Here is a 72,089-nt window from a genome sequence, read left to right as displayed (position 1 = left end):
AAGCGGGAAGCAGCATCCTGAGAAGGAGCAGCAACGACACGTGTACGGAGACGAGTGGGGTTGAAAGTAATGGAGGCATCCACGGAATCAATGAGATGTCGATGGAGGGAGAAATCGTCAGGAGGCGCAGAATCAAGAGGGAGGAGATCAAAATATTTGGCCCACGAAGCGGGACCAAACAAGGCTTGATAGGTAGCAGAACTGGAAGGAATCGAGCGAGGGCGGCCGTGACGAGGACGGCGGTGAGAACCCCCAGAGAGAGAGGGGTTAAAAGGTGCAGTAGTTACAACCAGAGAAGGAGCCGCGCCAGGGGACGAGGTAGTCACCACTGGGGGCTTGGGGCTCGACCCAACCACAGAGGAGGGAGGGGAGCCAGAGGAAGGAGTCAGAGGCCAAAGGAGGAGCAAGGTCGGGGCCCAATGCAGCGGAGGCTACAGAGCCCGGTCTTCCAATACGGACCGACTCGGGGGCTTGGTCGCCCACCCCACGAGCCTGAGAAGGTAAACCAGAAGAAGCCGAAGCAGGGGTTATCTTGACGAAACGAAGAATTCACTCACGAATGTGCCCCCACACCCACCATGGAGCCACAATTAGAGGCAGGACACCCAACAAGAAGCTATCGCCGATCTTGTCGGGGCCTCCTAGGGGTGCGTCGTGAGTATACGCCCCATAAACGCCACCTTAAGAAACCGACAGTCCGTCGAGATCGGGTTCAGTGACGAAGTGGGGATTGACAATAAAAGGTTCCCCTCGCTCTCTACGTCGGGTACTGCAGTTCTACGGGTGCATGAGTATGCCTCCTCAAGCACCCGGGCGTCAAAATAGAAGAAGTCCAAGGGAAGAACCAGAACGAGCAAAAGGTCGGCAGGAAACGGCAAGCAGATAGAAGAGGGGGGAGAAAAACGAAACAAAGAAAAGGAAAAGATGCCCAGCAGAATTGGAGAGGACAGCAGCAGGAGCACAAGGCTAGAAAAGGACAGGACTGTCCCAAGGAGCATCACACTCCGGCAGCCGCCCACTAAGCCCCCACACGGCGACAACGAGCTGAGCGGGGAGGGGGATGTAATGCAAAAGTGAACAAGTTAATATGATCTTAAATGTAAAAATAAACTACAGTATAAGCAATGAAGAAAAGCATAAAGATATACTGGTGTACTGAAGACAGCTACCATACCACCATGGCATCAATCACACGACGTTGGCTGAAGGCAGACGACGGGTGAGACACACGAAGGTGATCCTAGAGCACTAAGGGAGAGACTGGCTCTCCAGGGAGGCGGCGCCCTTTATATAGTCAAGCGGTGATGACTCTTCTAGTGTCACCACAAGGTGGACATCTGGTCAACTAGCGAACTGCTCCTTGTGGCTGGCGGTGCCTTTGTGTTGACCGGCACCACTGCCAGTTGAAGGCGGCTAACTGCTAGCTTGTGGGGGCAAACTACCGGTTAGCAGAGGCGCCCAGCTTGCCTCTGAGTGGTACCAGGCCGTGCCAGGCCAGGCCAGGCCGTGCCAGGCCCTGGGGGGTATGGAGAGGTGGCAGGACTGATGACTCGTCTGGGCTGGTGTAGATGTATACTTCCAGTACAGAGCCATTGAAGGTGAAGGGAAAAGGCAGTTCCACTGCTATGCAGGGGATTCACGTGACACTATCCTTAGAGATATTTAGCGCCTTTTGAATATCCCACACTTTTGACGGGGCTACATAGCCTCCCCAGCTTGGTGCCTTTTGATAATACTTACTTATCCAATATATGCTTAGTTTGACTAATGAACAATAAAGTCCCCACAGACATTATGCAATATTATGTTTATAAATTATAAAATCAATCAATGGACTTGGGAAACAATAATTAAACATTGTAGAGGCCGAAACTCTACTTATAAGTTGTAAATTTGATGTAAATTGATTAATAAGTGAAAGAGCAGTCAGCTTGTAGTTGTAAATGATTTACTTAAACAAAATGAAGTCAAAGATTCTGTCACTTGTGGCCGAGGTTGACATCGACCGACTTCCTCTAAAACTGGCACTCATACAGATAGGCACACGTTCAGTAAGGTGTATAAGTTACATGCAAATCACCTGATAAACAAAAATGAGAATTTTAAAAGTAATCAATATTTTTTAACTAAATGTATGTTGGATAAAAATAATTAATAAAAACTTTATTATATGCAATTGTAATAGCCGAGTGTCAGACATGATTTCAGTCGACACTTGTGTTTGCTATTAAGTTTTTAATTTAAAAAAAAAATTAGGCATTTATTTTTCTCCCCCTTTCTATTTAGGCTGCAATGCTGAAACTTGGACCAGTTGCATCCCTTTTCATATACAACTAGCCAACAAAAATTGAACTGTAAAATATATTGAAATTTCAAGATTTTTAAAAAGTTATGCCCCCTTAAGAATCAGCCAGTTGAAATTGGGTTCAGCTATGAATGCAGAGAGTGACAAAAGTGTTCCCTCGCTAGACATAACATTTTTATGCGTAAAGAACGTGTACCACCCCAAACACCTGGGGTCAAAACAATACATCTAAAAGAATAATCGAGGATTACAAAAAAAAAAAAATCTGCAGGGAAAAAAATCAGAACAGGCAGTGGCTTGGGGGAAAAAAGAAAAAAAAAGGGCATCTAGCACAATTTGTGAAGACTGCAGCAAGCCGTAGAGGGGCAGGAGCCACCTCATACCCCCGAGGGCGGTGATTAATCACCAAGTCAAGATCACACCCACCGAGCTTTTAATTTAAATACATTAATTTGCACTTTATTGCTAGGTCAGGCAAGAAATTTCTGGCATTTGATTTTGACTTGCGCAAAATTATAAGCCTCAAGGATACAGTTAATCCACACAGCAAATTAACGAGGAAAGTAGTCTGAAAAAGGTTTGGTCGGGTCGTATTCCGAGGAACATAGGACCTGCTAGAGCCACTATGCGTGCCAGTAACTGTACAAGCATGTTCAGAACTATTTTATATAATACAAAATTTTTGTAGATTGTATAAACTCTTAAATAATGAGAATTACAGCTAGTTTCCGTGACTGGTATACTCGGCACTTGCAGCTGCTGAAGTTTACTGGTCAAGAACAAATACTTTACACTAACAAATTAGTAGTAATGAGAGAAAAAAGAAACACTAGTCCAATCCTTTATAGGTTTATTATCGATGTTTGAGTTTTAACTACAGGCATTTGTTAAATTCCAATTAATTCCCTTACCTCAAACCTTAAGTATTTAATTTGGAAAATTTAAAATTACAATTCGTAGAGACATTTATTCAAGAAATTATATAAAGTGTTCCATCACTAGAAGATTGTTCAGAATGTAAGCAGCCACCAGAGTCCTTGGTTAATGTCTAGTACCTAAACCTGAAAAAAATTTCAAGGATCATTAAAAAATAATTGAAGGATTTAAAAAAATATCAGTAACAATAGCTACAAGTGATAGATCGCCATGCAGGAACTCTTTCCCATTGTTCTTGTGGAAATTTGCAAGCCTTCACTTTCCTGCCACAGAGTGATCACCTATTTTCTTCACATTTCAAGTAACTAGATTTCATGGCCTCTGGTACCCATATACTACCCTAAACATTTAAATTTATGTACATTTAGTTTTTCACCTTAAGACTACACGTACTCTTTTACATACCGGGTTAGTCAGTTTTTACGTTATGGCGGAAACTAACAATCAAACTCACATGATTAATAAAAGCTTTGCAAGCATAACAACCAAGATTTTAACTTTAATCAGTTTGGTTCTCCAGGTATCAACCTGACCTATGCGATCTAGTAATGTCTTCAGAGGGTTTAAGAAATGTTTAAACACCTGGTAATCTTAGTAATTATCCTTATGCATCTTAAGACAAAGGCAGTAGCTGGCTCTACGCTCGTACCCTGGAAAATTTTACCAGTTATCTGTTACTTTAGATATGCTAGGGAAATTTTGATGCGAAACTTTACCAAGAACCGAACTTTCAATCCTACGAGTTTATTATTTGGGTTGGATTAGAAAATCCTCGTTACACAATTTAATCACGCAGTCATTTCTTCGAAGGTCCCAATGCTTTATTTTTCTGGCATTAAAGATAAAGAAGAATCAAATTAAAGTTACTAAACTTTATAGCGAGATTAATATTCCATGGCAGTTCAGCATAGATGTGAATCACAGCACCTTAATCTAAACTGAATTTTAGAAGAATCTTAAAAGACTATAGATTAAAGTTTTGCAATCTGGCAATTCTTAAATTGTGGCAGTGACAGTTTGTCCCAATTGGAATGCTCATCCAGTAACATATGCGCGAAGTTTAATTGTCAGAAGTAATTATCAAAACAAGGCACCAAAACAGGAAGGCTACGTAGCACAATCAGATGTGCAGTATAATCAGAGGGCGCTAAATATCACCAAGGATGCCAATACGAGAACAGAAATGCACAAGGCGAACGATATCAAAAGTATCCAGAGTCACCAAGAGTTCTATCTAGGTAGAAGCGACCGCAAGGATTTTGGGGGGGGGGGGGGGGGGGGGAAAGAGGAGAGACGGACGGAAAACAAGATACACGCTCGTCCCGGAAGCAGAGACATTGAAAAAAGGATATGCATTACCATAAGAGGGACAGTGCAATTTGGACAATAAGGAGCAGGGCGGCGCTCCAGCAAGTGATCACGAGTATAGCAAAGACGCAACCTCGCCAGAGCCGTTTTCCCATGGCCACGAGGACAACTCTAAGAGTACGCAGTTGGTACTGGTAACAGAACAAGCCTGCCAATGGTTAAGGCTAGAAGAATATATAGAGGAATGGATAACCGGGTAAAAGTCCCAGTAAGGAATACCTTTATGAGAGATGGGACAAGACCAGACAGCTTCCCTGGCATCAGCAGCATCTGCACACTTTTAAAGACACCAATATGGCTGCGAACCCAGCAAAACTCTACCAACTTAAATTTAATGTCAATAAGAAACTGCCAATGTTGGATCTCTACAACCCCTGGACGAACTGGATTAAAGGACCCGAGATTCATGAGGGCACTACAAGGCAACAACAACAAAGGAAAATTGACAATAAGAAAGCAAGAGACGAAGAGCACAGAATAACAAAGCTGTGAAGATGTTAGTCTCCGAAGGTAAGCAACAAGTGCAATCAGGAAAAACAACAGTAGCCTACACCGTCCACAGACCCATCGGTGAAGATGGAAACGGAGCGAGAAAAGTGCTAAAGGAAAAAGTTTTAGAACCGTAGGAGGGGGTAAATGATTTAGTGATGCGTGTTAAGGATATATAAAACTGCGGAAGAGACTTTACCGGGGGGGGGGGGGGGGGGGAATCTCAAAGAAGGAACACCGAGGAGAAATAGGAAAACTAACCGAAAGAATCTTGTAAGCGAGATAACCGGACAGAGACGGAGGTGAAAAGGAACTACAGGAGGGGCACAAGTTTAAGCATGACAGAGGCGAAAGGAAGGATATTGCAAACACCGCACAAGATATCAGAGACAGTAGCAATCACAGCAGTCCTGGAGACACAGGAAGCCAGTGTCAACATACAAGCCGAGGACGGGAGTCTAACGAAAAGCACCAGAACAGAGGCGCAACCGAGTATGGTGCAAAGCATCAACACTGCTAATAGTATTAGGAGAAGCAGAAGAGTAAGCAGGGCAACCATAATCTAGCCTAGACAGGACGAGAGGAATGTAAAGAGGAGTGCGCTCCTATCTGCTCCCACAACAAGTATGGGACAATACTCTGAGGGTAAGGGCCTTAAAGCATTCAAGTAGGAGGCAAGTGATATGGGGGCGACCAAGACAAACTAGTGTCAAAAAAAAAAAAATCAACCCCCAAAAGTTTAGCAGAACCTTGTACACAATGGGGGGGGGGGACAAAGAAAGACACGCTTCCGAGTAAAAGTCATACCACAAGTCTTATAGAACCCGAAGCCATGATCGGTGGCCCAAGACGACACAGCATCAATCTCAAGTTGAAGCCGGGCTTTAAGGAGGCGAGTTACCACCCCAACAGTAAAGGGTAATATCGTTTATAGAGAACGGAGAAGACGCCAGGAGGAAGAGAGGAAAGACCATTGAGGGCAACCAGAAAAAGTAATGCTTAGAACACTACCTGGGGCACACCTTCGTATTACTTAAAAGGCAGATAGCAGTACCAAGCCTCACCCGAAAGGAACGAGGCGAGAGGAAGCTTCGGGAGAAAGAGGGAGATTACCACAAGGTCAAAAGAATGAAGTTGGATAGAATGATATCGCCAAGTGGCGTCTTTAGCCTTTTCCAAGTCTAAAAGAACAGCAACAACGGAGGTCTTTACAGCAAAAGCAGTACGAATATAGCCAAGTTCAACAGGACATCCGTTGTGATGCGGCACTTGTGGAAACCAAATCTAGAAGGGGAGGTGGTGATGGTGTTTTAAGAACCACATCAGAAAACCGTTAACCATACGTTCAAAGTTTGCAGACAACTTTAGGGAATTACGTCAAAAGTCTTTACAGGATGGTACCAGAGACCCTGGTTTTCTAACACTGAGGACAACGGCATCGAGCCAGTCTTAGGTACTGGCGACAACTCCAAGGTCCGATTATACAGACTCTTAAATACCGAGACGGGCATGGAGGAAAATGGCGAAGCATTATTAATGTCATTTGAGCCCGCTGCCGTAGAACCGCAGAGGGCCAAGGCAGAAGTCAAGAGATTATAGGGAAGTCGAAGACGAGTACAGAAATCTAAGGGAAGAGATTCAAGGAAGGGTTTACGAAGAAGGAAAGATTAAAACCAGAGCTAAGAAGATCAGTGGGAACCCAGTTCGGTAGCGACCTGCAATGGGTCTGCATTAAGAGCACCATGGAGGCGATTAAATGTCAGAAGATTTAAGAACGAGTGGTCTATTATGTAAAAGGTTTTAATACATAAAGGGTGCGAGACTTGCTATAACCTCTCCTAAACAGTTTGACATGCTTTTTGAAGCAATTTCCACTACAAAGGAGGGCTTAGTATTCTACGCTCATGTTACACCAACCGTTTCCAACATTGGATCAGGGAAAAAAAAATGATAGGACGACTTTGTGCTGGCAATTTTTCTAAATACAAACTTAGACAGAAATTAGTTTCAGACTCCATATTTTAGAAGACCTCGCTTCAATAATGCAGTCAAGTTAAAAACTGATAATGGGGGATTTGGAGAAAGAAAAGTAAACAGACGCCATAACCGACATTGGCATATACCAAATCCTATGCAAACTTTAATATATGGCAGACCTGGAGAAGGTTAAAAGTTCCGTTTAAGTGCTAGAATACTCTAGCACGACGCAATTGAGATTGTTTACAGAATAGTTTAAAAGATCCCGGCTATTGTATAGGTAAAGATCGGGTTCTAGATTTACCCAGAAAAAAAAAAAAAAAAACAAGTGGAAAAAGATTCGCTAGACTGCCATACTGAAACGCAAAGGTGGCTTAAACATTTAGAGAGATTCGCCAAAAAGCTTTAAAACCAACTTTTCCCCTACACAATGGTAACTAACCAATGCCTGTTAGTAAGAACCAAGTACTTTCCAATTGCTCTGAAACCAGGTTATTTCAGTCAGGCTGTAAATAGTTTCCTGCAAGTACTTTGTCTACGACAATAACCAGGAGGCCCGGTTAGTTACCCAGAACCACGGTGATGGGCGTTTTAATTTTAGTTTAACACTATGGTAATATGAATAAGTTGAAGATTTGTGAAGTTTTAATATCGATGTCTTTGATTCTAAGAGTTACGCGACTTTAAATCTAATTAATAAACCCAAATCTTTCATTATGTATGTTACTTTACGGTTTAATTTGGTAATTAAAGTAATGTATTCAGATTATGACCAAAATTTCCAAATTAACGTCTAACTAGAGACTAGTATCAAGTTTCAATGTTCATTGTTAAAATATTCACGAACGTAATTTACACATTTACGAAGTTTATACCACACAAATTCATAAGTATTAAGAATAACTATTCGTGTCCGCACCTGTGTCTACCATAGAACCCGTCGTCGTAGTACTGTTGATAACCGTGGCCGTACGTGGGACGATACCCGTAGTTGTCCTGGTAGTAACCTTGGCCATACACTGGTTGGTACCGACGATCGTGAAAATATTGAGCCGTCGAGAAGTGTAGTAGAGCCAAGAGCACCAGCAGGAGAACCAGGCTCTGAAAACAGCCATTTAGTCAAACATAAAATTAAATACATTTTAAAATACACTATTAATAATCATCGAATACTACAAATAATTTAAAGTCATAATATACTTACAACACAACGCATAGTAAACATTATGGATACACAGACAACACTGAGAGTCTCCCAAGCTGTACTGACGCTCCACAGCCAAGTGACCCGGTTATATATGCTCCGCCAACACAAGCGGGACCCCGAACAAGCCAGGCTAATGATGGCTCCAGTCGTCTCGTTTATGAGGGTCGAAACCTCGACCACACGTCTCCACAAACCAGCCAATGGCATTCAGTCACAGGCAAACAAGGCAGTCAACGCCTTTCGGTTCCTTGTTGAGGTGTTGGACCCATTATCTGCCCACATGTTCCCATTCCCCATTGACTCTCCAAAATTATTAGTGAGAAGAACCACGATATGGTACATATCATGGAACCATGATACAGTAATATGGGAACACTCTCACGTGGGTATGGTGAGATATTACCTTCGTTCCCCTACTTTTTCAGTCTCCCATTCAGTGTTCTGCGGCCCGTAATTTTTTGAGCAAATTTTTTTTTTCTTTTTATTTAGGAAACACAAATACAACAAAACAGAAAAACATCAACAGCATCATTCACATGTACAAAGCATAAACACACTGACAGTAGAAATGGAAAATACACAAACAAAATTCATACAAAACACAAAATGGAATCTTAAACATAGGTAACAATGAAATACAATAAATAAGAAAACACACTATAGCATTATAACCAAGCAATAACTAGGTAAGAAAACAGGAATTAAAATAACCCGTATCACATAGCTCATCAAAACTAAGAAATAAATAAAGCAACACAAAGCAAGAACCACACACACAGTCAATCATCTTCATATTTATCCGGATAGAAACGACGCGGATACTTCTTCCTGTAGGCATCCCACTGAGCCCACAAGTCCATAGGCGCATTAACGTGACTACGTGATCCTCGCGGTCGATGCATGAAGTCAGAAACATCCAGCTCGGCGCCCTCACCACGGGGGCGGTAGGCACGGGAAGAGGCCGCACAGAGGGCTTTGATACAGACGGTGGAACCACACGGGACTGAAGCACAGGAGTCGGCCGGACACAGGCCGGCAACACAGCGGGCGGAGTCGCAGGGGACGCAATCACAGAGGTCGATGGCGCAGGGGCCGACACCACAGGGGGGGGGGGGAGTAACAAAGGACGGCTGAGCAGAGGGCAAAAGCGCGGAAGGCACAGACATAGACGTCAGAGGCACGGAGGTCGCTGGAACAGAAGCATTTTTAAGAACCAGCACCAAGTCCCCTCCCTCTCCCGCAATCTCGGCCGGTGCCACAACCTCCCAACTCTGGGAACCAGCAACTGGTGACGCAGAGGCAGCGGGAGAAGACACCGGACCAGGGCCAGGCGACAATCCCACCACAGGACCCATGACCGCTGCAACACGGCCCACAGGAGCCTCGGGCACTCCAACAGCGTCACATACATCACCATCCTCAGAAGACGAACTTCCGGAGTCCTCAAAATCCCTGACGTCGGCCCATGCCCCATCACGAGGCGGAGACAGACTCGAAGCTCACCACGAACGCTTGGATACAGGTCGCAGATCGTCGGAACTATCACCCCCGCTAGGAAGCACCGTAGCAGAACCGCTGGTCGTTCGCGCAACTCCCCGCAGCGCACGATCACTCAACATCGCAGCCTCAACAACCCGGGGAACAGGACCACACACCGCTGGAGACATCACAGTGCGCACGTCGACACGGGCCGAAGACATAGCTGCTGGAGACAATACAGGCCGAGGCGCAGCCTCGACGACCGGAGTCACGAGACCACAAACCACAGGAGACACAACTGGAGACTTGACTGGAGACGAGGCAGGCAGGGGAGGCTGAGGTGCGGGAGCCGGGGATGCACTAACTTCCACTCCGACACCCACAGCCACATTGAGGCCGGCATCAGAGACCGACAACGGAGCACAAGACGACTGGGAAGTATCACTCATCTCAGCAGCACCTTCCGACAGGTCCGGGACCGCCAACGGGGGAAAGTCCTCCTCCCTGAAGAGGTTCACAGGGCCGACCAGGCTCGCATCACATCCCGCAGCCTGATGGTCCGAGAGACCGCACCAGAAACAAGTCCGGGGCTGACCCGCATAGAACACGTGTACCATGAAGCCCAGAAGCTGGAGAGACGTAGGGATGGAATCCTTCAAGCACAGCGCCACAGTGCAGGTCCCATTTGGGATACCCTTCCACCGCCCGGAGGAGACTGCATTCATCCGGACACTCAAGACCCGCCCATACCGGGTAAAATGACGCTGGAGAAGAGAGTCAGGGAACTCAAAGGGAGCGCCATGAACTGCCACATAGGTAGTCTCACTGCACCTGTCCGACACTTCCACCGAACCACCACCCTCAGGCAGAGTAAATGTACTCCCGTCATAGCGGTTGACAAAGTCACGATACACAGCCGTAGAGCAGAATTTCACAACAGCTCGATGCCCGGATACAAGTTGAACGCCATACACAGACGCCACATCCACCCGCAACATGTCAATCATCACTACCTCAACTGCCGGGTAAGACGCTGGGCCAGTAAATTCTAGGCCAATGGTATCCCTCCGCTTCACAGGGGGGAGGGGGGCCGCCATCCCTCCAGCCGCCACGGCCCCAAGGGTCCGCTCACACACACAAACTACCACGGGTCAGCAAACCAGGAGCTCACAGGCGACACGTCCACCTCCGCCCAGAGCTAGGCGAACCTCTTTTTGAGCAAATGGTATACAGTTTGTTCCATTTATCTCCTCCCGAATGTCCTACTTTCTCTTCTTGATCTTAAACACCTGTTGGACTCCTTGCCAGAGCCTGTGCTCCTTTTGGGTGATTTTAACTGTCGGCATACCCTCTGGGGTGATGTTCTGACAATCACCCGGGGCCGTCTTCTTGAACTTTTTTGTCCTCTGTTCTTCTCTGTCTCTTCCGAATTCTGGTGAGCCAACTCATGTTGACTCCCGCACTCGTACCCTTTCCTGTCTTGATCTTTCTCTCTGCTCGTTTTCTCATTATTCGGACTTCACCTCGCGGTTTTTTGATGACCTACATAAGTGACTATTTCCCAATCCTTGTCACCTTCTCTTTTCGCCCTCCTTCCCTAGGTGGCAGTTTGCCAGGGCTGACTAAAACCTCTTCACTTTGCGTGCTAATTTTTCAGATCTCTCTGGTCTACCTGTCCCCCCGAGCTCTCCTCCTCTTTCATGACACTGTTTTTGATGCTGCCCTCTGCTCTGTTCCTCGCTCTACCTCCCGGGGCATGCAGAAGTGCGTTCCCTGGTGAAATGCAGACTGCTCGGGTTGTCCGCTGTAAGCGTGCAGCCTGGAAGAAACATCGTTGCCGTAGGACGCCCGTTTGTTTTGTTTTGTTTTAGTTTCGGAGGGCAAGATGGCCATACTGGCCATCCGTATAGCTAAACGTGAGGGTTGGAGATCTTTCATTTCCACCATTACGTCTGACACTCCTCTGCCCCTGATCTGGAAGAAAATCCTCAAGATAGCGAGTAAGTTTGATCCAGATGTCTCGCCAGTCCTTCACCTCCATGGTTCTATTGCGGTGGATCCGGTGACGTTCGCGACCGAACTGGGTTCTCACTTTTCGACTGTCAGCTCCGGCTCTCACTCCCCCCCCCCCCCCTTCTTTCCTTATTCCTAAGCCCCCTTTTTGAATCGTCTCCTTTATCCTTTTTGCACTTCTATTTAGCTTCCCTATAACGATCCTTTCTCTCTCTCAGAACTCCAGTCTGCCCAGGCCCTTTGCGGTTCAACGGCGGCCGGCTTGAATGGTATTCATTATGAGATGCATCGCCATTTCCCTCCGTGCACGTTTAAAATTTTACTGAGTGTTTATTAACGTGTCTGGGAGTCATCGTCAGTCCCTGAGAACTGCCTTGACTGGTTCTTCCTATTCGGAAACCTGGTTTTCTAGGATCATCTCCTAAAGACTTCCGCCCCATTGCTCTCACTAGTTGCATCTGCAAACTCTTTGAGCGTATGCTCAATGTCTGTCTGATGTGGTTCTTGGAACACAATCACCACCTCTCCCCTTCTCAATTTGGCTTTCGCAAGTGTCGGAGCACGACTAATATCCTCGTCAACTTGGAGGTCTATATTCATATTGCTTTTGCTGCGAAGACCTCCGTTGTTGTTGTTTTTCTTTTTGATCTGAAAAAGGCGTATGACACCACCTGGCGATACCATATTCTGTCCCAACTCCATTATTTTGGTCTTTGTGATAATCTCCCTCTCTTCCTCCAGAGCTTCCTCTCTCATCGTTCCTTTCGAGTGAGGCTTGATACCACTCTCTCTGCCTCTTTTTGGCAATACGAAGGTGTGCCCCAAGGTAGTGTTCTGAGCACAACTCTCTTTTTGGTTGCCCCCAATGGTCTTCTCTCCTCCCTTCTCTGACATTTTCTCCGCTCTTTATGTTGACGATCTTACCCTTTGCAGTCAAGGTGATGACTCGCCTTTCCTCCAACGGCGGCTTTAACTTGCGATTGATGCCGTGTCGTCATGGGCCAATACTCATAGTTTCAAGTTCTCTCCGGCTAAGACTTGTGCTATGACCTTTGCTCGGAAGTAGGTCGTCCTTCGACACCCTCTGTCACTTTATGGTAATCCTCTTTCGTATAAGGATTCTGCTAAACTTCTGGGTTAATCTTTGACACTCGCTTGTCCTAGTCACCCCGTATCTCCTACCTTCCAAATTGAATGTTCTAAGATCCTTAACTTACTTAAGGTCTTCTCCCATACATCGTGGGAAGCTGATAGGCGCACGCTCCTCTCTTTATATTCCTCTCTTGTGCTGTCAAAACTCGATAGGTTTATTCTCGGTTCGCGTTGCCAATGTTTCTCCTCGTGTCATTCCGTCCTTGTCCGCATGGAGAGTCCCTCTTCCTAAGTTTTGCGGAAATTTGACCTGCATAATTAAGGCTTTTACCCCTCCTACAGTTCTGAAGCGCCTTTTCCTTGCTCACTTTTCTCCACACTCCCGCTCCATCTCCGTCTTCACAAATGGGTCCAAGTCTGTTGACGGTATAGGCTACTCCGTTGTGTTTCCTGACCACACCTTAATGTGTCGCCTGCCTCCAGAGACTAGAATTTTCACGGCTGAACTTTATGCAATATTTTTGCTCTTCGTCAACTGGTTTCTCGTTGTTTTTCTGCTTTTGTAGTTATAGTTGACTTTCGCCGCGCCCTCATGGCTCTGGAGTCATTTAATCCTGTAAATCCTGTGGTCATCGTAATTCAATATTGGATGTTTCTTATCTCCTTCAGATTTAAGACAGTCGAGTTTTGCTGGGTTCCCAGCCATATTGGGGTGTCCTTAAAGGAGCGTGTGGACGCTGCCGCTAAGGAAGCTATCCGCACTTGTCCCATCTCCCGTGAAGGTATTCCATACTTCGACTTCTACCCAGTTATTCATTCCTTCATCCTTGCCCGTTGGCAGAGTCGTTGGTCTTCTGTTGCTGGTAACAACCTTTGTGATTTTAAGTGTAGTGTTTCCCCCCATGACCTTCCTCCTACCTCTGTAACCCGCGGTGGAAAACAGCTCTGGCGAGGTTATGTATTGGCCATACATGCTTAACTCACGGGGACTTATGATAATAAGCCTTGTTCCTTATTGTCCCATCTGTAATTCATTTGCTACACACATACATACATATACTTATGTATACATGTATACACACACCCACCCACACACTGCATACATACATATATAAATAATAAAACACCAACCCGTCCAAGGCGGAGCGCCACCTTGCTCCTTATTGTCCCAATTATTGTCCCTCTTACTGTCGTGCATATCCTTGTTGAATGTCCTGACTTCTAGGATGTGCATGCGTCTTGCTTCCCGACTGTCCCTCACAGTCACCTGTCCCTCGATAGTATCCTTGGTGAATCAGATGCTATTGATGTTGTTTGCCTAATGCGCTTTTTTTCTCGTATTGACATTCTTAGAGATATTTAGCGCCTTTTGAATATCCCACACTTTTGACGGGGCTTCATAGCCTCCCCAGCTTGGTGCCTTCTTTTGATAATTACTTACTTATCCAATATATGCTTAGTTTGACTAATAAACAACAAAGTCCCCCACAAACTTTATAATTATTTATAAACATAAAATTGCATAAAATCAATCAATGGACTTGGGAAACAATAATTACAACATATTGTAGAGGCCGAAACTACATATAAGCTTTAAATTTGATGTAAAGTGATTAATAAGTGAAAGAGGAGTCAGCTTGTAGTTGTAAATGATTTAAACAAAATGAAGTCAAAGATTCTGTCACTTGTGGCTGAGGTTGACATCGACCGACTTCCTCTAAAACTGGCACTCATACAGATAGACACACGTTCAGTAAGGTGTATAAGTTACATGCAAATCACCTGATAAACAAAAATGAGAATTATAAAAAAAAATAATCAATTTTTTTAACTAAATATATGTTGGATAAAAATAATTACTAAAAACCTTTATTATATGCAATTGTAATAGCCGAGTGTCACAGACATGATTTCAGTTGACACTTGGGTTTGATATTTTTTTTTAAATAGGTAATTTTTTATCTCCCTTTCTATTTAGGCTGCTATGCTGAAAACTGGACCAGTTGCATCCCTTTCCAGAGATGCATCCCAGACCAGTGAGTGTTACTGTGTGGCTGGCTGGCTGTGTGGCTGGCTGGCTGGCTGGCTGGCTGGCTGGCTGTGTGGCTGGCTGGCTGGATGTGTGGCTGGCTGGCTGGCTGGATGTGTGGCTGGCTGACTGGCTGTGTGGCTGGCTGGCTAGCTGTGTGGCTGGCTGGCTGGTTGTGTGGCTGGTTGTATGGCTGGCTGGCTGGCTGGCTGGCTGGCTGGCTGGCTGTGTGGCTGGGTGGCTGGCTGGCTGTGTGGCTGACTAGCTGGCTATGTGGCTGGCTAGCTGGCTGGCTGGCTGTGTGGCTTGCTGTGTGGCTGGCTGTGTGGCTGGTTGGCTGGCTGGCTGTGTGGCTGGGAGTGCGGATGGCTGTGTGACTGGCTGGCTGTATGGCTGGCTGCCTGTACCCACCACCTGTGTGGCTAGCTCGCTGGCTGTCTGGCTGGCTGGCTGTGTGGCTGGCTGACTGGCTGGCCAGTTGGTTGACTGGCTGGACAGTTGGTTGACTGGCTGGCTGACTGGCTGGCTGGCTGGCTGCCTGGCTGGCTGCCTGGCTGGCTGCCTGGCTGGCTGGCTGGCTGGCTGCCTGGCTGGCTGGCTGGCTGGCCGGAGAGATATCAGAAAAATAGTGCGCAGAACTCTACCTTGGGGTACACCTTCGCATTGCCGAAAAGAGAGAGCTTGGTACCAAGCCTCGCTCTAAAAGAACGACTAGAGAGGAAGCTTCGGAGGAAGAGGGGGAGATTTCCATGAAGGCCAAAAGAACGGAGTTGGGATAGAATCTGCTATCTCCAGGTGGTGTCGTATGCCTTTTCCAGGTCAAAGAGAACAGCAAAAACGGGGGTCTTCGCAGAAAAGGCAATACGAATATAGACCTCCAAGTTCACCAAGACATCAGACGTGCTGCGACATTTGTGAAAGCCAAACTGAGAAAGAAAAAGGTGGTGATAGTGTTCCAAGAACCATATCAGACGGACATTGACCATACGTTCAAAGAGTTTGCAGACGCAACTCGTGAGGGCAATGGGGTGGAAGTATTTGGGGATGTCCCTAGAGACCCTGGCTTCCGAATAGGAAGAACAAAGGCCTTGAGCCAGTCCTCGGGGACTGGCAACGACTCCCAGATACAGTAATATAGATTCAGTAAATACTGAAACGCGCATGGAGGGAGATGGCGAAGTATTTCACAATGAATGTCATCCGAGACCGCTGCCGCAGAACTGCAGAGAGTTAGGGTAGACTGGAGTTCGGAGAGAGAGAATAGGGAAGCGGGAGATGCTTGCGAAAATCTAAGGGACAAGATTCAAGAATGGGCTTACGAATAAGGAAAGATCGAGGAAGACGAGAATCGGAGAAAACAGTCGAAAAGTGGAACCCAGTTCGATCACGACAGACACATGATCCCCCAAAAGATAACTACAGAGGTGAAGGACTGACGAGACATCTGGAACACACACACACACACACACACTATCTTGCGGACTTTCTTCCAAATCTGGGGCAGAGAAGTGTCAGTCGTAATGGTGGAGACATAGATTTCCAGCTCTCACGTTTAGATGTACGGACGGTCCTACGGGATACCGCACTTGCCTTCTGAAACAAAAGAAAAGATGCAGCCGTCCGGCGGCGTCGGTTTTTCTTCCAGGTTGCACGTTTACAGCCGACAGCCCAAGCGCCGTCTGCATTCCACCAGGAAACGCACTTCCGCATGCCCCGGGAGGTAGAGTAAGGAGCAGAGCGGAGTGCAGCGTGTAATATAGTGTCATGAAAAAAAGAGTAGGGCTCGAGGGAGAGGCAGATCGGAGAGGTTGGGAAGAGTAGCATGGAGGGTAAACAGATTCCAGTCAGCCATGGCATTCTGCCACCTAAGGAAGGAGAAGGGAGGGTAAATGAGAAAAAAGTGACAAGGATAGGGAAATGGTCATCAAGAACCCACCACGTGAAATCTAAATAAAAAGATGTGAGAAAAAGATCAAGACAGGAAAGGGTGCGAGAGTCAACATGAATGGGTTCACTAGAATTCATTAGGGGACTGAGAAGAGAGGACAAATGGTTCAAGAAGGCAGCCTCGGGTGTTTGTCACTGCAAAACCCCAGAGTATACGCCGAGAGTTGAAATCATCCAAAAGGAGCGCAGGCTCTGGTAAGTAATTATCAAAGAAGGCACCAAGCCGGGTTGGATATGTAACACCATCATATGTGCGGGATAACCAGAGGGCGCTAAATATCACTGAGGATGCCAATATGAGAACAAACGCATAAGGCGAACGATATCAAAAGTATCCAATTCACCAAGAATTGTATCGAGGGACCAGTGACCGCGAGGGACGGTCGGAAAGCAAGACACACGCTCGTCCTGGAAGTCAGGACATTCAACATTGATATGCACAAATGTAAGAGGGACAATGCAGTTAGTATAATAAGGAGCAGGACGGCGCTCCATTAAGTGTCCGTGAGTTAAGCGCCTATGGCCAAAACACAACCTTGCCAGAGCCGTTTCCCCACTGCCAATAACGGTGGTACGAAGAAGGCCACAGGGACACACTACCCTTAAGAGTACACAGTTTGTCACCAGTAACAGAAGATCAACAACCCTGCCAACGGGCAAGGATGGAGGAATGAATAACTAAGTAAAAGTCGGAATAAGGAATAACTTTTCGGGAGATGGAACAAGTGCGGACAGCTTCCCTAGCGACAGCATCTGCACGCTCATTTAAAGAGACACCAATATGGCTGGGAACCCAGCACAACTTAACTGTCTTAAATCTACTAGATATAAGAAACAGCCAATGTTGAATCTCTACTACCACCGGATGATTAAAGATTAATTAAAGAGGTCCTGATTAAAGGACCCAGAGCCATGAGGGCACTGCGAGAGTCAACTACAACCACAAAGGAGGACTGACAGCGAGAAAACAGAAGATGAAGACAATAGAAAATTGCATATATTTCTGCTGTGAAGATGCTAGTCTCCGGAGGCAGGCGACACACACAGGTGTGGTCAGGAAAAACAACAGAGTAGCCTACACCACGTGCAGACTTAGAGCCTTCGGTGAGAATGGAAACGGAGCGGGAATGTGAAGAAAAGTGTTCAAAGAAAAGGCGTTTCTGAACTGTAGGAGGGGTAAAAACTTTAATGATATGGATCAGGGATTTGCAATATTGAGGAAGGGGGACCCTCCACAGGGGTAAGGACTGAACACGAGGAGAAATATTAGTAATACTAACCGAAAGAGAATGTTGCAGGCGAGACAACCGGACAGAAAGAGGGAGGTGGTGAAGGCGAACAGGAACTACAGGAATGGGAAAAGTGAAAGCATGACACAGGCGAGAGTGAGGGTGTTGTAAGGACCGCGCAAGGTAGCGAAGACAGTAGCGATCTCGGCGGTCCTGGAGAGACAGGAAGCCAGGGTCAACGTATAAGCTGAGGGCGGGAGTCGAACGAAAAGCACCAGAGCTGAGGCGCAACCCAGTATGGTGCAAAGGATCAAGACTGCGAAGAGTAGCAGACGAGTATGCAGAGCAACCATAATCGAGTTTAGACCGTATGAGAGGAATGCAAAAAGAGGAGCGTGCACCTATCCGCTCCCTAAGAAGTAGAAAAAAAAAACCTTAAGTAGGGTAAGAGCATTCACCTCGGAGGTAAGAGATTATGGGGCGACGAAGAAAAACGAGTGTAAAAGATTAACCCCCAAAAGCTTAACGGAATCTTTATTCAAGCGGATGACCATAAAGCGACAAAGAAGGACGAAGGACGACATGCTTCCGAGTAAAAGTCATAGCACAAGTCTTAGTTGCAGAGAACTTGAAGCCTTGATTGGTGGCCCAAGATGACACGGCATCAATCGCAAGTTGAAGCCGCCTTTGAAGGAGAGGCGAATCATCACCTCGACAGTAAAGAAAAAGATCGTCAACATAAAAAGCGGAGAGGATGCCAGAAAGAAGGGATGAAAGAAGACCATTGAGGGCAACCAGAAAGAGTAATGCTCTGAACACTACCTGGGGTACACTTTCGTATTGCCGAAAAGAGGCAGATGGAGTGCCACCAAGTAATCATCAAAAGAAGGCATCAAACTGGGAAGGCTATGTAGCACCATCAAATGTGCAAGATAATCAGAGGGCGCTAAATATCACCAAGGATGCCAATACCAGAACAGAAATGCATAAGGGTAAGATTATCAAAAGTATCCGAGTCACCAAGAAGACTATCGAGGGACAAGCGACCGCAGGGGACGGTCGGAAAACAAGACACATGCTCGTCCCGCAAGTCAGGACATTCAACAAGGATATGCACCACCGTAAAAGGGACAATGGAATTTGGACAGTAAGGAGCAAGCCGGCGCTCAATCAAGTGACCATAATGTAAGCGAGTATGGCCAATACACAACCTCGCCAGAGCCGTTTCCCATCGCCGGTTATGGTGGTAGGAGGACGGCCACAAGGACACACAACTCTTAAGAGTACGCAGTTTGTTACCAGTAACAGAAGACCAACAAGCCAGCCAACGGGTAAGGATGGAGGAATGGATAACTGGGTAAAAGACGGAATATGGAATACCTTAACGAGAGATGGGACGAGTGGACAGCTTCCCTGGTGGCACCATCTGCAAGCTCATTTAAATACACACCAATATATCTGGGAACCCAGCAAAACTAGAAACAGCCAATGCTGGATCTCGACAACCACTTGATGAACCTGATTAAAGGACCCGGGAGCCATGAGGGCACTACGAAAGTCAACAACAACTACAAAGGAAGATTGACAACGAGAAAGCAGGAGACGAAGAGCATAGAGAATAGCATAAAGTTCCGCTGTGAAGATGCTAGTCTCCGGAGGTAAGTGACAAGTGCAATCAGGAAAAATAACAGAGTAGCCTGCACCGTTTGCAGACTTAGACCCATCGGTGAAGATGGAAACGGAGCGGGAGTGAGAAGAAAAGTGCTCAAGGAAAAGGCTTTTTAGAACCGTAGGAGGGGTAAAAGCTTTACTGATGCAGGTTAAGGATGTACAAAACTGCAGAAGGGGGACTCTCCACGGGGGCAAAGAAGGAACAATACTTGGAGAAATATTAGAAATACGAACTAAAAGAGAATCCTGTATGCGCGATAACCGGACAGAAAGAGGGAGGTGGTGAAGACGAACAGGAACCGCAGGAGGGGTAAAAAAAGCACGACAGAGGCGAGAGGAAGGATGTTGTAAGGACCGCGCAAGATAGCGAAGACAATAGCGATCACGGCGGTCCTGGAGAGACAGGAAGCCAGTGTCAACATACAAGCTGAGGACGGGAGTCGAACGAAAGGCACCAGAACTGAGGCGCAACCCAGTATGGTGCAAAGCATCAAGACGGCGAAGAGCAGAAGGAGAAGCAGACGAGTAAGCAGGGCAACCATAATCGAGCTTAGACAGGACGAGAGAGGAATGTATAGCAAGGAGAGTGTGCCTATCCGCTCCCCAAGAATTATGGGACAATACCCAAAGGAGAGCAAGGGCCTTAGAGCACTCAACACGGAGGTAAGAGATATGGGGCGACCATGACAAACGAGTGTCAAAGAATAACCCCAAAAGCTTCGTGGAATCTTTGTACTCAAGGGGATGACCATAAAGTAACAAAGAGGGACGAAGAACGACCCGTTTCAGAGTAAAAGTCATGGCACAAGTCTTAGTAGTAGAGAACTTAAAGCCATGATCGGTGGCCCAAGACAACACAGCATCAATCACAAGTTGAAGCCGGCGTTGAAGGAGAGGCGAATCATCACCCTGACAGCAAAGGGTAAGATCATCGACAAAGAGCGCAGAAGACGCCTGAAGGAAGAGAGGAAAGAAGACCATTGAGGGCAAACAGAAAAAGAGTAGTGCTCAGAACACTACCCTGGGGCACACCTTCGCATTGCTGAAAAGAGGCAGAGAGAGCGGTACCAAGCCTCACCCGAAAGAAACGACGAGAGAGGAAGCTGCAAAGAAAGAGAGGGAGATGACCACGAAGGCCAAAAGAATGAAGCTGGGATAGAAGACGATATCGCCAAGTGGTGTCGTAAGCCTTTTCCAGGTCAAAAAGGACGGCAACAACGGAGGTCTTCGCAGCAAAAGCAGTACGAACATAGACCTCCAAGTTCACCAGGACATCCGTTGTGCTGCGGCACTTGCGAAAACCAAATTGAGAAGGAGAGAGGAGGTGATGGTGTTCCAGGAACCACATCAGACGAACGTCAACCATACGTTCAAAGAGTTTGCAGACAACTTGTGAGGGCAATAGGGCGAAAGTCCTTAGGGGAAGTTCCCAGAGACCCAGGTTTGCGAACAGGGAGGACAACAGCATCGAGCCAGTCTTCAGGGACCGACGACGACTTCCAGACCAGATTGTACAGACTCGGTAAATCCTGAGACACTCATGGAGGGAGAGGGCGAAGCATTTCATAATGAAAGCCATCGGAGCTCGCTGCCGTAGAACCGCAAAGGGCTAGGGCAGACTGAAGCTCAGAGAGAAGGGATCATTATAGGGAAGGTGAAGATAAGTACAGAAATTTAAAGGACGAAACTCAAGAAGAGGCTTACGAAGAAGGAAGGATTGGGGGAGATGAAACCAGAACTAACAGAGGAGAAAGGGGAACCCAGATCGGTCGCAACCTGCAATGGGTCCGCCACAAGAGCACCATGGAGGTGAAGGACCGGTGAGACGTCGGGAACGAACTTACCCACAATCTTGCGGATACGCTTCCAGACCAGTGGGAGAGGAGTTTCGGACGTAACGGTGGAGACATGAGACGCCCAGCAAGCACGTTTAGCTGCACGGATGGTCCTACGGGCCACCGCGCTCGTCCTCCGAAACAAAAGACTCTACCATCTGCCGGCGGCGATGTCTCTTCCAGGCTGCACGCTTACAGCGAACAGCCCGAGCACAGTCCATATTCCACCAGGGAACGCACTTTCGCACTCCCAAGAGGAAGAGCGAGGAATAGAGTGGAGGGCAGCGTCAAAGACAGTCATGAAAAAGGAGGGTGCGAGGGAGAGGCAGATCGGAGAGGTCGGAAATAGTAGCACGGAGAGTAAAAAGGCGCCAGTCCGCCTTGGCAAACCGCCACCTAGGGAAGGAGAGAGGAGGGCGAAAGATTAAAAAGAAAGGATAGGAAAATGGTCACTGCCATGGAGGTCATCAAGGACCCGCCACCCGAAATCTAAGGAAAGGGATGACGAGCACAGAGAAAGATCGAGACAAGAAAGGGAGAGAGTCCGAGAGTCCAAATGAGTGGGCTCACCAGAATTAAGAATGGACAGGGAAGGAGAGGATGAAAGGTTCAAGGAGGCGGCCCCGGGTGTTCGTCAGCACATCACCCCAAAGGGCATGACAATTGAAATCACCCAGCAGGAACACAGGCAAGGAGTCTAGGTGGTGTTTAAGATCGGGAAGAAAAAGTGGGACAGTGGGGGGAGATAAATGGAACAAACCATGTACCATCTATGCACAGACACAGGCGGCAGAACAGTGGAGAGGCGAGGAAAAAAGGGGACAAAGGGAACATCTGAACGAATCAAAAGAGCAGAAGAATTATGGACTAGCTATTGCTGGGTGGGGGGGGGGAGAAAAGAATAGCCACGGAAGCAACCAGGACGAGCACCAAGCATCAGCTCCTGGAGAGACACAAAGGGGCGAAAATTATGAAATGAGAAGTTGGAGGTCAAAGACATTGGCGTAAAATCCACGGATGTTCCATTGAAGAAAAGACATCAGCAAAGAGAGAGGAGTAACAGAGCGAAGAAACAAAAGTGAGGAAGGAACACAGCACGCTAAAAAAGCACAGTCAGGAGCAGGGTCAGCGAAGTCAGGGTTAGGGGTAAACCGAGTAAAGGAGGGAAAGAAGCGGGAGGACAGACCAGAGGTGGACGAGCAGGGTCTAGAAGGAGGAAGGGGAGGACGAGGGGCAGAAAAAGGGGAGCGTACCTCAGCAAGGGCAGTAACCGAGACTGAACTGGGAGTTAAAGAAACCCACACAGTAGGAACTGGGGGCTCCACCACCGAAGTGGGAGGGGAAGGAACGATAGAATAAGACAACCCGTTCTCGCAAATTTAATAAGTCAATATTGACTTATTAAATATGTGCATAGGTGACATACTTAACATAATAGATACCCTTAAAAAGATTCATAGAAAACACCGACCTTACCTAACCTTGTTAGTATCTTAAGATAAGCATCTTATTGCTTCGTAATTACAATTATTACCTAACCTATAATAGGTATAGGTTAAGTAATAATTGTAATTACGAAGCAATAAGATGCTTATCTTAAGATACTAACAAGGTTAGGTAAGGTCGGTGTTTTCTATGAATCTTTTTAAGGGTATCTATTATGTTTAGTATATCACCTATGCACGTAGTTAATAAGTCAATATTGACTTTACGAATTTGCGAGAACGGGTTGAATAAGAGATAGGGGGTGAAGAAGAAAGCGAAGCCTTACCGACAGGGGAGGAGGAAGGAGAGGAGCCAGGTTTCCGCTTCCGACTCAAAGAAACGGGCGTCCCAGCAGCCATGTACTGGGCAACAGACTCCAGCGTCTCAATATGAGAAGAGCAAGAGCGAACACCACAACCATCAGGAGAGCGATGGACGTCGGCCCGCACAGTTGGGCAGCGTGGAGAGCCAAGAGACGGAGGGGAACGACGGGAAGAACGACTAGAGGGGAAAAAGACAGATGTAACAGATTGGGTAGAAAGAAGGGGAGCCCTAGACAGAACCAGGAGGGGGACCTTTCTTAACAGAATGGAGGGAAACAGGGGAGGTGGTGGTGGGCGTGTCCGGGTCTAAGGCTCTGAAACGGTTGCGAGACTGAGAAAGGCGGGAAGGACGAGGAGAGGAAGAGCGCACCACGCGAGCATAGGAGACGCTAGCGAAAAAGGGGAGACTATGAACTTTGCGCCGAGCCTCGGGAAAAGACAAACGGCCGAGGACAGCCGCCTCAACTTTGTAAAGAATACACGCACGGGAGAAAGAGTGGGCTTCACCGCAATTGAGGCAGCGGGCCTGGGAAGAAGTGCACCCGAACTTAGAGTGACCATCGCTTCCACACAGGGGACAGACAGGACTCGAGCATTTGAGGGTACCATGCCCAATCCTCCAGCACTTACCGCAGAGCCTCCGAGAGGGAATATATTCCTGAACGGAGCATCTGACACCAGCAAGAATGACAGAGGGCGGAAGGGACCTACCATCAAAAGGTAACCTTCACAACCCTAAGGGGCAGACGGCGATGACCACGAGGGGGGACGAGTAAATGTATCCACCTGGAGTACAGAATGACCCTGGGCCTCGAGGATATGCTTTATATCCTCGTGGCAGTCCTCGAGATCCCTAACACCGGTCGCAACATTGTGTGGGAGAAGAACAGTGCCAACACTGGCAGTCAATCAGGCGTTCTTCGAGACCCGAACAGGGGTCTCGCCAAGGAAGGATAAGGCGCCCAAGCGGGCGGCCGCATCCTGAGAAGGAGCAGCAACGATACGGGTACCAAGACGAGTGGGGTTGAAGGTGACAGAGGCATCCACGGAATCGACAAGATGCCTATGAAGGGAAAAATCAAGAGTTGAATCCAAAGGTAGGAGGTCAAAGTATTTAGTCCACGTATCACGACCAAACAAAGCATGGAACGAAGTAGGATGGGAGCATACGAGAGCGGCCGTAGCGGGGACGGCGATGAGAACCCTTAGAGAGATGGGTCGAAAGGTGCAATAGTCACAAGAAGAGATGGAGCCGTGCAAGGGGACAAGACAGTCACCACAGCAGGCTTGGGGCTCGACCCAACCACAGAGGGAGGGGAGCAGGGAGGAAGAGTCCGGTCTGGGCCTAAACCGGGTCCTGTAGCAGGGGCTACAGATCCCGGTCTTCCAGGACGGTTCGACTCTGGGGGGGCCTGGTTGCCCACCCCATGAGCCCGGGTAATAGAAGGCAAGTCGTTATCCATAGAGCAAACAAAAAAAAAAAACAAAAAAAACCTGGAACAAAGGGATACGACCTACCAGGGTAGCCAGGGAGGCCGAGCGCGGGCCAGGGCAGCCAGGGAGGCCGAGCGCGGGCCAGTGCAGGAAGGGCGAGTCGTCCCCAGCAGTGCTCCCCCTTTTTAACAGTCGAGTCCTACTACTTTGTTCATTCTCCCACACTGGTGCTAAGACCCCAGTTCCTCCATCGCCCTAGCCTGGACACCCAACCATCTGCTCAGGGCGGCCTCTCACAGGCGACCCCACCAGCGGGCGGTCCGATGGCCCACAAGGCCCCTACATGGTGCCCTTCAGCACGTACACCACCGAAAGAGGGGGCACAGGCAACCCACACCGCTCCCAAGGAGGTGTACGCGAGCCCCTCACCACGGCAAGGAGGCACCACGGAGGGGTAGTAATGAAGAAAACCTTTTCAAAGTTTTTATAGCTTTATTATTGATGTTAGAGTTTTAACTACGGGCATTTGTTAAATTCTAATCAATTCCCTTACCTCAAACCTTAAGTATTTCAACAGGAAAATTTAAAAGTACAATTCGTAGAGACATTTATTCAAGAAATTACAGAAAGTGTTCCATCACTAGAAGATTGTACAGAATGTAAGCAGCCACCAGAGTCCTTGGTTAAAGTGTTTAGTACCTAAACCTGAAAAAAATTTAGGATCATTAAAAAAATTTAACAATTTAAAAAAAAAATCAGTAACAATAGCTACAAGTGGTAGATCGCCATGCGGGAACTTTCCCATTGTTCCTGTGGGAATTTGTAAGCCTTCACTTTCCTGCCACAGAGTGATCACTTTTCACATTTAAAGTAACTAGTTTTCATGGCCTCTGGTACCCAGATACTACCCTAAACATTTAAGTTTATGTACGTTTATTTTTGTAGGTAAAAAACTACACGTACTCTTTTACATAACAGGTTAGTCAGTTTACGTTATGGCAGAAGCTAACAGTCAAACTCAAGGCGAGTTAGTAACTTTGTTAAAAGCTTTGCAAGCATAAACACTAACCAAGATTTTAATTATTCTGTTTTGTTCTCCAGGTATCAGACTGATCTATGCTATCTTGTAGAGTCTTCAGATGATTTAAGATTTTTTTTTTAAAAACACCTGGTAATCTTTCCGAGTAATTATCCTTATGCATTTTAAGATGCAAAGGCAGTAGCTGGCTCAATGCAGGTATCCTGGACAGTATTACCAGTACTCTGTTATTTACTCTAGATATGCTAGGTAAATGTTTGTGAAACTTTACCATGAACAGAACTTTCAATCCTAAGAGTTTATTATTAGGTTGGATTAAAAAGAATAAAAAAAATTAGTCATTTCTTTAAAGGTCTCAATGCTTTAATTTCTGGCATTAAAGATAAAGAAGAATCAAATTAAAGTTACTAAATTGTCGATAGCGAGATTTATAGTCCATGGGGGTTCTGCATGGATGTGAATCAGCAACTTTATCTAAACTGAATTTTAGAAGAAACTTAAGACTAAACAGCAATTTTTGCCGTTTGGCAAATTTACAAAATTCTGGCGAGGACAAAGTTTTAGTCCCAACTGTAATGCTCATCCAGTAACATATGCACGAAGTTAAATTGTCAGAAGATTAAAGAACAGTGCATTGTGTACAAGGTTTGAATACATAGGGTGTTAAAGACTCGCTACAAACACCCCCTCATAGATAAAAGCGCTCATAGATGGTTGGGATCATTAATGAATTGGTGCGTGGACGAGTCAGGGGAAACTGATGAGCGAGTGAACTTCGTAAATGTGTACACGTAATGTACACATTTACGAAGTTTGTACCATAAACAACTTCATAAATTGTAAGATATACGAACTATTCGTGTCCGCACCTGTGTCTACCATAGAGCCCGTCGTCGTAGTACTGTTGATAACCGTGGCCGTACGTGGGACGATACCCGTAGTTGTCCTGGTAGTAACCTTGGCCATACACTGGCTGGTACCGACGATCGTGAAAATACTGGGCCGTCGAGAAGTGTAGTAGAGCCATGACCACCATCAGAGCTGCTAGGGTCTGAAAACAGCGTTTTAGTCAAACTTAAACAAGTTTTAAGACATAAAATTAATAATTAAATGACTTAATAATCATTAAATTCCACGAATAATTTAAAATCATAATACACTTACAACGCAACGCATAGTAAACATGATGGAAACACAGACAACACTGAGAGTCTCCCAAGCTGTACTGACGCTCCACAGCCAAGTGACCCGGTTATATATGCTCCGTCAACACAAGCGGGACCCCGAACAAGCCAGACTAATGTTGGCTCCAGTCGTCTCGTTTATGAGGGTCGAAACCTCGACCACACGTCTCCACAAACCAACCAATGGCATTCAGTCATAGGCAAACAAGGCAGTCAACACCTGTCAGTTCCTCGTTGAGATGTTGGACCCATTATCTGCCCACATGTTCCCATTCCCCATTGACTCTCCAAACTTGTTAGTGGGAAGAACCATGCACTCCAAGTTTCCAGTTTAGTGAGTTACCAAATGTATACTTCCCAGTATCGGGCCGAGTAACATTGAAGTTCCCAAAATAATGAGGAGGTAATGAGGGAAGGAACAAGCAGAGGGAAGAGCCTCTCCCAGGTCAACTCTCCCATGAGGGACTGGCAGTAACAACACTTGCCAAGTAGTTTTTTCTTTCTTTTTATTTGGTAAACACAAATACAACATAACAGAAAAACATCAACATCAACAGTCACATTTACAAGGCAAGAATCACAAGAACAAAACTCATGTACAGGAAAACAAACACACACAAACAAATGCTGTACAACGCAGGAAATGGAAACATAAACATAGATAACATTTAAACACAGTCAGAAAAGAAAAAGCACCAGAGCATTATAACCCAACAATAACCAGGTAAAAAACACATGAAAAAATAACGTATCTCACAGCACATCAAAACAGATAAATAAAGCAACACAAATCTAGAACCACACACAGTCAATCCTCAATATATTTATCTGGAAATAGACGACGCAGGTACTTCTTCCTGTAGGCATCCCACCGAGCCCACACCTCTGCAGACGCGTTAACGTGACCACGTGATCCCCGCGGGCGATACATGAAATCGGGAACATCCAGATCGGCGCCCTCCACGACGGATGGGGCGAGGCGGAAGTCACGGGAAGAGGCCACACAGAGCTCTTCGGAACAGACGGTGGAACCACATGGAACTGAAGCACAGGAGCCGGCCGGACACAGGCCAGCAACTTAGCGGACAGAGTCGCAGGGGACACAATCATAGAGGGCGATGGTGCAGGGGCCGACACCACAGGGGGCGGAGTAACAAAGGACGGCTGAGCAGAGGGCAACCGCGCAGCGATCAGCATCACTGAGGGCAGATGGCCGGAAGGCACAGGCATGGACGCCAGAGGCACGGGGCCGCCAGAACAGAATCTTTCTTAAGAACCAGCACCAAGTCCTCTCCCTCTCCCGCAACCTCGGCCAGTGCCACAACCTCCCAACACGGGGAACCACCATCCAGGGACGCAGAGGCAGCCGGAGAACACACCGGACCAGGGCCAGGCGACAATCCCACCACAGGACCCACCACCCAACACGGCCCACAGGAGCCGCAGGCACTCCAACAACGTCGCCCACATCATCATCCACAGAAGACGAACTTCCGTAGTCCCCAAAATCCCTCACGTCGGCCCAGGCCTCACTACGAGGTGGAGACAGACTCAAAGTTCGCCGCGAACACTTGTACACAGGTCGCAGGTCGTCAGAACTATCACCCCCGTCAGGAAGCACCATAGCAGAACCTCTGGTCGGCCGCGCAACTCCCCGCAGCGCACAATCACTCAACATCGCAGCCTCACCAATCCGGGGAACAGGACCACACCATACACCCTAGGAGACATCGCAGCGTGCACGTCGACACAGGCCGAAGACATAGCTGCCGGGGCGCAGCATCCACGTCCGTGGGCATGAGACCACACACCACAGGAGACACAACAGGAGATGAGGCAGGTAGGGGTAGCTCAGGTGCGGGAGCCGGGGATGCACTAACTACCACCCCGACTCCCACAGCCACATCGAGGCTGGCATCGGAGACTGGCAACGGGGCACCAGACGACTGAGAAGTATCACTCAGCACACAGCGGCACATTCCGACAGGTCCGGGACCGCTAACGGGGGAAAGTCCTCCTCCCTGAAGAGGTTCACAGGCCCGACCCGGCTCGCATCACAACCCGCAGTCTGATGGTCCGAGAGTCCGCACCGGAAACAAGTCCGGGGCTGACCCCCATAGAACACGCGTACCATGAAGCCCAGAAGCTGGAGAGATGAAGGGATGGCCTCCTTCAAGCGTAGCGCCACAGTGCGGGTCCCATTCGGGACACCCTTCCACCACCTGGAGGAGACAGCATTCATCTGGACACTCAAGACCCGCCCATACCGGGTATAGTGACGCTGGAGAAGGGAGTCAGGGAACTCAAAGGGAGCACCATGAACTGCCACACAGGTAGTCTCACTGCACCTGTCCGACACTTCCGCCGAACCACCACCCTGGCAGAGTAAACGTCCTCCCGTCATATCGGTCCACAAAGTCACGATACACAGCTGTGAAGCAGAATTTCACAACAGTTCGATGCCCGGATACAAGTTGAACGGCGCACACAGACGCTATACTCACCCACAACATATCAATCATGACCACTTCAACGGCCGGGTAAGACGGTGGGCGGGCCAGTAAATTACAGTCCAATGGTATCCTTCCGCTTCACAGGGGGGAAGGGGGGCCGCCATCCCTCCAGCCGCCACGGCCCCAAGGGCCCGCTCACAAACACGATCAGTCACTGGCCAGCAAACCAAGCACTTGCCAAGTAATTGTGCATTTTCAAGATGTTTTCAAGCTAGATAGTATTATTAAGAATGTCACAACAGCCTGGCTGATCCTAAATACCAAAGTCACACATTAGACGCTAAGAGTTGACCAGGCTTCTCGCAGTCCTTGTCTTGATAACTTTCCCCCGGAGACCAAGTGTAGGTATCCTGATGTGGGTATAGTGCTGTGGGTATGGTGATGTGGGTATGGTGCTGTGGGTATGGTGCTGTGGGTATGGTGCTGTGGGTATAGTGCTGTGGGTATAGTGCTGTGGGTATGGTGATGTGGGTATGGTGCTGTGGGTATGGTGCTGTGGGTATAGTGCTGTGGGTATGGTGCTGTGGGTATAGTGCTGTTGGTATGGTGCTGTGGGTATGGTGCTGTGGGTATGGTGCTGTGGGTATAGTGCTGTGGGTATGGTGCTGTGGGTATAGTGCTGTGGGTATAGTGCTGTGGGTATGGTGATGTGGGTATGGTGCTGTGGGTATGGTGCTGTGGGTATGGTGCTGTGGGTATAGTGCTGTGGGTATAGTGCTGTGGGTATGGTGCTGTGGGTATAGTGCTGTGGGTATAGTGCTGTGGGTATGGTGCTGTGGGTATGGTGCTGTGGGTATATTGTTGTTGGTGCTGTGGGTATGTGATGTGGGTATGGTGCTGTGGGTATGGTGATGTGGGTATGGTGCTGTGGGTATGGTGCTGTGGGTATGGTGCTGTGGGTATGGTGCTGTGGGTATGGTGCTGTGGGTATGGTGCTGTGGGTATGGTGCTGTGGGTATAGTGCTGTGGGTATAGTGCTGTGGGTATAGTGCTGTGGGTATGGTGATGTGGGTATGGTGCTGTGGGTATGGTGCTGTGGGTATAGTGCTGTGGGTATAGTGCTGTGGGTATGGTGCTGTGGGTATATTGTTGTTGGTGCTGTGGGTATATTGTTGTGTGTATGGTGCTGTGGGTATGGTGATGTGGGTATGGTGCTGTGGGTATGGTGCTGTGGGTATGGTGCTGTGGGTATAGTGCTGTGGGTATGGTGCTGTGGGTATAGTGCTGTGGGTATAGTGCTGTGGGTATGGTGCTGTGGGTATGGTGCTGTGGGTATATTGTTGTTGGTGCTGTGGGTATGTGATGTGGGTATGGTGCTGTGGGTATGGTGATGTGGGTATGGTGCTGTGGGTATATTGTTGTTGGTGCTGTGGGTATGGTGCTGTGGGTATGGTGATGTGGGTATGGTGCTGTGGGTATGGTGCTGTGGGTATGGTGCTGTGGGTATGGTGCTGTGGGTATGGTGATGTGGGTATGGTGCTGTGGGTATGGTGCTGTGGGTATATTGTTGTTGGTGCTGTGGGTATATTGTTGTGGGTATGGTGCTGTGGGTATGGTGATGTGGGTATGATGCTGTGGGTATGGTGCTGTGGGTATGGTGCTGTGGGTATATTGTTGTGGGTATGGTGATGTGGGTATGGTGCTGTGGGTATGGTGCTGTGGGTATATTGTTGTTGGTGCTGTGGGTATATTTTTGTGGGTATGGTAATGTGGGTATGGTATTATAGGTATAGTGCTGTGGGTAGTGTTACGAGTATAGTGTTGTAGGTATAGTGTTGTGGGTATGGTGACGTGGGTATGGCGTTGTGGGTAGTGTTACGGGTATAATGATGTATGTTATGGGAATAGTGATATGGGTATGGAACTGTTGGTATAGTGTTGTAGGTATAGTGGTGTATGTATAGTGCTGTACATACCTAGTTGTGCTTGCGGGGGTTGAGCTTTGTCTCTTTGGTCCCGCCTCTCAACCGTCAATCAACTGGTGTACAGGTTCCTGAGCCTACTGGGCTCTAACTTATCTACATTTGAAACTGTGTATGGAGTCAGCCTCCACCACATCACTTTGTAATGCATTCCATTTATTAACTACCCTGACACTGAAAAAATTCTTTCTAACGTTTCTGTGGCTCATCTGGGTACTAAGTTTCCACCTGTGTCCCCTTGTTCGTGTCCCACCCGTGCTGAAGAGTTTGTCTTTGTCCACTTTCAATTCCCCTGATAATTTTGTACGTGGTGATCATGTCTCCCCTTACTCTTCTGTTTTCCAGGGACGTGAGGTTCAGCTCCTTTAGCCTTTCCTCGTAGCTCATTCCTCTCAGTTCCGGGACGAGCCTGGTGGCATACCGCTGAATCTTCTCTAACTTTGTCCTGTGTTTAACTAGGTATGGACTCCAGGCTGGAGCTGCATATTCCAGGATTGGACTGACATAAGTGGTATACAGGGTCCTGAACGATTCCTTACACAAGTTTCTAATAGGAGTTCTTGGCCAACCGCTGATGATATCCTTTTGATGAGGGCCTCTGGGGACAGGTTCGATGTGATATCAACCCCCAGATCTTTCTCTCTATTTGACTCTTGCAGGATTTCACCTACCAGATGGTACCTTGTGTTCAGCCTCCTGCTCCTTTCGCCTAATTTCATTACTTTACACTTTCCTGAGTTGAACTTTAGCAGCCATTTTCTAGATCATTCCTCCAGTTTGTTCAAGTCATCCTGTAGTCTCTGTCTATCTTCATCTGTCCTCTCATAATTTTTGCATCATCAGCAAACATTGAGAGGAATGAGTCTATACCCTTCGGAAGTTCATTTACATATATTAGAAACAGGATGGGTCCAAGTACTGAGCCCTGTGGGACTCCGCTGGTGACATCTCGCCACTCTGATGTCTCCCCCAGTTCCTTACCATTACTCGCTGTTTCCTGTTGCTTAAGTACTCCCTTATCCACTGGAGCATCTTCCCTTTTTCTCCTGCCTGTTGCCCCAATTTTTTAACAGCCTTTTTTGGGGTACTGTGTCAAAGGCTTTCTGGCAGTCCAGGAAAATGCAATCTGCCCACCCTTCTCTTTCCTGCTTAATTTTTGTTGCCTGGTCATAGAATTATATTAAACTTGTGAGGCATGATTTACCATCTCTGAACCCATGTTGGTGGTGTGTTACAAAGCTATTTCCCTCCAGATGCTCTACGAGCCTTTTCCTCACGATCTTCTCCATCACCTTACATGGTATACAAGTTAGGGAAACTGGCCTGTAGTTCAGTGCCTCCTGCCTGTCACCTTTCTTGTATATTGGGACTCCGTTAGCTGTCTTCCAACTTTCTGGTAGGTCTCCTGTTTCCAGTGACCTGTTATATACCATAGAGAGTGGCACACTTAGTGCTTCTGCACCTTCCTTTAGTATCCATGGTGAGATTCTGTCAGGCCCAACAGCCTTTGTCACATCCAGCTCCAACAGACACCCTTTTTCAGTTTCATCACTTGTTCCTTCACTGCTGTTTTCCTCCTGATGTGGCTGAGCAGCAGCTTTGGTCGAGTCTTGGCTATACTCGTGATGTCATTTTCATACTGTCTCTCTGCTTCCCTCCTCACTCTGAGGTACTCATTTCTGGCCCTCTGGTATCTCTCCCTACTCTCCGGTGTTCTGTTATTTCTGTAGTTTCTCCGTGATCTTTTACTCAGTTGCTTCGCTACCTTACATTCCTGGTTGAACCATGGATTTTTGCTGTGGGTATGGTGCTGTGGGTATGGTGCTGTGGGTATAGGGCTGTACTTACTGTTATGTTCCCAGGTAGCTTGTAAAACGAGTCTACCCCATGTGAGAGTTATTCACCAAACCAGACCCAACCGAGAGGTCAAAGGAAATATAATGTGAGTATATATTAAATACTAGGCAGAGGTTGATGAGTTTAAAAGCATGGGCAGTGGATAAATATGCAAATAAGTGAATTGACATGAGATGTCGAGATTTTTGCTGACAAGGTATGAGACTCGCTGGTGACTCGAGCGGCAGAAATCGTGAGGGAAGGTTGTGCTGTGTTGGGCTCCTGACAAAGAAGAACCCCCTAATTGATAAACCTTCAAGAGGAAGGAAGTGAGCAGACGTTTCGGTTGTGGAATCAGTCTGGAAACGTGTGGACTCAAGTCGTGGACTGCAGGGAGAGTTGTGAAGCAGTCCAGAGGCATTTTCATGGGTTGTCTGTGCGAGCGCTCTGTCCAGCGTCAGGGCGTGAGCGCCCTCAAGTCGGAAATTTTGTGATAAGCCTATTTAACCAGTTGGTAGTGAGCCACTAGTGTTCGATCGTGTGCCTAGCGATCGTGGCAGGTGTTTATGTATATATAATATATATTTTATTAAGGCAGTGAGCTGAGATAAGATAGTAGAGATAGAGGAACGTCCTGGAAGGCGGAGTGACGCATCCACCCTCTCCGGAGGCCAGTGGCTGACTGAGGGAGGCAGCGGCGGTTGCCAGCGAAGGCGGAGCATGGAATCGCCCGAAGGGGTGGGGGGAGTTCCCCTCGCGACGTGCGAGAGTTTGAAAAAATGTCGAGTGAAGGAGACTTACTGTGTGAATATATTTAGTTATACTTCAGTAGGGAAACATTTTTATTGGCATGGCAATGAAAGTTACAGGTTTGTGTGGAGTTGATGGAACTTTGAGGCCAGAGGAGAAGTTAATGGATGGAACTTCAAGGCTATAGGAGTGAATGTTGAACTCTGTCGAGGAGCAGCGCCCCCATAGTGAAAGGTGAATCTCAATCTGTGAAGAGGAGCAGTGAAGTTTCACGTGCTTCTGTGGAATCAGTGGTGGAGCATCACTGATGTTCGAGGAAAACTTTATTGTGTAGCAGTCTAGGAGAGCTGTAGAAGACCCTTGTAGACAGTTCTGGGAGAATCTAGAGATATACAGGGTAGTGAGCCACTAGATGCAGAGCGGAGGTTCATGGTGACTACTTACAATGTATTAGGAGAGTGCTTGCATGTCATTGGCGTGTAAGACGCAGTGGAAGGTGAGAGATTGACCATTTTTGTGTTGAATTTCTATGCAGATGTTTCTAGTGTCTCAGCCACAGGCAGGGCTTTATATATATTTTCAGGACTGATTGTGTAATATTGATGTTTTTGGTGTTAAAGCCATGGGCTGAGTTATATACATATTAGGGCTGATCGTATAGTATTATTACGTCAAGATTTAACCCCACTTGGTGAGGGAGTAATAAGTGGCAAGCCAGAAGCTGGGAAACCACTTGATAGACGGCTGGTGAAGCCAGGATATGGTATTGGATTGTTGCCAAGTTGTAGTAGCCTAGAAGGAAGGAAGGAAGGAATTATCAAGGATAAGCGCCAAGCCATTACGACTATATAGCACTGGAAAGAGGTCAGGATAAGGATTTGGGATGGGACGGGGGAAAGGAATGGTGCCCCAACCACTTGGACAGTCGGGGATTGAACGCCGACCTGCATGAAGCGAGACCGTCGCTCTACCGTCCAGCCCAAGTGGTTGGTTGTAGTAGCCTAGAGTGTTGCATGCTAATGTTTATTGTTCTTATTTCATGTACTGTGTACGTTCTTTTCTTTATTTAATGTGTATTGTCTACTGGTTTTTGATCTTGTCCTGGTGAGGCTTCCCAGAAAGCAGAAGAGAGGGAGAGCGAGAGAATCATAGCTGCGGACAGGGTGACAGAAAATACTGATTTACAAAAGGGGGATTGAGGAGATCATTCCAGACAAGGGGAGAGTGGGGAGTCACAGCGGGTCAAGTAAGGTGTGTGCACAGAACAAGGAGGCCAGTATTGGAGCCGTTCCCCCTAGACATGTGATGCTGAACCCCTCTACGAGATCAAGTAAGTAAGTAATTATCAAAAGGCAAGGTAATTATCAAAAGAAGGCACCAAACCGGGAAGGCTATGTAGCACCATCAAAGTGCGAAATAATCAGAGGGCGCTAAATATCACCAAGAATGCCAATACGAGAACAAAAACGCATAAGGCGAACGATATCAAAAGTATCCGATTCACCTAGAATTCTATCGAGGGACAAGTGACCGCGAGGGACGGTCGGAAAGCAAGACACACGCTCGTCCTGGAAGTCAGGACATTCAACAAGGATATGCACAACTGTGTTAGGGACAACGCAATTCGGACAATAAGGAGCAGGGCGGCGCTCCATTAAGTGACCGTGGGTTAAGCGGGTATGACCAACCCGAAGCCGTGCCAAAGCAGTTTCCCACCGCCGGTTACGGTGGTAGGAGGAAGGCCACAGGGACACACTACGTTTGAGAGTACGCAGCTTGTTACCAACCACAGAAGACCAACAACCCTGCCAACGGGTAAGAATGGAAGAATGAATAACAGGATAAAAGTCGGAATAAGGAATACTTTTACGGGAGATGGGACAAGAACGGATAGCTTCCTTAGCGGCAGCATCTGCACGCTCATTGAAAGAAACACCAATATGGCTGGGAACCCAGCAAAACTCTACTGATTTAAATTTACTAGAAATAAGAAACAGCCCATGTTGAATCTCTATGACCACCGGATGGACAGGATTAAAGGACCCTAGAGCCATGAGAGCACTACGAGAATCAACTACAACCACAGAGAAGGAATGAGAATGAGAAAGCAAGAGACGAAGTGCATAGAGAATAGCATAAAGTTCTGCCGTAAAGACGCTAGCCTCCGAAGGGAGGCGACACATATAAGTACGGTCAGGAAAAACAACAGAGTAGCCCACACCGTCCGCAGACTTAGACCCATCAGTGAAGATGGAAATAGAGTGGGAGTGCGAAGAAAAGTGCTCAAGGAAGAGGCTTTTCAGAATAGTAGGAGGGGTAAAGGCTTTAGTAATACAAGTCAAGGACGTACAAAACTTGGGAAGGGGGACTCTCCACGGAGGTAAGGAAGGAACAATACGAGGAGAAACATTATAAATATGAACAGAAAGAGAATCCTGTAAGCGAGATAACCGGACAAAGTGGGAGACAATGAAGAGGAACAGGAACCACAGGAGGAGGAAAAGTCAATGCACGACAGAGGCGAGAGGAAGGATGTTGGAAGGACCGCGCAAGATAGCGAAGACAGTAGCGATCACGGAGGTCCTGAATAGAGAGAAAACCAGTGTCAACATACAAACTAAGGGCGGGAGTCGAACGAAAGGCACCAGAGCTGAAACGCAACCCAGTATGGTGCAAAGCATCAAGACGGCGAAGAGTAGAAGGAGAAGCAGAAGAGTATGCAGGGCAACCATAATCGAGTTTAGACAGGACGAGAGAGAAGTGCAAATAGAGGAGCGTGCGCCTATCTGCTCCCCAAGAAATATGGGACAAAACCTTAAGGAGGTTAAGGGCCTTAGAGCATTCAACTCGGAGGTAAGAGATATGGGCTGACCAAGACAAACGAGTGTCAAAGACTAACCCCAAAAGCTTCGTGGAATCCCTGTACACAATGGGATGACCATAAAGCGACAAAGAGGGACGAAGAACGACATGCTTCCGAGTAAAAGTCATAGCACAAGTCTTAGACGCAGAGAACTTGAAGCCATGATCGGTGGCCCAAGACGACACGGCATCAATCGCAAGTTGAAGCCGCTGTTGAAGGAGAGGGGAATCATCACCCCGACAGCAAAGGGTAAGATCATCAACATAGAGAGCAGAGAAGACGCCAGAAGGAAGAGAGGAAAGAACACCGTTGAGGGCAACTAGAAAAAGAGTAGTGCTCAGAACACTACCCTGGGGTACCCCCTCATACTGCTGAAAAGGGGCAGAGAGAGCAGTACCAAGACGCACACGAAAGGAACGACGAGAGAGAAAGCTCCGGAGGAAGAGAGGGAGGTTCCCACGAAGGCCAAAAGAATGAAGTTGAGACAGAATATGATACCGCCAGGTAGTGTCGTAAGCCTTTTCCAGGTCAAAAAGGACGGCAACAACGGAGGTCCTCGCAGCAAAAGCAGTACGAATATAGACCTCCAAGTTCACCAGGACATCTGTTGTGCTGCGGCACTTGCGAAAACCAAATTGAGAAGAGGAGAGGTGGCGATAGTCCTCTAAGAACCACATCAAACGAACGTTGACCATACGTTCAAAGAGCTTGTAGACACAACTCGTGAGAGCAATAGGGCGGAAGTCCTTGGGGGATGACCCGAGAGACCCTGGTTTCCGAACAGGGAGGACAACAGCATCGAGCCAGTCTTCAGGGACTGACGACGACTCCCAGACCCGATTGTACAGACTCAGTAAATACTGAGACGTGCACGGAGGGAGATTTCGAAGCATCTCATAATGAATACCATCGAAGCTCGCCACGGTAGAACCGCAGAGGGCCAGGGCAGAACGAAGTTCAGAGAGAGAGAAGGGATCATTATAGGGAAGCCGAAGACGAGTGCAGAAATCTAAAGGACGAGACTCAAGGACAGGTTTACGAAGAAGGAAAGATTAGGGAAGATGAAGACCAGAGCTAACAGAAGAAAAGTGGGAACCCAGTTCGGAAGTGAAACGGGTCCGCCACAAGAGTACCATGGAGGTGAAGGACCGGTGAAACATCGGGAACGAACTTACCCGATATCTTGCAGATACACTTCCAGATCTGTGGCAGAGGAGTTTCAGACGTAATTGTGGAGACATAAGATGCCCAACATTCACGCTGCCGAAGAACCACAAAGGGCTAGGGCAGATTGAAGTTCAGAGAGAGAGAGAAGGGATCATTATAGGGAAGGAGAAGATAAGTACAGAAATTTAAAGGACGAGATTCAAGGAGAGGCTTACGAAGAAGGAAGGATTGGGGGAGATGAGAACCAGAACTAACAGAGGAGAAAGGGGAACCCAGTTCGGACGCAACCTGCAAAGGGTCCGCCACAAGAGCACCATGGAGGCGAAGGACCGGTGAGACATCGGGAACGAACTTACCCGCAATCTTGCGGATACGCTTCCAGACCAGTGGAAGAGGAGTTTCGGACGTAACGGAGGAGACATAAGACTCCCAGCAAGCACGTGTAGCCGCACGGATGGTCCTACCGGCCACCGCACTCGCCTTCCGAAACAAAAGAAAAGACTCAACCGTCTGCCGGCGGCGATGTCTCTTCCAGGCTGCACGCTTACAGCGGATAGCCCGAGCACAGTCCAAACTCCACCAGGGAACGCACTTCCGCGTTCCCCGAGAGGAAGAGCGAGGAATAGAGTGGAGGGCAGCGTCAAAGACAGTGTCATGAAAAAGAAGGAGGGCGCGAGGGAGAGGTAAAACGGAGAGGTCGGAAATAGTAGCACGGAGAGTAAAGAGGCGCCAGTCAGCCTCGGCAAACCGCCACCTACGGAAGGAGAGAAGAGGGCAAAAGGAGAAAAAAGTGACAAGGATATGAAAATGGTCACTGCCATGGAGGTCATCAAGGACTCGCCACCCGAAATCTAAGGAAAGGGATGACGAGCACAGAGAAAGATCGAGACAAGAAAGGGAGCGAGTTCGAGAGTCCAAATGAGTGGACTCACCAGAATTAAGATGGGACAGGGAAGAAGAGAGGATGAAAGGTTCAAGGAGGCGACCCCGGGTGTTTGTCAGCACATCACCCCAAAGGGCATGACGACAATTGAAATCACCCAGCAGGAGCACAGGCTCCGGCAAGGAGTCTAGGAGGTGTTTAAGATCGGGAAGAGAAAATGGGACAGTGGAGTGGGGGGGGAGATAAATAGAACAAACCGTGTACCATCTATGGACAAAGATACGGGCGGCAGAACAGTGGAGAGGCGAGGAAAAAAGTAAGGGGACAAAGGGAACATCGGAACGAATCAAGAGAGCAGAAGAATTATGGACCCCAGCGACAGCTGGGAGAGGGGAGAGAAAAGAATAGCCACGGAAGCGACCAGGACGAGAACCAAGCATCGGCTCCTGGAGACAGACACAAAGCGGCGAAAACTGTGAAATGAGAAGTAGGAGGTCAAGGAAATTGGCGTAAAATCCACGGATGTTCCACTGGAGAAAAGACGTCAGCAAAGAGAGAGAGGAGAGCAACAGAGAGCAAAGAAGAAACAAAGGTGAAGAAGGAACACAGCACGCTAAAAAAGCACAGAGTCAGGATCAGGGTCAGCGAAGTCAGGGTTAGGGGGCATGGGTAAACTGAGTAAAGAAGGAGGGCAAGAAGCGGGAGGACGGACCAGAGGTGGACGAGCAGGGTCTGGAGGAGAAGGAAGGGGAGGAGGGGGGGCAGAAAGAGGGGAGCGCACCAAAGCAAGGGCAGCAACCGAGATGGAACCAGGGGCTAAAGAAACCCCCACAGTAGGAACAGGGGGCACCACCACCGAAGTGGGAGGGGAAGGAAGGATAGAATCAGAGATAGGGGGTGAAGAAGAAAGCGAAGCCTTCTTACCGACAGGGGAGGAGGAAGGAGAGGAGCCAGGTTTCCCCTTCTAATTCAAAGATACAGGCGTCCCAGCAGCAACGTACTGGGCAACAGACTCCAGTGTCTCGATAGGAGAAGAAGATCGAGAGCGAGCAATACAACCATCAGGAGAGCGATGGACGTCGGCCCACACAGTCAGGCGGCGTGGAGAGCCAAGAGACGGAGGAGAAGGACGGGAAGGAGGACTAGAAGGAAAGGAAATAGAAGACACAGGAGACGTGACAGACTGGGTAGAAAGAAGGGGAGCCCTAGACAGAGAACCAGGAGGGGGACCCTTCGGAACAGAACGGAGGGAAACAGGGGAGGTGGTGGTGGGTGTGTCCGGGTCAAAGGCTCGGAAACGGTTGTGAGACTGAGAAAGGTGGGAAGGACGAGGAGAGGAAGAGCGCACCACGCGAGCATAGGAGACGCCAGCGAAAGAGGGGAGACGATGAACTTGGCGCCGAGCCTCAGGAAAAGTCAAACGGTCTCGGTGCTTCAAGCTGAGGACAGCCGCCTAAAGTTTGTAGCAAATACATGCACGGGAGAAGGTAGGGTGGGCCTCACCGCAATTGAGGCAGCGGGCCTGGGAAGAAGTGCACTCTAACTTAGAGTGACGCTCGCTTCCACACAGGGGACAGAGAGAGACAGGACTAGAGCATTTGAGGGTACCATGCCCAAACCTCCAGCACCTACCGCAGAGCCTCGGAGAGGGAATATATTCCTGAACGGAGCATCTGACACCAGCAAGAATGACAGAGGGTGGAAGGGTCCTACCATCAAAGGTAACCTTCACAACCCTAAGGGGCAGACGGCGATGACCACGAGGGGGACGAGTAAATGTATCCACCTGGAGTACAGAATGACCCTGAGCCTCGAGGATATGCTTGATATCCTCGTGGCAGTCCTTGAGATCCCTAACACCGGTCGCAACATGGTGCAGGAGGAGAACACTGCCAACACTGGCATTCAATCAGGCGTTCTTCGAGACCCGAACAGGGGTCTCGCCAAGGCAGGATAAGGCGCCCAAGCGGGCGGCCGCATCCTGAGAAGGAGCAGCAACGATACGGGTACCAAGACGAGTGGGGTTGAAGGTGATAGAGGCATCCACGGAATCGACAAGATGCCTATGAAGGGAAAAATCATCAGGAGGAGTTGAATCCAAAGGTAGGAGGTCAAAGTATTTAGTCCACGTATCAGGACCAAACAAAGCAAGGAACGAAGTAGGATGGGAAGGGAGCATATGAGAGCAGCCATGGCGGGGACGGCGATGAGAACCCTTAGAGAGATACGGGTCGAAAGGTGCAGTAATCACAAGAAAGGATGGAGCCGTGCAATGGGACGAGACAGTCACCACAGCAGAATTGGGGCTCAACCCAACCACAGAGGAGGGAGGGGAGCAGGGAGGAAGAGTCCGGTCTGGGCCGAAACCAGGTCCCGTAGCGGGGGCTACAGATCCCGGTCTTCCAGGACGGTCCGACTCAGGGGCCTGGTCGCCCACCCCATGAGCCTGGGTAATAGAAGGCAAGTCGTTATCCATACAGCAAACCAATATATAAGGGATGGTACCTGGAACCAAGGGATACCACCTACCAGGGCAGCCAGGGAGGCCGAGCGCGGGCCAGTGCAGGAAGGGTGTGTCGTCCCCAGCGGTGCTCTCCCTTTTCAACAGGGAAGTCCTACTACTTCGTTCATTCTCCCACACTGGTGCTAAGACCCCAGTCCCCCTATCGCCCCAGCCTGGATACCCAACCATCCACTCAGGGCGGCCTCTCACAGGCGACCCCTCCAGCGGGTGGTCCGATGGCTCACAAGGCCGCTACATGGTGCTCTTCAGCACGTACACCACCCAAAGAGGGGGCAGGAGAGGGGGCACAGGCAACCCACACCGGTCCCAGGGAGGTGTACGTGAGCCCCTCACCACAGCAAGGAGGCACCACGGAGGTGAATTATCAAAAGAAGGCACCAAACCGGGAAGGCTATGTAGCACCATCAAATGTGCGGAATAATCAGAGGGCGCTAAATATCACCAAGGATGCCAATACGAGAACAAAAACGCATAAGGCGAACGATATCAAAAGTATCCGAATCACCAAGAATTCCATTGAGGGACAGGCGACCGCGAGGGGCGGTCGGAAAGCAAGACACACGCTAGTCCTGGAAGTCAGGACATTCAAGAAGGACATGCACGACCGTAAGAGGGACAATGCAATTAGGACAATAAGGAGCAGGGCGGTGCTCCTTATTGATTCTGCCCACCCGTTTAGGTACACATGTCGTCGCTGCTCCTTAACTGAATACAGCTACCCGCTTAGCTGCATTTTCCTGCATTGGGGAGACCCCTGTTCGGGTCTCCAAAAACACTCGGTTAAGTGCCAGTGTTGGCACTGTTCTCCTCCCGCACAATGTTGCAACTGATGTTAGGGACGTAAAAGAATGCCATGAGGATATTAAACATATCCTGGAAGCCCTAGGCCATCTTGTCCTCGAGGTGAACACGTCACTCGACCCCTTCGTGGTCGCCGCTGTCAGCCCCTTCGAGTTGTGAAAATCATCATCGATAGTAGGTCCCTTCCACCCTCTATCATTCTTGCTGGTGCCAGGTGCTCTGTTCAGGAGTACATCCGCTCTCCTAGACTTTGTAATATGTGCTGGAAGTTCGGGCACGGTGTCCCTCAAATGCACAAGTCTTGTTTCTCTATGCCCCATGTGTGGGGACGATAGCCACTCTAAGACAGATTGCTCATCTCCCCAGGCTTGCTACCTCATTTGCGGTAAGGCCCACCCTACCTTCTCCCGCATGTGTATCCACTACAAGCTTAAGGAAGTAGTCCTCTTCTTGAAACACAGAGATCGTTTGACTTTTCCTGAAGCGAGACGCCAAGTCCCATCTCCACCCCTTTCACTGGCATATCTTATGCTCACGTGTTGCCTTCTATCTCTCCTCGTCCTTCCCTCCTTCCTCAGTCCCGCAACCGTTTCCAGGCCTAGGACCCGGACACGCCCACCACAACCTCCCCAGTTCCTTTACGTTCTGTCCCAGAAGGTCTCCGTCTTGATTCTCCTTCTGGAGTTTCCCCTCCTTCCTACCCTATCCGCCATGTCTCCTGTGTCTTCTTTTCCTTCTCCCCCCCCCCCCCGATCCTCCTTCCCAACCCTGCCCACAATATTTTGGCCCTCCACGCCGCCTGTCTGTCCATGCTGATGTTCATCATCCTCCCAGCAATCTTCATATTGTTCACTCCTATTCTTCTTGTCCTGCCGAGACCACTGAGTCTGTTGCCCAGTACGTTGTTGCTGGAACACCTGTCTCTTTGAGTCAGAAACGTAAGCCTGGCTTCTCTTCTTCCTCCTCCCCCAGCGAGTAAGAAGGCATCACTTTCTTCCTCGCCCCCCAACTCTGACTCTATCGCTACGTCTCCTCCTATTTCGGTGGTCGGGGCCCCCTTATCTCAGCTATGGAGGTTTCAAATGCCCCCGATTCCCTCTCGGTTGCTGCCCTTGCTGAGGTGCGCTCCCTGGTTTCTGCCCCCAATCCTCCTGCTGTCCTTGACAGCCCCTCTCGGTTGTCTCCCCCTCCTCCAGACCCCGTCCGTCTACCTCTGGTCTGTCCTCCCGCTCCCTTCCCTCCATCCTTACTAAGTTTACCCATGCCCCCTAACCCTGATTTTGCTGGTCCTGATCCTGATCCTGAACTTCTTTAATATACTGTGTTCTTCTTTACTTTTGTTTTTCATTGTTCTCTGTTGCTGTCCTTTCTCTTTTTGATAATGTCTATTCTTCAATGGAATATTCGTGGATTTTATGCCAACTTCCATGAACTCCAACTTCTGATTACACAGTTTTCACCACTTTGTGTTTGTCTCCAGGAGCCGAGGGTTGGTGCTCGTCCTGGTCACTTTCCTGGTTACTCCTTTTGTTCTCCCCCCCCCCATCTGGGGCCTATAACTCTACTGGTTTCTTGATTCGTACTGATATTCCCTTCGTCCCCCTACTGTTTCCATCGCCTATCCATTGTTCTGCTGCTCGTGTTTTTTTGAGTAAAAAACCCCTCGTAGAGGGGACAGGGGAATGGAGAATAGTGGGAAGGACAAGGGGACAGGGGAGTGGGAGATGGTGGGGGAGGACGAGGGGACAGTGGAGCGGGGAATGGGAAGGTGGACGAGGGGGGGCTGGAGTTTTGGATGGTGGGGAGGACAAAGGGACGGGGGTGGGGGGAATGGTGGGGAGGAAGAGGGGACGGGGAAACGGAGAAAGGTTGGGAGGACGAGGGGTCGGGAGAGTGAGGAATGGTTGGGAGGATGGGGGAAGGGGGAATAGTGGGGAGGACTTGGAGACAGGGGAAGGTTGCTGTGGCTCAGCAACACACGCGCGTTGCTGAGCCATAACAATGCGTGGCCGGGTACAGCTAGTGTTAGAATATACCTACATCACTATACTCATAGTAACATACTCGTATTAATAAACGCGTAACACTTCCCACGGCACCATACCCATGGCACCATACCCACATCAGTCAGTCACATCAGGAGGAAAACAGCAGTGCACGAACAGGTGATGAGACTTAGAACGGGTGAAGACAGGTACACAGAGAATAACAGGTGTATGAAAAACTCGACAAGAGGTTCCAGGAAGTCTTCACAATAGAATGAGGTGAGGTCACGGCGCTAGGAGAGGTGGCAGTAAACCAAGCGGCCTTGAAAAGTTTCGAAATTACAAGAGATGAGGTCAAGAGGCATCTGTTCGAGCTGGACGTAAGAAAGGTTGTTGCGCCGGACGAAATCTCACCATGGGTATTTAAAGAGTGTGCAGGAGCACTTTGATGGCTACTCTCCATAGTGTATAGTAGGTTACTGGAGATGGGAGACCTACCAGAAATATGGAAGACTGCTAATGTAGTCCCAATATACAAAAAGGGTGACAGACAAGAGACACTGAACTACAGGCCAGTGTCCTTAACTTGTATACCATGCAAGGTGATGGAGAAGATCGTGAGAAAAAAACCCTAGTAACACATCTGGAGAGAAGGGACCTTTGTGACAACCCATCAACATGGATTCAGGGAGGGTAAGTCCTACAGGCTTAATAAAATTCTACGATCAGGTGACAGATTAATCAAGAAAGAGAAGGATGGGTGGACTGCATTTTCTTGGACAGTCGGAAAGCCTTTGACACAGTACCTCATAAGAGGCTGGTACATAAGCTGGAGAGACAGGCAGGAGTAACTGGTAGGGCGCTCCAGTGGATAAAGGAGTACCTAAGCAATAGGAAGCAGAGAGTTACAGTGAAGGGTGAGACCTCAGACTGGTGTAAAATCCCAGTGGAGTCCCACAGGGCTCTGTATTTAGACCTATCCTGTTTCTGACATACGTAAATGATCTTCCAGAGGGTATAGACTCATTCCTCTCAATGTTTGCTGACGACGCCAAAATTATGAGAAGGATTAAAACCGAGGAGGACAGCTTGAGGCTTCAAAAAGATCTGGACAACCTGAAGGAATGGTCGAACAAATGGATTTTAGAGTTTAACCTAAGCAAGTGTAATGTAATGAAGATAGGTGTAGGGAGCAGGAGACCAGATACAAGGTATTATTTGAGAGATGAAATACTTCAAGTCAGAGAGAAAGACCTGGAGATTATCACGCCAGACCTGTCCCCTGAAGCCCATATAAAGATGATAATATCAGCGGTATTTGCCAGGTTGGCCAACATAAGAACGGCCTTTAGAAACTTGTGTAAGGAATCTTTCAGAACTTTGTATACCACATATGTCAGACCAATCCTAAAGTATGTGGCTCCAGCATGGAGTCCATATCTAGTCAAGCATAAGAGTAAACTTTAAAAAAGGTTCAAAGATTGGCCACCATACTAATTCCCGAACTGAAGGGTATGAGCTACGAGGAGAGACCACGGGAACCTCACGTCGCTGGAAAACAGAAAACTTAGGTGGAGGACATGATCACCACATACAAGATTCTCGAAGGAATTGATTGGGTAGATAAAGACAGATTATTTAACACAGGGGGCACACACACTAGAGGACACAGGTGGAAATTGAGTGCCCGAATGAGCCATAGAGACATTAGAAAGAATTTTTTCAGTGTCAGAGTAGTTGATAAATGGAATGCATTAGGCAGTGATGTGGTGGAGGCTGACTTCATATACAGTTTCAAGTGTATATATAATAGAGCCCAATAGGTTCAGGAACCAGTACACCAGTTGGTTGACAGTTGAGAGGCGGGACCAAAGAGCCAGAGCTCAACCCCCGCAAGCACAACTAGGTAACTAGGTAACTACAGCACCATACCTACAACACTATACCCACAGCACCATACCTACAACACTATACCCACAGCACCATACCCACAGCACTGTACATACAACACAATATCTTTAGCACTATACCCATAATACCATACCCACAGCATCATGCCGAGAGCACCATACTCACAACACATACCCCACAGCACCATACCTACACCACCATACCTACAGCATCTTACCCACAGCACCATACCTACAGCACCATACCTACAGCATCTTACCCACAGCACCATACCTACAGCACCATACCTACAGGGAAAGATCGACCTTTGAGGATCACCCTAAATGATGCCAAACAGATGGAAGAAGTACTAAGGAATGCTAGAAAATTACAAAGTGATGAGGATGGGAAAGTGTGGTCGTTAGGACGAGATCTTTCAAAAGAAGATAGAGAGAAGCTGAAACTGAACCTCGCCGAGACAAAACGTTTAAATGAGAGCAGGAATGAAGAAGAAATCAATTCTTTTTTCTACAAAGTGATAGGGGTAGGCAGACCAGTAAAGTGGTACATAAAGGCAAACCAACAAAATCATTAGAGAAAGGGGGAGTGAAAAATAAGAAGTTCCTGAAGATTGCATACACCAACATAGATGGAGTAAGATCGAAGATACTGGAGTTAAGTGATGTAATACAGCTGCAGACACCAGACATTGTTGCACTTATGGAGACAAAACTTGAAGATGTTATTTTAAATGAAGTCATATTCCCAAGGGGCTACTCAATTTGGAGACGGGACAGAAAAATTAGGAAAGGCGGTGGCGTTGCTGTGCTGGTGAAAGAACACCTAAAGGTGAATGAAATAATGACTGCCAATCCACAAGAAGTTGATATAATAGCACTAGAGATCTGCCATGAGGATGATTAACTAATGATCATAAATGCATACAGTCCACCGCTAAGCAGCACATGGTCAAAGGATAGTAAAAGAGAAGGTCTTATAACAATAATGAGAGAGATCATAGCGAGAGTGGATAACGATAGTTCACGACTGTTGATAGTCGGCGACTTCAACTTGAAAGCCATAGACTGGGAAGCATATGAAGCTAAAACAGAAGATTTCTGGACCTGTAAATTTGTAGACCTCATCCTGGAAACATTCTTGTATCAACATGTTAAACAAGCTACGAGGATGAGGGAAGGGGACGTTCCCTCCATGCTAGATTTGATATTTACCAGGAAGGAGGAAGAAATATTTGACATTCAGTACCTTCCTCCCTTGGGTAAAAGTGACCATGTCTTTTTGGGAATAAAGTATGCAATGCGTTATAATCTGGAAGAAAATATGAAGGTTGATGCAATTGAAAAACCTGACTTTAGGAGAGGACATTATGGCAACCTTAGAATTTTTTTTAGTGGGTATAATTAGACAGACTTGTTGCTAGGCAAGGAAGTGAATGAGATGTATGTCAAGTTTTGTGAAATATATGATAAAGGCACAAAAAAATTTATACCAAAACAGAGAAGCAGAACTAGGAAACAGGATTGGTTCAACAGAAATTGCGAGAGGGCCAGAGACCAAAAGACACAAAAATGGAATCAATACAGGAAGAGGCCAAACCCCCAAACATACCAGCGATACAAAGATGCGAGAAACAACTACATGGCAGTGAGGAGAGAGGCAGAAAGAAATTTTGAAAAAGGGATTGCAGACAAATGTGAAACAGAACCAGGTCTATTCTATAAATTCATAAACAACAAATTGCAGGTAAAGGATGATACAGAGGTTGAAAATGGGAAATAGATTCACGGAAAATGAAAAGGAAATGTGTGAAACATTAAACGAAAAGTTCCAAAGTGTGTTTGTACAAAATGAAATCTTCAGGGAACCAGATACAATAAGAATTCCAGAGAACAACATAGAGCACATAGAGGTGTCTAGAGACGAAGTGGAAAAAATGCTCAAGGAGCTAAATAAGAACAAGGCAGTTGGTCCAGATGGAGTTTCACCATGGGTTCTGAGAGAATGTGCACCTGAGCTCAGCATTCCTCTTCAACTGATTTTTCAGGCATCCCTGTTTACAGGAGTTGTAGCTGATGTGTGGAAAAAGGCTAACATAGTTCCAATCTACAAAAGTGGAAGCAGGGAAGACCCCCTTAATTATAGACCGGTATCATTGACAAGTGTAATAGTTAAAATATTGGAAAAAATAATTAAAACTAAATGGGTAGAACACCTGGAAAGAAATGATATAATATCAGACAGACAGTATGGTTTTCGATCTGGAAGATCCTGTGTATCGAATTTACTCAGTTTCTATGATCGAGCCACAGAGATATTAGAGGAAAGAGATGGTTAGGTTGACTGCATCTATCTGGACCTAAAAAAAGGCTTTTGACAGAGTTCCACGTAAGAGGTTGTTCTGGAAACTGGAAAATATTGGAGGGGTGACAGGTACGCTTCTAACATGGATGAAAAATTTTCTGACTGATAGAAAAATGAGGGCAGTGATCAGAGGCAATGTATCGGACAGGAGAAATGTCACAACTGGAGTACCACAGGGTTCAGTTCTTGCACCAGTGATGTTTATTGTCTACATAAATGATCTACCAGTTTGCATACAGAATTATATGAACATGTTTGCTGATGATGCTAAGATAATAGGAAGGATAAGAAACTTAGATGATTGTCATGCCCTTCAAGATGACCTGGACAAAATAAGTATCTGGAGCACCACTTGGCAAATGGAATTTAATGTTAATAAATGCCATGTTATGGAATGTGGAATAGGAGAGCATAGACCCCACACAACCTATATATTATGTGAGAAATCTTTAAAGAATTCTGATAAAGAAAGAGATCTAGGGGTGGTTCTAGATAGAAAACTATCACCTGAGGACCACATAAAGAATATTGTGCGAGGAGCCTATGCCACGCTTTCTAATCTCAGAATTGCTTTTAAATACATGGATGGCGATATACTAAAGAAATTGTTCACGACTTTTGTTAGGCCAAAGCTAGAATATGCAGCGGTTGTGTGGTGCCCATATCTTAAGAAGCACATCAACAAACTGGAAAAGGTGCAAAGACATGCTACTAAGTGGCTCCCAGAACTGAAGGGCAAGAGCTACGAGGAGAGGTTAGAGGCATTAAATATGCCAAAACTGGAAGACAGAAGAAAAAGAGGTGATATGATCACTACATACAAAATAGTAACAGGAATTGATATTCGATAGGGAAGATTTCCTGAGACCTGGAACTTTAAGAACAAGAGGTCATAGATATAGACTAGCTAAACACAGATGCCGAAGAAATATAAGAAAATTCACTTTTGCAAACAGAGTGGTAGACGGTTGGAACAAGTTAGGGGAGAAGGTGGTGGAGGCCAAGACCGTCAGTAGTTTCAAAGCGTTATATGACAAAGAGTGCTGGGAAGACGGGACACCACGAGCGTAGCTCTCATCCTGTAACTACACTTAGGTAATTACTTAGGTAATTACCATACCTACACCACCATACCTACAGCACCATACCTACAGCACCATACCCACAGCACCATACCCACAGCACCATACCCACAGCACCATACCCACAGCACCATACCTACAGCACCATACCTACAGCACCATACCCACAGCACCATACCTACAGCACCATACCCACAGCACCATACCTACAGCACCATACCTACAGCACCATACCCACAGTACCATACCCACAGCACCATACCCACAGTACCATACCTACACCACCATACCTACAGCACCATACCTACAGCACCATACCCACAGCACCATACCCACAGCACCATACCTACAGCACCATACCCACAGCACCATACCTACAGCACCATACCCAGAGTACCATACCCACAGCACCATACCTACAGCACCATACCCACAGCACCATACCTACAGCACCATACCCACAGCACCATACCTACAGCACCATACCTACAGCATCATACCTACAGCACCATACCCACAGCACCATACCCACAGCACCATACCCACAGCACCATACCCACAGCACCAAACCTACAGCACCATACCCACAGCACCATACCTACAGCACCATACCCACAGCACCATACCTACAGCACCATACCTACAGCATCATACCTACAGCACCATACCCACAGCACCATACCCACAGCACCATACCTACAGCACCATACCCACAGCACCATACCCACAGCACCATACCTACAGCATCTTACCCACAGCACCATACCCACAGCACCATACCTACAGCACCATACCTACAGCACCATACCCACAGCACCATACCTACAGCACCATACCTACAGCACCATACCCACAGCACCATACCTACAGCACCATACCCACAGCACCATACCCACAGCACCATACCTACAGCACCATACCCACAGCACCATACCTACAGCACCATACCCATAGCTCCATACCCCCAGCACCATGCCCACAGCACCATACCTACAGCACCATACCCACAGCACCATACCTACAGCACCATACCCACAGCACCATACCCACAGCACCATACCTACAGCACCATACCCACAGCACCATACCTACAGCACCATACCCACAGCACCATACCCACAGCACCATACCCACAGCACCATACCTACAGCACCATACCCACAGCACCATACCTACAGCACCATACTCACAGCACCATACCCACAGCACCATACCTACAGCACCATACCCACAGCACCATACCTACAGCACCATACTCACAGCACCATACCCACAGCACCATACCCACACTTGGTCTCCGGGGACCAGTTATCAAGACAAGGACTGAGAGAAGCGTCGTCAACTCTTGTGTAATGTGTGACATTGGTGTTCAGGATCAGCCAGGCTGTTGTGACATTCTTCCTAATACCAACTGGCTTGAACAAATCTTGAGAATGTACAATTACCTAGCAAGTGTTGTTACTGCCAGTCCCTCATGGGAGAGTTGACCTGGGAGAGGCACTCCCTCTGTGAGTCCCTCATGGAAGAGTTGACCTGGGAGAGGCTCTTCCCTCTGTGAGTCCCTCATGTGAGAGTTGACCTGGGAGAGGCACTCCCTCTGTGAGTCCCTCATGGGAGAGTTGACCTGGGTGAGGCACTCCCTCTGTGAGTCCCTCATGGGAGAGTTGACCTGGGTGAGGCACTCCCTCTGTGAGTCCCTCATGGGAGAGTTGACCTGGGAGAGGCTCTTCCCTCAGTTTGTTCCTTCCCTCATTACCTCCTCATTATTTTGGGAACATCAATGTTACTCGGCCCGATACTGGGAAGTATACATTTGGTAACTCACTAAACTGTAAACTTGGAGTGCATGGTTCTTCCCACTAACAAGTTTGGAGAGTCAATGGGGAATGGGAACATGTGGGCAGATAATGGGTCCAACATCTCAACGAGGAACCGACAGGTGTTGACTGCCTTGTTTGCCTATGACTGAATACCATTGGTTGGTTTGTGGAGACGTGTGGTCGAGGTTTCGACCCTCATAAACGAGACGACTGGAGCCAACATTAGCCTGGCTTGTTCGGGGTCCCGCTTGTGTTGGCGGAGCATATATAACCGGGTCACTTGGCTGTGGAGCGTCAGTACAGCTTGGGAGACTCTCAGTGTTGTCTGTGTATTCAACATGTTTACTATGCATTGTGTCGTAAGTGTATTATAACTTTAAATTATTCGGAACAATTAACGTGTATTAATAGTTTATTTTGAAATTTTATGGATTTGAAGTTTAACTAAAACGTTGTTTTCAGAGCCTGGTTCTCCTGCTGGTGCTCATGGCTCTACTACATTTCTCGACGGCCCAATATTGGCATGATCGTGGGTACCAGCCAATGTATGGCCAAGGTTACTACCAGGACAACTACGGGTATCGTCCCACGTACGGCCACGGTTATCAACAGTACTACGACGACGGGCTCTATGGTAGACACAGGTGCGGACACGAATAGTTCCTGTATCTTAAAATTTATGAAGTTGTTTATGGTACAAACTTCGTAAATGTGTACATTACGTGTAAACATTTACGAAGTTCACTCATTCGCTCATCCGTTTCCCCTCTGACTCATCCACGCACCAATTAATTAATGATCCCAACCATCTATGAGGGGGTGTTTGTAGCGAGTCTTTAACACCCTATGTATTCAAACCTTGTACGTAATGCACTGCTTGTTTTTATCTTCTGATAAACTTCGTGCATATGTTACTGGATGAGTATTACAGTTGGGACTAAAACTTTGTCCTCGCCAGAATTTTTTAGCTTTCCCAAACGGCAAAAATTGCTGTTTAGTCTAAAGTTTCTTCTAAAATTTCTTCTAAAATTCAGTTTAGATATAGGTGCTGAGATTTACATCCATGCAGAACCTCCACGGACTATTAATCTCGCTATCGACAGTTTAGTAACTTTAATTTGATTCTTTATCTTTAATGCCAGAAAAATTAAAGCATTGAGATCTTTGAAGAAATGACTGCTTAATTTTTTTTTTACTTTTTTTTTAATCCAACCTAATGAAACTCTTAGGACTGAAATTTGTTTTTGGTAAAGTTTCACATACATTTACTTAGCATATCTAGAGTAATTACCAGATTACTGTTAATACTGTCTAGGATACCTGCATTGAGCCAGCTACTGCATTTGCATCTTAAAATGCATAAGGATAATTGCTCGGAAAGATTACCAGGTTTTTAAAAAAAAAATCTTAAATCCTCTGAAGACGCTACTAGATAGCATAGATCAGTCTGATACCTGGAGAACAAAACAGAATAATTAAAATCTTGGTTAGTGTTTACGCTTGCAAAGCTTTTAACAAAGTTACTAACTCGCCTTGAGTTTGACTGTTAGCTTCTGCCATAACGTAAAAACTGACTAACCTGTTATGTAAAAGAGTACGTGCAGTTTTTTACCTACAAAAATAAACGTACATAAACTTAAATGTTTGCGGTAGTATCTGGGTACAAGAGGCCATGAAATCTAGTTACTTGAAATGTGAAGAAAGTAACTGATTCCGTGGCAGGAAAGTGAAGGCTTACAAATTCCCACAGGAACAATGGGAAAGAGTTCCTGCATGGCGATCTACCACTTGTAGTTATTGTTACTGATTTTTTTAAATTATTCAATTTTGTTTAATGATCCTAAATTTTTTTTTCAGGTTTAGGTACTAAAGACTCTAACCAAGGACTCTGGTGGCTGCTTACATTCTGTACAATCTTCTAGTGATGGAACACTTTCTGTGATTTCTTGAATAAATGTCTACTAATTGTACTTTTAAATTTTCCTGTTGAAATACTTAAGGTTTGAGGTAAGGGAATTGATTAGAATTCAACAAATGCCCGTAGTTAACTCTAACATCAATAATAAAGCTATAAAAAGTTTGACAAGGTTTTCTTCATTACTACGCCTCCGTGGTGCCTCCTTGCCGTGGTGAGGGGCTCACGTACACCTCCCTGGGATCGGTGTGGGTTGCCTGTGCCCCCTCTCCTGCCCCCTCTTTGGGTGGTGTACGTGCTGAAGGGCATCACGTAGGGGCCTTGTGAGCCATCGGACCGCCCGCTGGAGGGGTCGCCTGTGAGAGGCCGCCCTGAGCGGATGGTTGGGTGTCCAGGCTGGGGCGATAGAGGGACTGGGGTCTTAGCACCAGTGTAGGAGAATGAACAAAGTAGGACTCCCCTGTTAAAAAGGAGAGCACCGCTGGGGACGACACGCCCTTCCTGCACAGGCCCGCGCTCGGCCTCCCTGGCTGCCCTGGTAAGTGGTATCCCTTGGTTCCAGGTCCCATCTCTTTTGTTTGGTTTGCTGTATGGATAACGACTTGCCTTCTATTACCCAGGCTCACGGAGTGGGCGACCAGGCCCCTGAGTCGGACCGTCCTGGAAGACCGGGATCTGTAGCTCCCGCTACGGGACCCGGTTTCGGCCCAGACCGGACTCTTCCTCCCTGCTCCCCTCCCTCCTCTGTGGTTGGGTCGAGCCCCAAGCCTGCTGTGGTGACTGTCTCGTCCCCTTGCACGGCTCCATCCTTTCTTGTGATTACTGCACCTTTCGACCCGTCTCTCTCTAAGGGTTCTCATCGCCGTCCCCGCCATGGCCACTCTCGTATGCTCCCTTCCCTTCCTACTTCGTTCCATGCTTTGTTTGGTCCTGATACGTGGACTAAATACTTTGACCTCCAACCTTTGGATTCAACTCCTCCTTATTTTTCCCTTCATAGGCATCTTGTCGATTCCGTGGATGCCTCTATCACCTTCAACCCCACTCGTCTTGGTACCCGTATCGTTGCTGCTCCTTCTCAGGATGCAGCCACCCGCTTGGCCGCCTTATCCTGCCTTGGCGAGACCCCTGTTCGGGTCTCGAAGAACGCCTGATTGAATGCCAGTGTTGGCACTGTTCTCCTCCCGCACCATGTTGCGACCGGTGTTAGGGATCTCAAGGACTGCCACGATGATATCAAGCATATCCTCGAGGCTCAGGGTCATTCTGTACTCCAGGTGGATACATTTACTCGTCCCCCTCGTGGTCATCGCCGTCTGCCCCTTAGGGTTGTGAAGGTTACCTTTGATGGTAGGTCCCTTCCGCCCTCTGTCATTCTTGCTGGTGTCAGATGCTCCGTTCAGGAATATATTCCCTCTCCGAGGCTCTGCGGTAAGTGCTGGAGGTTTGGGCATGGTACCCTCAAATGCTCTAGTCCTGTCTCTCTCTGTCCCCTGTGTGGAAGCGAGGGTCACTCTAAGTTAGAATGCACTTCTTCCCAGGCCCGCTGCCTCAATTGCGGTGAGGCCCACCCTACTTTCTCCCGTGCATGTATTTGCTACAAACTTGAGGCGGCTGTCCTCGGCTTGAAGCACCGAGACCGTTTGACTTTTCCTGAGGCTCGGCGCCAAGTTCATCGTCTCCCCTCTTTCGCTGGCGTCTCCTATGTTCGCGTGGTGCGCTCTTCCTCTCCTCGTCCTTCCCACCTTTCTCGGTCTCACAACCGTTTCCGAGCCTTAGACCCGGACACACCCACCTCCCCTGTTTCCCTCCGTTCTGTTCCGAAGGGTCCCCCTCCTGGTTCTCTGTCTAGGGCTCCCCTTCTTTCTACCCAGTCTGTCACGTCTCCTGTGTCTTCTATTTCCTCTACTTATAGTCCTCCTTCCCGTCCTTCTCCTCCATCTCTTGGCTCTCCTCGCCGCCTGACTGTGCGGGCCGACGTCCATCGGTCTCCTGATGGTTGTATTGCTCGCTCTCGATCTTCTCCTATCGAGACACTAGAGTCTGTTGCCCAGTACGTTGCTGCTGGGACGCCTGTATCTTTGAGTCAGAAGCGGAAACCTGGCTCCTCTCCTTCCTCCTCCCCTGTCGGTAAGAAAGCTTCGCTTTCTTCTTCACCCCCTATCTCTGATTCTATCCTTCCTTCCCCTCCAACTTCGGAGGTGGTGCCCCCAGTTCCTACTGTGGGGGTTTCTTTAGCCCCTGGTTCCATCTCGGTTACTGCCCTTGCGGAGGTGCGCTCCCCTCTTTCTGCCCCCCCCTCCTCCCCTTCCTTCTCCTCCAGACCCTGCTCGTCCGCCTCTGGTCCGTCCTCCTGCTTCTTGCCCTCCTTTACTCAGTTTACCCATGCTCCCTAACCCTGACTTCGCTGACCCTGATCCTGACTCTGTGCTTTTTTAGCGTGCTGTGTTCCTTCTTCACCTTTGTTTCTTCTTTGCTCTCTGTTGCTCTCCTCTCTTTCTTTGCTGATGTCTTTTCTCCAGTCGAACATCCGAGGATTTTACGCCAATTTCCTTGACCTCCTACTTCTCCTTTCCACGTTTTCGCCCCTTTGTGCCTGTCTCCAGGAGCCGATGTTTGGTTCTCGTCCTGGTCGCTTCCGTGGCTATTCTTTTCTCTCCCGGGGTCCATAATTCTTCTGCTCTCTTGATTTGTTCCGATGTTCCCTTTGTCCCCTTACTTTTTTCCTCGCCTCTCCACTGTTCTGCCGCCCGTATCTTTGTGCGTAGATGGTACACGGTTTGTTCTATTTATCTACCCCCCACTGTCCCACTTTCTCTTCCCGATCTTAAACACCTCCTAGACTCCTTGCTGGAGCCTGTGCTCCTGCTGGCTGATTTCAATTTTCATCCCTTTGTGTGTATTTTTTACCTCAATAAACTTATTTCAATTTCAATTGTCGTCATGCCCTTTGGGGTGATGTGATGACAAACACCCGGGGTCGCCTCCTTGAACCTTTCATCCTCTCTTCTCTGTCCCTTCTTAATTCTGGTGAGCCCACTCATTTGGACTCTCGAACTCGCTCCCTTTCTTGTCTCGATCTTTCTGTGCTCGTCATCCCTTTCCTTAGATTTTTGGGTGGCGAGTCCTTGATGACCTCCATGGCAGTGACCATTTTCCTATCCTTGTCACTTTTTTCTCCTTTTGCCATACGTTGAACGTATGGTCAACGTTCGTTTGATGTGGTTCTTAGAGCACTATCGCCAAATCTCTCCTTCTCAATTTGGTTTTCGCAAGTGCCGCAGCACAACAGATGTCCTGGTGAACTTGGAGGTCTATATTCGTACTGCTTTTGCTGCGAAGACCTCCGTTGTTGCCGTCCTTTTTGACCTGGAAAAGGCTTACGACACTACCTGGCGATATCATATTCTGTCTCAACTTCATTCTTTTGGCCTTCGTGGGAACCTCCATCTCTTCCTCAGGAGCTTCCTCTCGTCGTTCCTTTCGTGTGCGGCTTGGTACTGCTCTCTCTGCCCCTTTTCAGCAGTATGAGGGGGTACCCCAGGGTAGTGTTCTGAGCACTACTCTTTTTCTAGTTGCCCTCAACGGTGTTCTTTCCTCTCTTCCTTCTGGCGTCTTCTCTGCTCTCTATGTTGATGATCTTTCCCTTTGCTGTCGGGGTGATGATTCACCTCTCCTTCAACAGCGGCTTCAACTTGCGATTGATGCAGTGTCGTCTTGGGCCACCGATCATGGCTTAGTTCTCTGCGTCTAAGACTTGTGCTATGACTTTTACTCGGAAGCATGTCGTTCTTCGTCCCTCTTTGGCGCTTTATGGTCATCCCATTGTGTACAGGGATTCCGCGAAGCTTTTGGGGTTAGTCTTTGACACTCGTTTGTCTTGGTCAGCCCATATCTCTTACCTCCGAGTTGAATGCTCTAAGGCCCTTAACCTCCTTAAGATTTTGTCCCATACTTCTTGGGGAGCGGATAGACGCACGCTCCTCTATTTGCACTCCTCTCTCGTCCTGTCTAAACTCGATTATGGTTGCCCTGCATACTCTTCTGCTTCTCCTTCTACTCTTCGCCGTCTTGATGCTTTGCACCATACTGGGTTGTGTCTCAGCTCTGGTGCCTTTCGTTTGACTCCCGCCCTTAGTTTGTATGTTGACACTGGCTTTCTCTCTCTTCAGGACCGCCGTGATCGCTACTGTCTTCGCTATCTTGCGCGGTCCTTACAACATCCTTCCTCTCGCCTCTATCGTGCATTGACTTTTCCTCCTCCTGTGGTTCCTGTTCCTCTTCATTGTCTCCCACTTTCAGTCCGGTTATCTCGCTTACAGGATTCTCTTTCTGTTTATATATCTAATGTTTCTCCTCGTATTGTTACTTCCTTACCTCCGTGGAGAGTCCCCCTTCCCAAGTTGTGTACGTCCTTGACTTGTATTACTAAAGCCTTTACCCCTCCTACTATTCTGAAAAGCCTCTTCCTTGAGCACTTTTCTTCGCACACCCACTCTATTTCCATTTTCACTGATGGGTCTAAGTCTGCGGACGGTGTGGGCTACTCTGTTGTTTTTCCTGACCGTACTTATATGTGTCGCCTCCCTTCGGAGGATAGCGTCTTTTCGGCAGAACTTCATGCTATTCTCTATGCTCTTCGTCTCTTGCTTTCTCATTCTCATTCCTCCTGTGGTTGTAGTTGACTCTCGTAGTGCCCTCATGGCTCTAGGGTCCTTTAATCCTGTCCATCCGGTGGTCATCGAGATTCAACATTGGCTGTTTCTTATTTCTAGTAAATTTAAATCAGTTTTGCTGGGTTCCCAGCCATATTGGTGTTTCTTTCAATGAGCGTGCGGATGCTGCCACTAAGGAAGCTATCCGTTCTTGTCCCATCTCCAGTAAAAGTATTCCTTATTCCGACTTTTATCCTGTTATTCATTCTTCCATTCTTGCCCGTTGGCAGGGTTGTTGGTCCTCTGTGGTTGGTAAAAAGCTGCGTACTCTCAAACGTAGTGTGTCCCCGTGGCCTTCCTCCTACCACTGTAACCGGCAGTGGGAAACTGCTTTGGCACGGCTGCGGGTTGATCATACCTGCTTAACCCACGGTCACTTAATGGAGCGCCGCCCTGCTCGTTATTGTCCGAATTGAGTTATCCCTAACACAGTTGTGCATATCCTTGTTGAATGTCCTGACTTCCAGGACGAGCGTGTCTTGCTTTCCGACCGTCCCTCGCGGTCACTTGTCCCTCGATAGAATTCTAGGTGAATCGGATACTTTTGATATCGTTCGCCTTATGCGTTTTTGTTCTCGTATTGGCATTCTTGGTGATATTTAGCGCCCTCTGATTATTTCGCACTTTGATGGTGCTACATAGCCTTTTCGGTTTGGTGCCTTCTTTTGATAATTACCTTGCCTTTTGATAATTACTTACTTACATGATCTCGGAGAGGGGTTCAGCATCACATGTCTAGGGGGAACGGCTCCAATACTGGCCTCCTTGTTCTGTGCACACACCTTACTTGACCCGCTGTGACTCCCCACTCTCCCCTTGTCTGGAATGATCTCCTCAATCCCCCTTTTGTAAATCAGTATTTTCTGTCACCCTGTCCGCAGCTATGATTCTCTCGCTCTCCCTCTCTTCTGCTTTCTGGGAAGCCTCACCAGGACAAGATCAAAAACCAGTAGACAATACACATTTAATAAAGAAAAGAACGTACACAGTACCTGAAATAAGAACAATAAACATTAGCATGCAACACTCTAGGCTACTACAACCAACCACTTGGGCTGGACGGTAGAGCGACGGTCTCGCTTCATGCAGGTCGGCGTTCAATCCCAGACTGTCCAAGTGGTTGGGGCACCATTCCTTTCCCCCGTCCCATCCCAAATCCTTATCCTGACCCCATTCCAGTGCTATATAGTCGTAATGGCTTGGCGCTTATCCTTGATAATTCCTTCCTTCCTTCCTTCTAGGCTACTACAACCTGGCAACAATCCAATACCATATCCTGGCTTCACCAGCCGTCTATCAAGTGGTTGCCCAGCTTCTGGCTTGCCACTTATTACTCCCTCACCAAGTGGGGTTAAATCTTGACGTAATAATACTATACGATCAGCCCTAATATGTATATAACTCAGCCCATGGCTTTAACACCAAAAACATCAATATTACACAATCAGTCCTGAAAATATATATAAAGCCCTGCCTGTGGCTGAGACACTAGAAACATCTGCATAGAAATTCAACACAAAAATGGTCAATCTCTCACCTTCCACTGCGTCTTACACGCCAATGACATGCAAGCACTCTCCTAATACATTGTAAGAAGTCACCATGAACCTCCGCTCTGCATCTACTGGCTTACTACCCCTGTATATCTCTAGATTCTCCCAGAACTGTCTACAAGGGTATTCTACAGCTCTCCTAGACTGCTACACAATGAAGTTTTCCTCGAACATCAGTGATGCTCCACTACTGATTCCACAGAAGCACGTGAAACTTCACTTCACTGCTCCTCTTCACAGATTGAGATTCACCTTTCACTACGGGGGCGCTGCTCCTCGACAGAGTTCAACATTCACTCCTACAGCCTTGAAGTTCCATCCATTAACTTCTCCTCTGGCCTCAAAGTTCCATCAACTCCACACAAACCTGTAACTTTCATTGCCATGCCAATAAAAATGTTTCCCTACTGAAGTATAACTAAATATATTCACACAATAAGTCTCCTTCACTCGACATTTTTTCAAACTCTCGCACGTCGCGAGGGGAACTCCCCCCCCCCCCCCCCCCCCTTTTCGGGCGATTCCATGCTCCGCCCTCGCTGGCAACCGCCGCCGCCTCTCTCAGTCAGCCACTGGCCTCCGGAGAGGGTGGATGCGTCACTCCGCCTTCCAGGACGTTCCTCTATATCTACTATCTTATCTCAGCTCACTGCCTTAATAAAATATATATTATATATACATAAACACCTGCCACGATCGCTAGGCACACGATCAAACACTAGTGGCTCACTACCAACTGGCTAAATAGGCTTACCACAGAATTTCCGACTTGAGGGCGCTCATGCCCTGACGCTGGACAGAGCGCTCGCACAGGCAACCTACGAAAATGCCTCTGGACTGCTTCACAACTCTCCCTGCAGTCCACGACTTGAGTCCACACGTTTCCAGACTGATTCCACAATCGAAGCGTCTGCTCACTTCCTTCCTCTTGAAGGTTTATCAATTAGGGGGTTCTTCTTTGTCAGGAGCCCAACACAGCACAACCTTCCCTCACGATTTCTGCCGCTCGAGTCACCAGCGAGTCTCATACCTTGTCAGCAAAAATCTCGACATCTCATGTCAATTCACTTATTTACATATTTATCCACTGCCCATGCTTTTAAACTCATCAACCTCTGCCAAGTATTTAATATATACTCACATTATATTTCCTTTGACCTCTCGGTTGGGTCTGGTTTGGTGAATAACTCTCACATGGGGTAGACTCGTTTTACAAGCTACCTGGGAACATAACAGTAAGTACAGCCCTATACCCACAGCACCATACCCACAGCACCATACCCACAGCAAAAATCCATGGTTCAACCAGGAATGTAAGGTAGCGAAGCAACTGAGTAAAAGATCATGGAGAAACTACAGAAATAACAGAACACCGGAGAGTAGGGAGAGATACCAGAGGGCCAGAAATGAGTACCTCAGAGTGAGGAGGGAAGCAGAGAGACAGTATGAAAATGACATCGCGAGTAAAGCCAAGACCCAACCAAAGCTGCTCCACAGCCACATCAGGAGGAAAACAGCAGTGAAGGAACAAGTGATGAAACTGAAAAAGGGGAGAACAGATACACAAAGAATAACAAGGAGGTGTGTGAAGAACTCAACAAGAGATTCCAGGAGGTCTTCACAATAGAACAAGGAGAAGCCCCTGCACTAAATGAGGAGGAGGAGACAAACCAAGCAACCTTGGAGGAATTTGACCTCACCAGTGATGAGGTCAAAAGGTGTCTGTTGGAGCTGGATGTGACAAAGGCTGTTGGGCCTGACAGAATCTCACCATGGATACTAAAGGAAGGTGCAGAAGCACTAAGTGTGCCACTCTCTATGGTGTATAACAAGTCACTGCAATCAGGAGACCTACCAGAAAGTTGGAAGACAGCTAACGTAGTCCCAATATACAAGAAAGGTGACAGGCAGGAGGCACTGAACTACAGGCCAGTTTCCCTAACTTGTATACCATGTAAGGTGATGGAGAAGATCGTGAGGAAAAGACTCGTAGAGCATCTGGAGGGAAATAGCTTTGTAACACACCACCAACATGGGTTCAGAGATGGTAAATCATGCCTCACAGGTTTAATATAATTCTATGACCAGGCAACAAAAATTAAGCAGGAAAGAGAAGGGTGGGCAGATTGCATTTTCCTGGACTGCCAAAAAGCCTTTGACACAATACCCCAAAAAAGGCTGTTAAAAAATTGGAGCAACAGGTAGGAGAAAAAGGGAAGATGCTCCAGTGGATAAGGGAGTACTTAAGCAACAGGAAACAGCGAGTAATGGTGAGGAACTGGGGGAGACATCAGAGAGGCGAGATGTCACCAGCGGAGTCCCACAGGGCTCAGTACTTGGACTCATCCTGTTTCTAATATATGTAAATGAACTTCCGGAGGGTATAGACTCATTCCTCTCAATGTTTGCTGATGATGCAAAAATTATGAGAAGACAGATGAAGATAGACAGAGACTACAGGATGACCTGAACAAACTGGAGGAATGATCTAGAAAATGGCTGCTAAAGTTCAACTCAGGAAAGTGTAAAGTAATGAAATTAGGCGAAAGGAGCAGGAGGCTGAACACAAGGTACTATCTGGTATGTGAAATCCTGCAAGAGTCAAATGGAGAGAAAGATCTGGGGGTTGATATCACACCGAACCTGTCCCCAGAGGCCCTCATCAAAAGGATATCATCAGCGGCATATGCTAGGTTGGCCAACATAAGAACTGCTATTAGAAACTTGTGTAAGGAATCGTTCAGGACCCTGTATACCACTTATGTCAGTCCAATCCTGGAATATGCAGCTCCAGCCTGGAGTCCATACCTAGTTAAACACAGGACAAAGTTAGAGAAGATTCAGCGGTATGCCACTAGGCTCGTCCCGGAACTGAGAGGAATGAGCTACGAGGAAAGGCTAAAGGAGCTGAACCTCACGTCCCTGGAAAACAGAAGAGTAAGGGGAGACATGATAACCACGTACAAAATTATCAGGGGAATTGACAGGGTGGACAAAGACAAACTCTTCAGCACGGGTGGGACACGAACAAGGGGACACAGGTGGAAACTTAGTACCCAGATGAGCCACAGAGACGTTAGAAAGAATTTTTTCAGTGTCAGGGTAGTTAATAAATGGAATGCATTAGAAAGTGATGTGGTGGAGGCTGACTCCATACACAATTTCAAATGTAGATAAGTTAGAGCCCAGTAGGCTCAGGAATTTGTACACCAGTTGATTGACGGTTGAGAGGCGGGACCAAAGAGACAAATCTCAACCCCCGCAAGCACAACTAGGTATGTACAGCACTATACATACACCACTATACCTACAACACTATACCAACAGTACCATACCCATATCACTATTCCCATAACATACATCATTATACCCGTAACACTACCCACAGCGCCATACCCACATTACCATACCCACAACAATATACCATACCCAGAGCATCATACCCACATCACCATACCCACAGCATCATACCCACATTACCATACCCACAGCATCATACCCACATCACCATACCCACAGCATCATACCCACAGCATCATACCCACATCACCATACCCACAACAATATACCATACCCACAGCATCATACCCACATCACATACACACAGCACCATACCCACAACAATATACCCACAGCACCAACAACAATATACCCACAGCACCAACAACAATATACCCACAGCACCATACCCACATCACATATCCACAGCACCATACCCACAACAATATACCCACAGCACCATACCCACATCACATACCCACAGCACCATACCCACAACAATATACCCACAGCACCATACCCACATCACCATACCCACAGCACCATACACACAACAATATACCCACAGCACCAACAACAATATACCCACAGCACCATACCCACAGCACTATACCCACATCAGGATACCTACACTTGGTCTCCGGGGGAAAGTTATCAAGATAAGGACTGCGAGAAGCCTGGTCAACTCTTAGCGTCTAATGTGTGACTTTGGTATTTAGGATGAGCCAGGCTGTTGTGACATTCTTAATAATACTATCTAGCTTGAAAACATCTTGAAAATGCACAACTACTTGGCAAGTGCTTGGTTTGCTGGCCAGTGACTGATCGTGTTTGTGAGCGGGCCCTTGGGGCCGTGGCGGCTGGAGGGATGGCGGCCCCCCTTCCCCCCTGTGAAGCGGAAGGATACCATTGGACTGTAATTTACTGGCCCGCCCACCGTCTTACCCGGCCGTTGAAGTGGTCATGATTGATATGTTGTGGGTGAGTATAGCGTCTGTGTGCGCCGTTCAACTTGTATCCGGGCATCGAACTGTTGTGAAATTCTGCTTCACAGCTGTGTATCGTGACTTTGTGGACCGATATGACGGGAGGACGTTTACTCTGCCAGGGTGGTGGTTCGGCGGAAGTGTCGGACAGGTGCAGTGAGACTACCTGTGTGGCAGTTCATGGTGCTCCCTTTGAGTTCCCTGACTCCCTTCTCCAGCGTCACTATACCCGGTATGGGCGGGTCTTGAGTGTCCAGATGAATGCTGTCTCCTCCAGGTGGTGGAAAGGTGTCCCGAATGGGACCCGCACTGTGGCGCTACGCTTGAAGGAGGCCATCCCTTCATCTCTCCAGCTTCTGGGCTTCATGGTACGCGTGTTCTATGGGGGTCAGCCCCGGACTTGTTTCCGGTGCGGACTCTCGGACCATCAGACTGCGGGTTGTGATGCGAGCCGGGTCGGGCCTGTGAACCTCTTCAGGGAGGAGGACTTTCCCCCGTTAGCGGTCCCGGACCTGTCGGAATGTGCCGCTGTGTGCTGAGTGATACTTCCCAGTCGTCTGGTGCCCCGTTGCCAGTCTCCGATGCCAGCCTCGATGTGGCTGTGGGAGTCGGGGTGGTAGTTAGTGCATCCCCGGCTCCCGCACCTGAGCTACCCCTACCTGCCTCATCTCCTGTTGTGTCTCCTGTGGTGTGTGGTCTCATGCCCACGGACGTGGATGCCCCGGCAGCTGTCTTCGGCCTGTGTCGACGTGCACGCTGTGATGTCTCCTAGGGTGTATGGTGTGGTCCTGTTCCCCGGATTGGTGAGGCTGCGATGTTTAGTGATTGTGCGCTGCGGGGAGTTGCGCGGCCGACCAGAGGTTCTGCTACGGTGCTTCCTGACGGGGGTGATAGTTCTGACGACCTGCGACCTGTGTACAAGTGTTCGCGGCGAACTTTGAGTCTGTCTCCACCTCGTAGTGAGGCCTGGGCCGACGTGAGGGATTTTGGGGACTACGGAAGTTCGTCTTCTGTGGATGATGATGTGGGCGACGTTGTTGGAGTGCCTGCGGCTCCTGTGGGCCGTGTTGGGTGGTGGGTCCTGTGGTGGGATTGTCGCCTGGCCCTGGTCCGGTGTGTTCTCCGGCTGCCTCTGCGTCCCTGGATGGTGGTTCCCCGTGTTGGGAGGTTGTGGCACCGGCCGAGGTTGCGGGAGAGGGAGGGGACTTGGTGCTGGTTCTTAAGAAAGATTCTGTTCTGGCGGCCCCGTGCCTCTGGCGTCCATGCCTGTGCCTTCCGGCCATCTGCCCTCAGTGATGCTGATCGCTGCGCGGTTGCCCTCTGCTCAGCCGTCCTTTGTTACTCCGTCCCCTGTGGTGTCGGCCCCTGCACCATCGCCCTCTATGATTGTGTCCCCTGCGACTCTGCCCGCTAAGTTGCTGGCCTGTGTCCGGCCGGCTCCTGTGCTTCAGTTCCATGTGGTTCCACCGTCTGTTCCGAAGAGCTCTGTGTGGCCTCTTCCCGTGACTTCCGCCTCGCCCCATCCGTCGTGGAGGGCGCCGAGCTGGATGTTCCCGATTCCATGTATCGCCCGCGGGGATCACGTGGTCACGTTAACGCGTCTGCAGAGGTGTGGGCTCGGTGGGATGCCTACAGGAAGAAGTACCTGCGTCGTCTATTTCCAGATAAATATATTGAGGATTGACTGTGTGTGGTTCTAGATTTGTGTTGCTTTATTTATCTGTTTTGATGTGCTGTGAGATACGTTATTTTTTCATGTGTTTTTTACCTGGTTATTGTTGGGTTATAATGCTCTGGTGCTTTTTCTTTTCTGACTGTGTTTAAATGTTATCTATGTTTATGTTTCCATTTCCTGCATTGTACAGCATTTGTTTGTGTGTGTTTGTTTTCCTGTACTTGAGTTTTGTTCTTGTGATTCTTGCCTTGTAAATGTGACTGTTGATGTTGATGTTTTTCTGTTATGTTGTATTTGTGTTTACCAAATAAAAAGAAAGAAAAAACTACTTGGCAAGTGTTGTTACTGCCAGTCCCTCAAGGAAGAGTGTACTGGGGGGGGGGGGGCACTCCTTCTGTGAGTCCCTCATGGGAGAGTTGACCTGGGAGAGGCTCTTCCCTCTGCTTGTTCCTTCCCTCATTACCTCCTCATTATTTTGGGAACATCAATGTTACTCGGCCCGATGCTGGGAAGTATACATTTGGTAACTCACTGAACTGTTTAACTTGGAGTGCATGGTTCTTCCCACTAACAAGTTTGTAGAGTCAATTGGGGATGGGAACATGTGGGCAGATAATGGGTCAACACCTCAACAATGAACCGACGGGTGTTGACTGCCTTGTTTGCCTGTGAGTGAATGCCATTGGTTGGTTTGTGGAGACGTGTGGTCGAGGTTTCGACCCTCATAAACGAGACGACTGGAGCCAACATTAGCCTGGCTTGTTCGGGGTCCCGCTTGTGTTGGCGGAGCATATATAACCGGGTCACTTGGGTGTGGAGCGTCAGTACAGCTTGGGAGACTCTCAGTGTTGTCTGTGTATTCAACATGTTTAATATGCGTTGTGTTGTAAGTGTAGTATGGTTTTAAATTATTCGTGGAATTTAATAATTATTAAGTTATTGAATTATTAATTTTATATCTTAAAACTTGTTTAAGTTTGACTAAAACGCTGTTTTCAGAGCCTAGCAGCTCTGATAGTGCTCATGGCTCTACTACATTTCTCGACTGGTCAATATTTTCACGATCGTCGGTACCAGCCAATGTATGGCCAAGGTTACTACCAGGACAACTACGGGTATCGTCCCACGTACGGCCACGGTTATCAACAGTACTACGACGACGGGCTCTATGGTAGACACAGGTGCGGACACGAATAGTTCCTGTATCTTAAAAGTTATGAAGTTGTTTATGGTACAAACTTCGTAAATGTGTACATTACGTGTACACATTTACGAAGTTCACTCATTCGCTCGTCCGTTTCCCCTCTGACTCATCCACGCACCAATTCATTAATGATCCCAACCATCTATGAGGGGGTGTTTGTAGCGAGTCTTTAACACCCTATGTATTCAAACCTTGTACATAATGCACTGCTTGTTTTTATCTTCTGACAAACTTCGTGCATATGTTACTGGATGAGTATTCCAGTTGGGACTAAAACTTTGTCCTCGCCAGAATTTTTTAGCTTTGCCAAACGGCAAAAATTGCTGTTTAGTCTAAAGTTTCTTCTAAAATTTCTTCTAAAATTCAGTTTAGATATAGGTGCTGAGATTTACATCCATGCAGAACCTCCACGGACTATTAATCTCGCTATCGACAATTTAGTAACTTTAATTTGATTCTTTATCTTTAATGCCAGAAAAATTACAGCATTGAGATCTTTGAAGAAATGACTGCTTAATTTTTTTTTTACTTTTTTTTTTTAATCCAACCTAATAAAACTCTTAGGACTGAAAGTTCTGTTTTTGGTAAAGTTTCACATAAACATTTACTTAGCATATCTAGAGTAATTACCAGATTACTGGTAATACTGTCTAGGATACCTGCATTGAGCCAGCTACTGCATTTACATCTTAAAATGCATAAGGATAATTGCTCGGAAAGATTACCAGGTTTTTTAAAAAAAAAAAAATCTTAAATCCTCTGAAGACGCTACTAGATAGCATAGATCAGTCTGATACCTGGAGAACAAAACAGAATAATTAAAATCTTGGTTAGTGTTTACGCTTGCAAAGCTTTTAACAAAGTTACTAACTCGCCTTGAGTTTGACTGTTAGCTTCTGCCATAACGTAAAAACTTGACTAACCTGTTATGTAAAAAGAGTACGTGCAGTTTCTTACCGACAAAAATAACCGTACATAAACTTAAATGTTTGCGGTAGTATCTGGGTACAAGAGGCCATGAAATCTAGTTACTTGAAATGTGAAGAAAGTGATCACTCCGTGGCAGGAAAGTGAAGGCTTACAAATTCCCACAGGAACAATGGGAAAGAGTTCCTGCATGGCGATCTATCACTTGTAGCTATTGTTACTGATTTTTTTTTTTTTTAAATTTCAAATTTTTTTTAATGATCCTAATTTTTTTTTTCAGGTTTAGGTACTAAAGACTCTAACCAAGGACTCTGGTGGCTGCTTACATTCTGTACCATCTTCTAGTGATGGAACACTTTCTGTGATTTCTTGAATAAATGTCTACTAATTGTAATTTAAATTTTCCTGTTGAAATACTTAAGGTTTGAGGTAAGGGAATTGATTAGAATTCAACAAATGCCCGTATTTAAAACTCTAACATCAATAATAAAGCTATAAAAAGTTTGACAAGGTTTTCTTCATTACTACGCCTCCGTGGTGCCTCCTTGCCGTGGTGAGGGGCTCACGTACACCTCCCTGGGATCGGTGTGGGTTGCCTGTGCCCCCTCTCCTGCCCCCTCTTTGGGTGGTGTACGTGCTGAAGGGCATCACGTAGGGGCCTTGTGAGCCATCGGACCGCCCGCTGGAGGGGTCGCCTGTGAGAGGCCGCCCTGAGCAGATGGTTGGGTGTCCAGGCTGGGGCGATAGAGGGACTGGGGTCTTAGCACCAGTGTGGGAGAATGAACAAAGTAGTAGGACTCCCCTGTTAAAAAGGAGAGCACCACTGGGGACGACACGCCCTTCCTGCACAGGCCCGCGCTCGGCCTCCCTAGCTGCCCGGGTAGGTGATATCCTTTGGTTCCAGGTCCCATTCCTTGTATATTGGTTTGCTGAATGGATGACGACTTGACTTCTCTTAACCAGGCTCATGGGGGTGGGCGACCAGGGCCCCCCCCCCCCCCCCCCGAGTCGAACCGTCCTGGAAGACCGGGATCTGTAGCCCCCGCTACAGGACCCGGTATAGGCCCAGACCAGACTCCTCCTCTGGTTGGGTCGAGCCCCAAGCCTGCTGTGGTGACTGTCTTGTCCCCTTGCACGGCTCCATCTCTTCTTCCCAGCAAACACAGAACGTTTGTGGACGTTTTTAAATGGTCCCACAAAGGTAATACTGTAACTTTTGACATAAATACGTATATCTGACGTTCTTAAAACCAAAGGATATAACTAAAAACATATATTCTTGAGACACAATTTTTTAAGATTTATGTAAAAATTTAAAAATAATAGTAAATGCTATGGAATTATAATGTTTTCATGCTTTATATTTAAGAATAAATAATTTTCAGTCAACATTTAGTTTTTTTTTTGTTTACTTTCTGTAAAGCTATCCAATTTACGTTCTTATAACATAAATATAACATTTATATGACGTCAGTATAACGTTATTTACACGACATCATTACGTTATTATGATGTTATATTAACGTATAATTCCTGTGTGAAAACCAGAATATATATTGAACTTTGTTTTAAACCTTGTAAAGTTATCATAAAACTTGGAATAAGACGGTAAGCATGCTTTACTTATGAAAATATACAAACAAATCAACAAAAACATTTTAACATAAAAACATGAACAACATGAATAAAAACATGAATGAATTTGTAAAGAATTTTTTAATTTGAGTTAAACTAAATACAAACTTAATATGTTTTGCTAACGCAAAAATATATTCCCGAGGTATTGTAATTGCAAATAAATATTTAATACAATTATTTGTATCATTTTTTTTATTTTAGATTTCCGTATTGCTTGATAATATATAATAGCGTTTAGATAATGCTAGCGCTGGACATTCTTTAGGCTCGTTGCATGTTGTGGTAGTCGCCGCCATTTTAAAACCGTGTCGAGAGGGACTGCTGTTGGCTTATCCACAAAATCCTGCTGCATCTTCAATAGTTAAGGTAACTGTTTTCTTTTATTTGCTCTTAGACATGTGTAGTATATATATAAGCTTGTGGTGGTAGGCTGGATGGTGTGTTGATGGCCCTGGCTGGAGGTGTGTTGATGGTGGTGTTGTGTTGATGGCCCTGGCTAGAGGTGTGTTGATGGTGGTGTTGAGTTGATGGCCCTGGAGGCGTGTTGGTGGCCCTGGAGGTGTGTTGATGGCCCTGGAGACGTGTTGGTGGCCCTGGAGGTGTGTTGGTGGCCCTGGAGGTGTGTTGGTGGCCCTGGAGGTGTGTTGGTGGCCCTGGCTGGAGGTGTGTTGATGGTGGTGTTGTGTTGATGGCCCTGGAGGTGTGTTGGTGGCCCTGGAGGTGTGTTGGTGGCCCTGGAGGTGTGTTGGTGGCCCTGGAGGTGTGTTGGTGGCCCTGGAGGTGTGTTGATGGCCCTGGAGGTGTGTTGGTGGCCCTGGAGGTGTGTTGATGGCCCTGGAGGTGTGTTGGTGGCCCTGGAGGTGTGTTGATGGCCCTGGAGACGTGTTGGTGGCCCTGGAGACGTGTTGGTGGCCCTGGAGGTGTGTTGGTGGCCCTGGAGGTGTGTTGGTGGCCCTGGAGGTGTGTTGGTGGCCCTGGCTGGAGGTGTGTTGATGGTGGTGTTGTGTTGATGGCCCTGGAGGCGTGTTGATGGCCCTGGAGGTGTGTTGGTGGCCCTGGAGGTGTGTTGGTGGCCCTGGAGGTGTGTTGGTGGCCCTGGAGGTGTGTTGGTGGCCCTGGCTGGAGGTGTGTTGATGGTGGTGTTGTGTTGATGGCCCTGGAGGCGTGTTGATGGCCCTGGAGGTGTGTTGGTGGCCCTGGAGGTGTGTTGGTGGCCCTGGAGGTGTGTTGATGGCCCTGGAGGTGTGTTGATGGCCCTGGAGACGTGTTGGTGGCCCTGGAGACGTGTTGGTGGCCCTGGAGGTGTGTTGGTGGCCCTGGAGGTGTGTTGGTGGCCCTGGAGGTGTGTTGGTGGCCCTGGCTGGAGGTGTGTTGATGGTGGTGTTGTGTTGATGGCCCTGGAGGCGTGTTGATGGCCCTGGAGGTGTGTTGGTGGCCCTGGAGGTGTGTTGGTGGCCCTGGAGGTGTGTTGGTGGCCCTGGAGGTGTGTTGGTGGCCCTGGAGGTGTGTTGGTGGCCCTGGCTGGAGGTGTGTTGATGGTGGTGTTGTGTTGATGGCCCTGGAGGCGTGTTGATGGCCCTGGAGGTGTGTTGGTGGCCCTGGAGGTGTGTTGGTGGCCCTGGAGGTGTGTTGGTGGCCCTGGAGGTGTGTTGGTGGCCCTGGCTGGAGGTGTGTTGATGGTGGTGTTGTGTTGATGGCCCTGGAGGCGTGTTGATGGCCCTGGAGGTGTGTTGGTGGCCCTAGCTGGAGGTGTGTTGATGGCCCTATATATATATATATATATATATATATATATATATATATATATATTTTATGAATATCAGAGGTCCCAGGACATTGGACCCAGGACAATTATTGTGCATGTGTAGTATGTATATTTATGTAGTATATTTGGCATATTTTTTGGCATTTAGTTAATGCCAGTTAGTGGCATGTCTCTGCACCGTTTCCAGTTTGTTGATATGCTTCTTAAGATATGGGCACCATACAACTGCTGCATACTCCAACTTTGGTCTAACAAAAATTGTGAACAATTTCAAAATTTCTGTTGAGGAAATCCTGTTTCCTAGTTCTGCATCTGTTTTGGTATAACACCTCCTTTTTTTCACACCTCTATTTTTTACATTCATCAATGTTTCGGTACGTGCAATAGTATGTATTGTTTCATTGCAGATAACAGCATTTAAATTTTGTTTGTTTCTTAGACTTAGACTCGTACTACCAAGTTGCTGTTGGCAATTGGATAATTTTTTTATGAAGTCATTTGTTATTTTTTCCCCTATAGTAATTTATGCTTTTGATCTCAATTAGTTTTATATCCTAGCTTTTTAATTTTTTCCCCTTATATATTGCCATCTTATCTGTCTGCTTTACATGGCTTAAGCAGAGTCATGTCTGCTTAAGCCTTTGTTATTTTACTAATTTACCTGTTTTAATTATTATTTGTTTTCAAAGTTTAGTTTACCCCATTTTATTTGCTTTTTGCAGTACAGTACTTTACTAATAATCTTGTAATAGTAATTGGTAATGTAGCACTTGGCCTTTCTCCTTCAGAATGTATGCACACATTATAGAAAAAAGAAGAGAATACCACACAAGATGGCAGCGTATGTCACGGGCCAAAAAGCGACGCCTAAAAGAACAGGCATCCCAGCGTGGCAAAAATGAAAATAGTGATGAGGTTGAGATTCAGTTGTTGAATCAGGATCCTTTGGCCAATGTTACAACAAACAGCATA

The 72,089-nt window shown here is 47.6% G+C and overlaps 3 long non-coding RNA genes across 3 annotated transcripts; 1 reads left to right on the top strand and 2 right to left on the bottom strand.

Moving 5' to 3' along the window:
- Nucleotides 1-3,140: 3,140 nt before the first annotated feature.
- On the bottom strand, nt 3,141-8,429 carry LOC138356968 (uncharacterized). Its single transcript, XR_011224738.1, has 3 exons — nt 8,280-8,429; nt 7,995-8,176; nt 3,141-3,366 (listed from the first exon to the last, which is right to left on the bottom strand). It is a non-coding gene; the product is annotated as an uncharacterized lncRNA (long non-coding RNA).
- Nucleotides 8,430-25,414: 16,985 nt separating this feature from the next.
- LOC138356967 (uncharacterized) lies at nt 25,415-27,181 on the bottom strand. The gene is made up of 3 exons (XR_011224737.1): nt 27,023-27,181; nt 26,728-26,909; nt 25,415-25,524 (listed from the first exon to the last, which is right to left on the bottom strand). It is a non-coding gene; the product is annotated as an uncharacterized lncRNA (long non-coding RNA).
- Nucleotides 27,182-51,661: 24,480 nt separating this feature from the next.
- On the top strand, nt 51,662-53,426 carry LOC138356966 (uncharacterized). Its single transcript, XR_011224736.1, has 3 exons — nt 51,662-51,819; nt 51,923-52,104; nt 53,318-53,426. It is a non-coding gene; the product is annotated as an uncharacterized lncRNA (long non-coding RNA).
- The last annotated feature ends 18,663 nt before the right edge of the window (nt 53,427-72,089 follow it).

This window comes from Procambarus clarkii, chromosome 75, assembly GCF_040958095.1.
Source record: "Procambarus clarkii isolate CNS0578487 chromosome 75, FALCON_Pclarkii_2.0, whole genome shotgun sequence".
In the NCBI taxonomy this organism is placed as follows: domain Eukaryota; kingdom Metazoa; phylum Arthropoda; class Malacostraca; order Decapoda; family Cambaridae; genus Procambarus; species Procambarus clarkii.
The sequence above is the reverse complement of the archived record's forward strand: the minus strand, read 5'-3'. Positions and strand labels throughout refer to the sequence as shown.